The following is a 72,089-nucleotide window of genomic DNA, read 5'->3' on the forward strand; positions in this document are numbered from 1 at the left end:
ATCCATTGCACCCTCCCTCGTCTGGCAATACGAGGAAGGCTTCTTATTGAGCAACACCGAGTCAGGTAGTGAGCCGGAATCTGATTCCACTGAGTCTTGTGAGTTGGAATCAGGTTCTAACTCGTCTAAGTCTAAGTCCAGTATTCCTGGGGGTGACAACCCGGATGCCACAGTCCTGTCTAGGTCGTCTTTTTCTTTTTCCTTTAAGTCTATTGTAACAGAGGAACCAGGCAACTTGGAAGTACTTAATGAGAATTGTGCGGTTGTGGCCTTCGATTACTTTTCTGTGCCCTTAATTTATTGCATGAATCAGGATTTTCAAAATTTTGATGAAAACGAAGAGGAAGAAATTCCTCCGGTTTTGCAATATTTGCTTGATCAAGAGCAGGAGAGGTTTGTTAAACCCTTGGCTGATAAAATCACCCAAATTAATGTTAGTACTGAGAAGGACCCGCGGTTGGTCCAGATCGGGTCCACGTTGTTTTTGGAGGAGTGCGAGCACTTAGTCGCTTTGTTAAAAGATTTCAAAGATATTTTCTCGTGGTCCTACGAAGACATGTTTGGAATCGATCCTGAGATTGTACAACACCAGATACCTCTTGACCCAGAGGCCCGGCCTGTTAAGTAGAAGCTCAGAATGATCCACCCAGACTGGGCTCTCAAGATCAAAGAAGAGGTCACCAAGCAAATTGACTCAGGGTTCCTGCTGGTATCTAAATACCCAACTTGGTTGGCCAATATCGTTCCAGTGCCGAAGAAAGATGGCAGAATTCAGGTATGTATGGATTTCAGGGATTTGAACAAAGCCAGTCCGAAGGACGACTTTCCTCTGTCGCATATCAATGAGTTAGTGGATTTTACTGCTGGGCATGCGTTGCCGTCGTTCATGGATGGGTTTTCAGACTACAATCAAATATTGATGGCACCCGAAGACCGGGAGAAGACTGCTTTTACCACCCCGTGGGGAACCTATTGTTATAGGGTGATGCTGTTTAGGCTAAAGAATGCTGGAGCTACGTATCAACGGGCTGCGACCACAATATTGCACAACATGATCCACAAGGAGGTTGAGGTGTATGTGGACGACATGATTGTCAAGTCTAAAGAAAGAGAGGGCCACTACACCGCCTTGCAAAAATTCTTTCAATGGATCAGAGAGTATAGGCTGTGGCTGAATCCTCAGAAGTGTACATTTGGTGTCACAGCAGAGAAAATGCTGGGATTCTTGATCACACAGAGAGGTATCGAGGTCGATCCTTTTAAAATCAAGCCCATCTTAGAAATGCCACCACCAAGGACTGAAAAGAAGGTGCGAGGCTTCCTGGGTAAAGTACAATTCATAAGATGGTTTATTTCAAAATTAACCTTGACTTGTGAACCACTCTTTGGTCTCTTGAAGAAAGGAAAGAAATTCCAAAGGGACGGCCGATGCCAAACTGCTTTTGAACAGATCAAACAATATTTACAAAACCCACTTGTGTTGTCACAGCCTAAGCTGGGGAAACCGTTGATTCTGTACCTTTCAATGACTGAAACTACAATGGGCTGCATGCTTGCGCAAGAGTCTGAGGACAAAGTGGAGAGGGCTATCTACTATCCGAGCAAGAAAATGCTAGAGTACGAGACCCGCTACACTCCACTGGAGAAGGCTTGTCTAGCCTTGGTATGGGCTATCAGGAAGCTGCGGCACTACCTGTTAGCTCACTCTATAATACTGGTTTCGAGATTGGATCTCATCAAATATCTCTTCAAGAAACCAGCACTTATGGGTAGGCTAGCCCGTTGGTTGCTTTTGCTTTCTGAATTTGATCTGAAGTATGTGACGCGTAAGTCAGTAAAAGGGAGAGCGGTAGCGGAGTTCCTAGCCGATCACCCAGTTGAAGGGGATGAAGCAGTTGAGTACCTATTCCCAGACGAGGTCATTCTACATGCCGAAACTACAATGGGCTGCATGCTTGCGCAAGAGTCTGAGGACAAAGTGGAGAGGGCTATCTACTATCCGAGCAAGAAAATGCTAGAGTACGAGACCCGCTACACTCCACTGGAGAAGGCTTGTCTAGCCTTGGTATGGGCTATCAGGAAGCTGCGGCACTACCTGTTAGCTCACTCTATAATACTGGTTTCGAGATTGGATCTCATCAAATATCTCTTCAAGAAACCAGCACTTATGGGTAGGCTAGCCCGTTGGTTGCTTTTGCTTTCTGAATTTGATCTGAAGTATGTGACGCGTAAGTCAGTAAAAGGGAGAGCGGTAGCGGAGTTCCTAGCCGATCACCCAGTTGAAGGGGATGAAGCAGTTGAGTACCTATTCCCAGACGAGGTCATTCTACATGCCGAAGACGAAACTTGGACGATGTACTTTGACGGGGCATCAAACCAATATGGGTATGGGATAGGGGTGTTGTTGATAGCACCCGACAATTCTCGTATACCTCTAGCATTCAAACTCCGGTTCAAAGTATCAAACAATGAAGCAGAATATGAGGCATGCATTGCCAGTTTAGAAGCCACCTTAGAACTAGGGGCAAAACGGTTAGACGTCATCAGGGACTCAAACCTTGTTGTATCTCAAGCTAAAGGAGATTGGAAAGTTAAAGAAGAAAAGATGAGAATCTATCACCAGACCTTGGACGTGTTTATTCCTCGGTTTGAGAAGTTGAACTTCGCTCATCTGTTAAGAGAAAACAACAGGTTCGCAGATTCACTAGCAACTCTATCTTCCATGATAGACATCCATTTCGGAGTCCAGATGCGCCCGATCATCATCGAACAGAAATTTGTGCTAGGCTACGAGCTGTTTGCTGCCATAGAAGAGGTACAAGATGGGAACCCCTGGTATTACGATGTCTAGAACTCCTTGGAAAAGGAAGTGTACCCACTAGGGGAAAACGCCAAAGATAAGAGGGCAATTCGAAGAATGGTTGCTCAGTTCATCATCTGCGAGGGTAAACTGTACAAGAGAGGTCATCACGGGATGCATAGGCTGTGTGTTGATGCCGAAGAATCAAGGCGCCTGATGGAGGCCATCCATGGAAGAGAGTGCGGAGCACATATAAACGGGGTAATGTTAGCCCGGAAGATTCTTAGACAGGATTATTACTGATCCACGATAGAGGAGGATTGTATTAGCTTTGTCCGGCGATGCCACAAATGTCAGATCCACGCCAACCGCATGAACATTCCGTCGTCAAAGCTGTACAACATGACTTCGCCATGGCCGTTTTCAGTCTGGGGGATTGATGTGATTGGAGCGGTCACTCCGAAGGGGTCCAATGGGCATGAGTACATTTTGGTAGCGATAGACTACTTTACAAAGTGGGTTGTGGCTCAATATTATGCGGTGTTGAAGCCATCGCATGTTGCTAAGTTCATCAGAAACAACATCATCTATCGCTACGGGGTCCCGAACGAGATAATTTCAGATAATGGTTCCCACTTCAAAAAGGAGGTGATCGACTTATTGGACAAGTATAACGTGACTTTTCACAAGTCATTTACAAATTGGCCGCAAACCAACGAAGCAGTTGATGTCGCCAACAAGAACATCAAGCACATTCTGCAGAAGATGGTGGAAACCTACCGGGATTGGCCAGATAAGTTGCCATTTGCTTTGTGGGGCTATCGGACTTCAATTCGAACTTCTACTGGGGCGACTCTGTATTCTTTGGTTTATGGGATCGAGGCTGTTCTCCCTATCGAAGTTGAGGTTCCGTCATTACGGGTATTGGCTGAATGCTAGATAGTTGAGGCAGATTGGCAGCAAAGCAGGTTCGGAGAACTCATGCTGTTTGATGAGAGAATGCTGAAAGACTGTATCATGTTCAGGGTTATCAACGAAGAATTGCCAGGGCTTTCAACAAGAAGGTTAAGTCTAGGAATTTGAAGAAAGGGGATCATGTGCTCAAAGACAACCGAGCTCCCATTCACGACCCTAAGGGCAAGTTCAGACCCAATTGGACTGGTCCTTACATCATCAAGTCTATCTAGTCGGGCGGAGCTGTCGTTCTGATGGACCTAGATGGCCTAGAGTTCTTCTTACCGATCAACATGGACAAGTTGAAGAAATATTATCCCTGAGTGGCTCGCTAGGCAGAAAACCCGAAAAGGGCGACCTAGGCAAAAGTTAGAGCATGAAAAATTTGAAACTATGAAAACTGAGCTCGCAAGGTTAAAAACCCGCAAAGGGCGGTCTTGGCAAAAGTTAGAGCGCAAAAGGAGAGTGTTAATACACGAGTGAACCCGAGCCGAACTACGTAAGGCTTGATTCCCATCTTTGGGATACGTAGGCAACTTCACTCTGAAGTCCAGCCATAAACACTTCCCCGATCAACTTTGTCCATGTGATCATGTTTGGTCATCTTTGTCTATTTTGCGTTCAAGAGCTCAGTTGTGATCTCCGGTGCAGTGCTATTCAGACTAGGGGCAACTTTCCAGTTGTCAGAATCTGGGGTTGCGCATCTCTGTGACAGATCTCAGGCGTGTCCAGTTTTGATCCATATCGAAAGTGGTTTTGAAAAGTTTTAATAAAAGTTGATTTTGTTCAAATTAACCTTTTTACAATTTAGACCATTTTTGGACCAAACGGGAAATTTTTAGTACCCACAACCTTCAATTTCATTGATTTCAACACAGAGTTCTCCTACTCTTGAATACAAATTGAAGTTGCTTTTTATTACATTCATAAAGAAATCTTGAAAGTACTGATAAAAAAATAAATTTGGGGCATGAATGAGTCAGGTGTTCCTGCGCCCCCTCCCAGAGCTGGTCGAAGCCTCTGATGCTAAAGTAGGCCCAATCTGTGCCTTCTCAAACAGCCAAGCCATACACTCATCAGAGAGAGTACAACTGAAAGTGGGAGCGGGGGCCAGAAGCTCTCTAGTCCTCCATGCCGTGGCATACCGAGCTAGCTGAGTGCCTCGGACCGAAAATGCAGCAGGGTACTCTATCCCTTCTACCGAGCAAGTCTGATCATGTACGAACTGACGCCGAAACCGGAAAGGAAAATAGAACACAGTGTGTCATGCCAATCAACTGAATCCCGGGCTGGCGAGTCATACTGTAGCTCATTGCCGGCAGATTGAGCCAAGGACAACGCCAAGAAATACGGTCTACGGGTAAACTGTGCATCCAGTTGCACCACCATCCCTCGTCAGGGGCATCGACTAGACGTCATCAGAAGAAATAGCTACGAGCTGAGTATGCGGGGCAGGAGTCCACAATCTTCAATTTGTCCATCAACCATATCTGGGGAGGGATTAAAAATGAGAGATTAAAGAATAGAGAGGTGTACGTCGAGAGAAAAAGTGAGAAAAGGGTTTTGAGAGAAAAATCGAGCCTGAGGGGTGAGTGATGTGAGAAATATATGTGAGATGGGGCGGGAAACATTACCTGCAATAGTAGTGGACTCCCCGCCAAGCTAGCCGTCTCCCGGCGATGAAAAGCGTCCAAGCCTATCAATGTCTCAGCTAATGTCATGGCGATGCAGTTCTTGCCCTCTCTTAAGCCTTGGGCGACTTCAATCAAATGAGTGCTAAAACCACCAGAGCCTGGGGCAAGCAAAAAATGAGACAACATGCACAAACAAAGTGCATGTTGCCAATAACCCTGCTAGTCAAGATCGCCACGGTCACCAGCATCAGAAAATCAATGAATCAAGCTGGGGATATCCAACACTCCATCGCGAATCAATAACCGAGCGTCATCCAAAGTGAGCCCACACATCCATCCTAAGGCTTGGACGTAGCCAAAGTGGAATTGTGGCAAAATCTCTTCCTCGCGATTGGACTCCATCAGGATTTGGAAGTCTTCGAAAGTAGGACATACCTCTTGTCCACCAAAGCTAAAGACGTGTGTTACCAGGTTTCAAAACCTTGCCGCAACATGAAGAAACCAAAAACGCAGCGGGGTGCGGCTCAGCGTGAATAGTGGATTTATGCCAAAACCCAGAAATTCACCTTTTCCGAGCCATCCAAGGAAGCAACCCAATTTGTGAGATTTTGGATGAAAAATGCCTCCATTTTGGTGCAAACTGAGTTGGAATGAGGGAACCACGAAGCTGGAACCTTTATAAAGGATAAGACATTGTTTGGAGGACAAGTGTCAGAAAACTGGAGGTTCCCAGGTCAAGTGGCCGGCCGACCACTTTTTCTGGTCAGCCAGCTATTTTTTTTGGGCTGCAGACAGAGAAACTGGTTGGCAGGCTTCTACGGTGGCCAACCATGAGCATGAAAGTGGTTTACACCTGTTTCTTGCCTCTAGGAGTGAGTCTCTAATTTCCCCGTGTGCTGGGAGTGCTGAAGGTTCGAGTTCACTTCTGTTTCAGATGCGTTCCGTCGCTTTGTTCGTCTAAAATGCTTTGCTTATCGAGTTGCTGCTCATTTGTTTATCGAGTTGTTACTCATTTTTTTTACTGAGTTGTTGCTCATTTGTTTATCGAGTTGCTGTTAATTTGTTTATCGAGTTGTTTATTCGTTTAACGAATTGTTTTTGAGTTGAGTTGTTTAGTTTGTTGTGTCAGTTCACTACCTGACTTGGCAATACACGTTGTTCTATTTTCATCCAAATTTTATTTTTGTGCAAAATGGTGCGATGCGATGCTCAGAATACAAATACAACACTCTTTGAACGAAAAGCCATTTTCATTCCATCATAGCTTCTTTTTTTACAACACTTTACAAAAGGGTACAAGTTTTGGAAGAAAAATAAAACTGCCTAAGCTGTACAATGTGCTACAACTACATGTAAAAAGAAAATAAAGGAGGAATATCTGCATCAGTGCTATCAAGTTCAAGACCGAGAGGCCTTCTTCACCCTCTTCGGTTGAGCAGCCTCCGCGCCACCGGCACCGGCACCATCATCTGAATCGGAGTCACCGTCATCGGAATCCTCCTCAGCGTTGCCTCCGTCCTCAGCACTGGAACCAGAGTCGTCATCCCTGCCTGCAGATGTCTCTGATTGTGGATGTGCCAACTCCTCCTCCTCGCTAGACTCGTCATCCTGTCTGACAGGTGCTCTGCGTCCACCTCGACCGCGTGCTGAGACTCCTCTCCTAGCTGCTCGAGAAGGCCTGGATGGCCCAGTCTGCAGAGGCGGGACCTGAAAAGGACAGTTTGAATGCATCAACCAGCATGTATATCAGATGCAGATACGAGAATTACATAGAATGGGTGCATGCAGATATAGTGTGTGAATGCGATGTGTCAGATGTGCTCTACACATGTAATGAATCAATACAATGAAATGTTCAGTTTCCATATGTCATCAGAAGCATGATAAATGCGAGGAAATTGAAAAGTACCTGAACGCCGGAGGCACAGAGCATTGTCTCCCTCCGCAGAACCATGCCCTCGAGCGAAGCCACCACTCTGAGTAACCTCTCAGTATACTCTCTGGGAGGCTGCATACACAAGTTCAAGTCATCGGTGAATGAATGAATGTCTAAATATTTGAGTGATAAATGAAAATTATAAAACATACCGGTAGTGAGTCAGGGTCACTGACGTATTGATGGTCGGGCATCGGAGGCCCCAGTGGAATCGGATAAGAAGTCCCATACTGCCAGCCCGTCAACTCGATCGGAAGATCTGGCCATCCAGCATACTAGCAAGTCGAAGGCATCCATTCGGTCCCGCCTCTCGATGAGCCTGCCCCGCTGGTCGAAGGAATGCCTCTAGCTCGGGCGCGACTCGAGGAAGGCATGTCAGTAGCTCTCTTCCTGGGGATACGGACACCTGACAGCAGAGGCATCAAGTACGTATGGCGATATGTCGCGTAATCCCCCTCCTCCAGAAAAAGGACAGCATCAATACCCAGCATGAGGTCCTCCGTCTTTCGGGGCGTAAGATCCCCTGCGGACCACATCTCTGGTAGAGGCAACGAGGGAACGTCCTGATCGAAGTTGCCCATCGTCTGGCGCATGGAGCGCTCTCCGAGAAACTAGGCTCTGCCGACCGGTCCCTCAAGCAGAGCCCTGTATCGCGAAGTGCCCCATGCCCCAGCGAACAGAAATCGAGGATTCCCTGGCATGGCTATCCAAGGCTGCCAGGACACCTGTGGGTAGCAAGTGCATAAATTGATTAGATGTCATAAATATGCAAGATAAATCAAAGTTGAAAGCATGAAGAACTGAGAGTTCTGAATTACCTCCGTCGCCCGTACAGTATCGAAGAACTGCCGGAGAAAGGGCAAAGTCTCCCGGGGCCTGGACCGACACCAACCCTCAAATCTGCGCGAGTAAGGGACCTCAAGGGGTGCCTCGACCTCTAGTTTAGGGGCCAACGTCGGGAAGTACGCATAAACCTACAGCTGTGAAAGGCAAGACAACGACTGTCAGAGTGCAGAATGTAGTGTGCAGTGTACAGTATACAGAATGTTGAGTGCAGAAGGCTGAGTGCAGAAGGCTGAGTGCAGAATGCTAAGTGCAGAATGCAGTGTGCAGTGTACAATATACAGAAAATACAGGAAATGCAGAATGCTGAGTGTAGAATGTAGAATACAGAATGTAATGTGTGTAGTGTGCAGTGTACAGATAATGAAAAGCAAAACTGTAAATTAAGAGGGCAGAATGTACCTCCCAAGCTCGCCAGTAGCCTCCAACTATGGTCCCTCGCTCACGGGAGGTCGCACTCATGTAGCAGTAAAGGAAAGCGAGGGCAGCGCCACCCTAATCAAAGAGCTGGACTCGTGATAGGTCCACTAGAGCACTGAGCAGATAAAGCCCAACTGTGTTCCCCTTGTCGGAGAATAGTGTGGTCCCGAGGAGGAACATCAAAAATCCTCGGGCGTACTGCTGTACGGTCTCAATGGTCTGGGGCGAAGTCCCCCTGTACTGCTCGGAGAACCAGGTGTACCTAAGCCTGCCTGATGATCTGTCGATCGGCGGACGGGCTCTGAGCAAATAAATCCAAGCGGTCTCCCACTCACCTATATCTGCGTCGTATGGAATCGGCCGGCCTCCCACCTCAAGGCCCGTCAGCATGGAGAAGTCGTATGGGATCATCGTCATATCCTCAATGGCTGAGAAATGGAAGGAGTTGGTGGTGTCCCACCATCTCTCCACAAGTGCCCCTAAGAAGGTCCTACTCGCTGGATGACGTGACAATCCTGCACAGAATAGACCAAACCCTGCCTCGTCCACTATATGTCGAACAGCGTCTGCGAGCTCCATGTACCACTCCCTCGTGAGGATAGACCCATAACCCCGTGTGAAACGGGAAGATACTTGCATTCAGAATGAACAGATGTATTCAGTTTTAGAATGAAAAGTATGAGCTACGTGTTCAAAGTAAAAAGTATGAGCTGTGTGTTCAGAATGAAAAGTATGAGCTGCGTGTTCACAATGAAAAGTATGAGCTGCGTGTTCACAGTAAAAAGTATGAGCTGTGTGTTCAGAATGAAAAGTATGAGCTGCGTGTTCAAAGTAAAAAGTATGAGCAACGTGTTCAAAATGAAAAAGTGTACTGCGTTATGGACTGTGTATTCAGATTGAGCAGTGTGTTAAAAAACCGAATACCGTTTTATGGACTGCGTGTTCAAATTGAGCGGTGTGCTATGTTATGAAAAAGTGTACTGCGTTATGGACTGTGTGTTCAGATTGAGCAGTATGCTAAAAAATTGAATACCATGTTATGGACTGCATGTTCAGATTGAGAGGTGTGCTACGTTATGAAAAAGTGTACTGCGTTATGGACTGTGTGTTCAAATTGAGCGGTGTGCTATGTTATGAAAAAAGTGTACTGCGTTATGGACTGTGTGTTCAGATTGAGCAGTGTGCTAAAAAAAATGAATACCGTGTTATGGACTGTGTGTTCAAATTGAGCGGTGTGCTATGTTATGAAAAAGTGTACTGCGTTATGGACTGTGTGTTTAGATTGAGCAGTGTGCTAAAAAAACGAATACCGTGTTATAAACTGCGTGTTCAGATTAAGTGGTGTGCTATGTTATGAAAAAGTGTACTGCGTTATGGACTGTGTGTTCAGATTGAGCAGTGTGCTAAAAAAATCAAATGCTGTGTTATGGACTGCGTGTTCAGATTGAGCAGTGTTATGAGCCGTGTGCCAACTAAACAAAATGCTGTGTTATGGACTGCGTGTTCAGATTGAGCAATGTTATGAGCCGTGTGCCAACTAATCGAATGCTGTGTTATGGACTGCGTGTTCAGATTGAACAGTGTTATGAGCTGTGTGTTCAAACTAAACAAAATGCTATGTTATGGACTGCGTGTTCAGATTGAGCAGTGTTATGAGCTGTGTGTTTAAACTAATCGAATGTTGTGTTATGGACTGCGTGTTCAGATTGAGTAGTGTTATGAGCTGTGTTCAAACTAATCGAATACTGTGTTATGGACTGCGTGTTCAGATTGAGCAGTGTTATGAGCCGTGTGCCAATTAATCGAATGCTGTGTTATGGACTGCGTGTTCAGATTGAGCAGTGTCATGAGCCGTGTGCCAATTAATCGAATGCTGTGTTATGGACTGCGTGTTCAGATTGAGCAGTGTTATGAGCTGTGTGCCAACTAATCTAATGCTGTGTTATGGACTGCATGTTCAGATTGAGTAGCGTTATGAGCCGTTTGCCAACTAATCGAATACTGTGTTATGAACTGCGTGTTCAGATTGAGCAGTGTTATGAGCTGTGTGCCAGCTAATCGAATGTTGTGTTATGGACTGTGTGTTCAGATTAAGCAGCGTTATGAGCCATGTGCCAATTAAACCGAATGTTGTGTTATGAACTGCGTATTCAGATTGAGCAGTGTTATGTGCTGTGTGCCCAAATGAGTTGTGTGCCGAACTAGCAGAGTGTTGTGTATGTCAATATGTTCAAAACGATCAAATATGATACATGGCAAAAACATAAAATGTGCAAGAAATGCAAAAGTAAAGTATGTACCTCATGCGCGTGATGAAATAGATGGGACTCCGGCTCTCGTAGTAGCAGGTCTGCAGGTGCCCGCCGCGCGAAGTCCGTGAAGTGGTAGAAGGTGCCAGGAGGAAGGATGTGCTCCTTCAGGTCGTACCCCTCAAGGACGAATGGCCGTATCCTCGGAGGCAACGATATGATGTCGGGCTCGTCCTCTGCATATGGAGGACCTCCGCTATACGGGATATCGTCAGTTATCTAAAGAAATCTATAAAAGATACAAAAACGAGCAAAATGAGCCAAAATTGCAAATAGTCAACAAAAGTCAACTCTTAGGAAGAGAAAAAGTCAACAAAAGTCAACGCCCGAGAAAAGGTACTAAACTTTGAGACAAACATACCTCAAGTGATGAAAATGGAGAAAAAAACTCCGAAAACAAATTCTAATCGGTTCAAAACGAAGAGAATCGAAAGTTTTCGCAAAACAACTTCGCGTGGGGCGTTGGAAAACGCGTATAAAGTGCAGATCTGAGAGAGAAAAAGCGTCTAGAAGCAAAGGAGAATGTATTTCGGCCTTGGAGGTGTGATACAAACTGATTTGGAGTTGTGTACTTAAAAAACCGAAGCTAAAAGACCAAACTGCCCTGAAATTCTGTAAACTGGTCAGGCTAGCCAGTTTTTCTGGTCGGCCGACCAATTTTATGGGCAACAACTGATCGGCCACTGATATAATTGGTCGGCCACCCTCCTGGATGATCCTCAAGGCTCCATTGTTCTCCCTATGCATTTTGGTGATGATTGGAGTCCTCGGCCCTCGGGAAAGTACAAGAAAAGTACACTTTTCGGCTCAAGAATGTCCCTTCAGGAATTTCAATTTAAGTCTTCGACGCGTAACTCATCGTTACTCGTCAAGAGTAAGGTATATCCTTTTAAGTACATATGACCCCTCCGAGAGGTAAATCGGAGGTTACAGTTGAATTACTCTCTTTAAGGCTTGTACTTATTTTTCATTCAAACGTGCTATTTCGTCACACTTTCCTATCCTAAATTGTTGTGCCCACCACTTGTTACATTGTTATGCATGTTACTAGGCGCTTTATTACGCGCACTTTTGTTGAATTGCTATACACTTTGCTTGCATTGTCCCGCACTTTACTCGCATTGTTATGCTTGTTTTATCCACATTGTTATGTGTCACACTTAGGTTGCATTGTTTTGCATCCCTTCTGCATTGTTATGCGTCACACTTAGGTTGCATTGTCTTGCATCCTTTCCGCATTGTTATGCGTCACACTTAGGTTGCATTGTCTTGCATCCCTTCCACATTGTTATGTGTCACACTTAGGTTGCATTGTTTTGCATCCCTTCTGCATTGTTATGCGTCAAACTTAGGTTGCATTGTCATGCACCCCTCCACTTGCGTTGTTACGCACTTTTCACTTGCATTGCTATGCATGTTTCTAACGATATTGCACCTGCTGAGTTTCTTTCTTTTGCAGGCACGATATTGTATGTACGATTCATTTGAAGCTGTCACGACCAGACGAACCTGACGATATTGTATTCTCCGTGTGAGACGTAGCGAGAATTGTATAATTCTCTTACATCCTTTCTGCATGTAATGTAGTTTGGTTCGTATTCTCCTGCTTAAACTGTTGCATTTATTGTGTATATTTGCTTCGTTACAGCTTTCTTTGCATGATAATAAATTATGTTCGACTTTGTGCATGTCATTTGCATCTTGCCCTAGCCTGCGGGCGCATCTCTTTATTATATTGCATGTTTGTCTAAGTTTTCGGCCTTGTCAAAAATGAGTCGTCTCTAGGCTTTGACATTCACTCGTCACTTATGACTTTCGAGTTCTGTCAAAGAGTAGCAACTGTAGACACCCCATTTTTGACCGACCTTAAGACTCAGCCATCATCGATTGAGCGCTTGATGACGCTGCATGTTGTGCTCATTTAAAGGTTTCAGAGTTTTGGCTGAGGGCCTTGCCTCCGGGCCTCTGAATTCTTTTGTGCTTTGGCTCGATTTGTGGACCGAATCTTGTTTTCTCTTCCCGGAGGGAGGGAGTGGTCTTGTAGACCATCGCTTTGTGGTCGTAGACCACTTTTTGTGGTCATAGGCCACTTTTTCCGTTTGGAGACTAGTTTCCGATTTTTAGAGCCTTTGGTCACGCGCCTTGTCTTGGGACCGCTTAACGTTCTCCGTTTGGCGTGGTTTTTGAACCACACTTTGTTGCCTCTGCCTGGAGGGACACTGTGGTCCGAGAGACCACTTTTGTGGTCGCATACCACTTTTGGTGCTCGTCAGCTAGTTTTTGGGACTTTCAACCGCATGCTTTGCCTCCCGATCTCTCGTCTTACATCCGTTTTGGTTTATTTTTGGTATAAATCTTGTTTTCCTTGTTTGGAAGGTGGTACAAGGGTGGGAGACCAGCATTTCTCCTGGCTGACCACTTCTTCCTCTGCCAGCCAGTTTTCTGGTCAGACAACTGGCTTTCTTGGTTTTTGGGGCATCTTTTCTGGTCGACCACCACACCACTGCATTGTTTTCATGCCCTGGACTCTCTCCTACCATGGCCGACCAGTTTTTGCTCTCAGAGGCCACTTGAAGTGGTCGGCCAACCACTTTAAGTAGCAGGCCGACCACTTGAAGTGGTCGACTGCTTTTTGACACCTTTTTGGAGATATTTTTAGCCAGCTAGCACAGTTGGAGGACACCAGAGCTATCCTCCATACACGTGTATGGAGAGATTGCCTTGGTTCTTAGCTTCTCCTAGAAGAGATTGCCTTGGTTCTTAGCTTCTCCTAGAAGCTTTGCCTTTCCTCTTCTATAAGAGTGAGGCTCCTCCTCCCTCCTCTAGGTTCAGAAAAACTCCCTTGAGTTATACATATAGCCTATATCTATACTTCTTCATTTTGCTCTTGTTTTGTGTTCAAAAGTGTACTTTTGTCTTGCTTTTTCACACAAACACACACTCAAACAACATCCCTTTGCTACTAAGGTGCTTATGAGCTGGTTTTGGTGTTCTTGGATTGCTTTGAGCTTGAAAAAGTTGCTGGAGTTGCAGCTCTAAAGAAGGTCTTCAAGGGTGAGTCTTTGACCTTTTAAATCCCCATTTTTGCTTGAGCTTTTGACCCCTTTTGCATACTTTTTTAAGCTTAACTTCCTACTACAAAAAGTTCTATTTTTGTGTGCTTAAAATAGTTGTTTAAAGTCACTTTTTCATTTGGGGTGATTTACTCCCTCTTAGGCCTTGTTAGGCCTTGTTTTGAGCCATCCCTTTAGGCTCTTGGTGAAGCTTTTGCATGACCTTTCTACCACTGAAATCCAGAGGATTTTCAGTGGTGGAAAGGTGGTTTTGATATCCTAAATAGGAGAGGGTCCCCTCTCCTTGTATTTTGTTTACTTGCTTCATATGGCTCACGTTTGAGCATCTTTGATAAGCTTGTGTTAGCTTGTTCTTAGCTTGTATTTGTAGTTATTTTGCTGAGGCATACCATTGTTTTTGCTTTCTTTGGTCACTCCATGCATGGTTGATACACTTGTAGTGTAAATCACACAAACTAGCTTTATGTGCTTCATGAAATAGCATGTCATTCTAGCTTGTTTTCTTTCCATTTCAGCATGTTTTCGGTGATGTTTTGCCATGTCATGACTTTGTTTTGGTTTGTTTTGGTTGGCCCTTGCATGCTCCATACACTTGTAGTGTAGTTCCATAAACTAGCCTAACATGCATCATGTTGTAACATGTTATTTTAGCATGTTTTTGGCTTAGCTCTGAGAAGACTTTGTTTATGTTTTAGCATATTTAAAGTCTGATTTGTGTTGTCTTGGCTATGCATGACTTACTTTGTATAGCTATGGTTCAATCTAGCTTGTTAGCTTTGTGTGTTGAGTCCTCTAGCATGCATTACTTGGACTATTTCAATGATTTAGCATCATTTATTATGTGATTTCAGTCAATGTTTTATGGTCATGCATTCACATTAAACACTCATTCAATGCATTGGAGGGTTTACCCCTTTATGCCTTAACATGAACCATTGTGTATGCCTTCATGCCTTAACTTGCGAGCTCTCATTTCAGTGTATTTTTGGGATTATTATGCCATGATATAACTCTGATTTTTATTGGTTAATTCATTCTATGCTTGGTCTTAATAGGTTTAGTGTAATCCACCTTATTTGCCTTGTATGCATCATGTCTTATGCCCTTCATGATAGCTTATTTTGGCTTCCTTCCATGCATGTTTTAGACTCATTTTAACATATTCTATAACTGTTTTGGGTTACCTTGGTCACATGTTTCATGTTTTGTATACTTGTAGTACAAATGTTCTTGCTTGCCTCAAGCTTTGAGCACCATTGCATGCTTCACGTGTGTTGTGTACATGATTTGGCATCACTTAGCATGACATTTCAGAGCATTTAGCATTGCCATGTTCCTACCTCAATCATGCTTTAAGTGCCTTTGAGTGTTATGCATTGTTGCCTAGTTTATGGCTTAGCTTGTATGCTTGCATGCCTAGGTATTTGAGCCCTCATCTCAACATGTTTAGGTCCTTATTTTGACTTACTTGAGCTCTGTCCATGCTTAGTTCATGCATTTGTGCCATGTATTGCATGCCTCATGTGTAGTCCTCTTTACTTGTCTTAAGCTTTAAGGACCATTGCATGCCATGCTTGTGTTGATTAAGTGATTTGGTATCATTTCTTGTCTAATTTCAGTGCACTTATTGTTGCTACACTTCCATGCTTTTCACTCTTTAAGTGTTCTTGAGAGTTGCACCTTAGTGCCTTAGTTGGTGAGCCAATTGGCATGCATGTTTGTATGTGTTTTCGGTGCCTCCATTTTAGCATTATGGCCACTGTTTTGGCATGACTGAGGTCTGTCCATTTCGGTTTAAGTCCATTGAGTATATGGTTTGCATGTTGTTGCATGTTTGGTGCATTGCACATTATTGCCCTTGTTGCATTGCATTGTGCATGCATGCATTACATTGTGTTAAGAACCCTCATGATTGCCTTACATTGAGCATGCCATCTAGTTCTTAGCATTTATCATTGTGTATGCCATGTTATGCCTTGCATTGTGTATGCTAGGTTGCTAGTTGCATTGAGTATGCCATGTAGTTACATGTTCGCATGCTAAGGTTGCATTACATAGCATTGTGCATGTCATGTTTCTTGCTTGCATCGTGTTTGGAATAGGTGTTAGTCCAAACACGGGAAACGGGAGACGTTTCATACAGTAATGAAACTTGCCTCAATTCCTGGTTGTCGACGCTCTTAATCATACATGATAGAGTTCTAGGCCTTATGTGTTTACTTGTGCATTTATTTCATATTGAATTGTACAACTTCGCCTCTCGGCTATCATGCATTGAAATGTGCGATTGGTGGCCCGAGGTTGAGAACCACACCCCTTTGAGTTCATGACATGATAGGGAGGGTGGTTGTGCACACATATCTTGCAAATACATTGCCATGCCCTTTCTTGCTCTCTGTTACAGCAAATTGCAGTTCAGCAGCAATAACTAGCCGGCCAGCTAGAAAAACTAGCTGGCCGACCACTTTTCTGGTTTTTAACAACCAAAAGTGGTCGGCAGGTATCTGGAGAGACCAAAAGTGGTCGGCCACCCTCCCATAAGACTCCCAAGGTGAAGTTTCAGCTTTCTGGAGCTTGGTGCAAGTTTCTGAGAACAAATGAAAACAGAGGCAAATCGGGCATCACATTGGATTTCCGAACGAGGCGACTGAGCATGCATCCAGTCTTCTCCCTCCGAGAACCTCCTGTTTTACTGCTTTCCTTAGCTGCCATGCTTAGATAGCTAGTTTACGCTTTGGTTTGTACTTTAATTAGTTAATGCGTTAGCTATTCAATTCGTTTTGTAATAATTTGTTAACTAGGATTAGTTAATTAATTTGTTATGTAATAATTAGTTTAATTAGCTTAGATTAGCTAGTTAGCTTCTTATTCGGTCTCTCCCTCGAGAGAGCCAAGTGTGTAATAAGCGTGCGTGTGTGTGATGCATGTCTTCCAACCCCCATTTCTTTCTCCCTTTTACTTAACTGCTTACGATGGTTAGTTTTAGGACATATTTCGTTTAGCATACCTTATGCTCGCATGTTTGCATCATTCTTCTGTACTGTATGCACCGGGCTCGACGCATTATACTAACTGCATTGTATTTTAATACATTTATTTGAATACATGTATCAAGTTGCATTTTACATGACATGACTAGAATAGCCGAGCCTATCTTAGCTGCATCTTCGCATTTGTTACATTAGTCATCTTAACATGAACTAGGATTATGCATGATTTCTAACAAGTTCTTTGTTTTGGCTCGGAGTACACTGTGAGTGTTTACGCTTTAGAATACTGCATGTGTGTTAATGTTGCCATGTTAGCATGCTTGCCATGAGGCTAACTGCTTATTTGTTATAACTGCCTGAATGCCTGTGAGTGAAGGTTGGATTGCTTGAATTGGAACAATTCATTGAAATCCGCATTTCAGCCTACTTGTGAGTAGCAAATTTCAAACCATTTTCCAAACAAACGGATATGCGATGCTTCGTTCCAAATTAGGTGATCTAGTCTATACTTGTTTGCTGTGCGCATCACGTAGTAAGACTAGCTAATTAATCGGAATAAGAGCACATGTGCTTTTAAAAACAAGATATCATGCTTAGTACAGGCCGATCTTTGATCGGGCGAGCGAGAGTGCTCATTAAATGACCTTTCCCAATCGTACCCAAGTTCCCGAGCCGAGGCAACTTTGGTGATGACGGACACGTGGCCTTAGGCACGACTTAGGGTTTCCTAAATTTCTCTAAAATAAAATATTTAGGTGGCAACTCTGTATCTGGCAAAGCAGTCCATATTTGACACTTCCTTATTAAAAATCAGTTTTCCAAAATGATTTGCTGGATTTGAACTTTTTGGTGATTTATCGGTGTCACATCGCACATTGTGAGATTAGATTCAGAACCGTGACATTTGAGTCTGAACTATGGTAAGCCCAAATGAACGAAACGGGATTTTTCCGAGACGTTCGGGCGCGTCCACACTCTAATATTTAAGCCATACCACTTGTCATCCCTTAGTGAAACAAAATAATAATAATAATAATACAAAACTAAACCAAACCAAACCAAGTCTTAAATCTCATTAAATGGAATTGACAATATGAATCTTTATCATCCACTCGATTCTATCAAATGTCATTTGGTTAGTCAAATTAAGGAGAATCATTTCTCTATTTACTACAATAGCCTCCATCAATTTAGGTATGCCATTTTCTCTAACACTTTCTTCTACCGTTACTGCATTGCATCTCTTCACTATTGCTTCTGTTGGTCTCCATTGTATATGACCAAATCATCTCATTCTATTCTCTTTCAACTTATCTTCTATCAGTGCTACTCTTCCCCATTCACGAATATACTCATTCCTAACTCTGTCTTTTCTAATATTGTCACACATCTATCTTAGCATCCTCATCTCAGTAACATTCATCTTATTTACATGTTGTTTCTTAGTTGCTCAACATTCCGTCACATATAACATCACTAGTCTAATAGCTGTTCAATAGGACTTTCTTTTTAATCTAGTGGATACTCGTTTATCGCACAGTATCCTAGACATACTCCTCCACTTAAGCTACCCCGCCTTAATTCTATAGGTCGCATCTACTCCAATCTCTCTAACCGTTGTACTAATTGATCCTAAATAACAAAAATGTTCACTCTAAAACAGTTCTTAGTTTTCAATCTTCATTTCTTATCTATTTCCATAGTTATTATTACTAAGTTGCATTCCATATATTCTGTCTTAGTTCTACTTATTCTAAATCCTTTAGATTAACGTCTTTCTCTCTAAATCTCCAACTTAGGGTTAACTTCTGCTCTAGTCCTATCCACTAACATAATATTATCTACAAAAAGCATAGAGAATGACATATCATCTTGAATATTTCTCGTTAACTCATCCATAACTAAAATAAAAAGATAAGGACTTAATGTTGATCCTTGGTGTAACCCTACAATAATTGAAAATTCACTTGTTTGTTCAGCTAGCGATCTAATAGTGGTCAACACACCTTTATGCATTCTCATAATTTAAGAATAATAGTGGATAAGATAATCAGATCATCCAAATAATCAATCAATCGCTTCCAGCTTGAAAAATAATATGGAAAAGTTGCATTATATCAACCCATAATCAAACCTAATTCAAAATAAACTCCACAAGACAACAAATTTAGCAATGACCCAAATAAGAGCTCCAAATTACTAGTGTTGTGAAGCATATTCTAATCCAACAGCTAACCTCAACCATCACAAATTTTTGTCACAAAAATTCAAATTGGTAAATGAAGAATTCAACATAAAATTGGAAAACCAATTTAGACAAAACCTCAGACAACTCAAAACCCATGTCAATCATATCCTCACAAGTCCCTATATCAAAATTTATCAGTTACCCAGATGAAAACTCAATGAGTATTGCATACTAGGGACCAAAAATCAAAATGGGGTATGTATGATTCTCACCAGAGAAAGTGCTCTTGACGAGCTTCTCAGACAAGCTCTTAGAAAGCTTATAATCCTTTGAGTTCTTTGATTTGTTGAAGTTTCTTCTCATAGACCCATCAAAATTCACAGGAAAACAACAATTCAATTTGCTCGTCTTTGTCCAATCGATCCATGTTTACAACAGAGACAGATAATCAAGGGCATGTTCCAAAAAATCCTAGAAATCAAAACATGTTTGGCCTAAGATATTTCAGGATATTTCATCAAATTCCTCACTCTCAAAAACCTTAGAAATCAAATCCTAGGATCATATACTAGGCGAAATCAAAGTGCATATCATAAACCCCCAAAACACTAGAAAGCAAGACCCTACCTGCTTTTCAAGTTGGACCCATTTGCCGTCGACCCACTCTCGATGAACCTGCAACTCTGAAACCCCCAACTCGATCTCATCAGGAGGGTTCTAGAAGGTGACTACAAACTTGGAATTGTTGAGAACTATGATGATGACACCACTCCACCATCCATCACGGTAAGATGCATCGATGACATCGTATAATTCGAATAAGGGAACAAGGTCACACTCTGAAACACTCTGAAGGAGGAGGAGGCAAAGGCCTAATGAAGTCGGGTTTGACGATTTCTCTCAAGGGGGAAAAGCCATCATCGTCTAACAAGCTCTAGTACTCGACGAAGAACTAGTCGTTCTTTTTCTTCGAAGAGGAAGATCTAGAAGAAGAAGGGGTATCTAGAGAGAGATTGAAACCCTCATTTGAGTTTTCTATGTTCATCCTTTATGAATAGAAGCCAAAAGTGTTAGTATATTTAGAAGCCAAAAGTGTTAGTATATTTTGATAAATAATAAAAAAATTCTAATATATTTTTTTGATGATTGGCACTAGATTATTTTATTTTTGCACCTATTTTTTTCGGTCATACTATTCACGACAGAAATTGTGCATAGTGAAAAGTGACACATTTTTAATGCCTAGTATACGTGTGTCGTGTATGTTTAATGTATCAACAACATGTCATATGCATGTCATAAATTTTTTTATTATGTACGACTAGCATTGCACGTCGTAAAAAAATTATCATTATTAGTATTAACAGACTACGTAATAGGCATGTCGTAGTTAGAATATTATTTACGATATGCAAAAAAAGAAAGTCGTAGAAGTGAAAGATTACGACTTGCATTTATTGTATGTCGTTAATGTGATGTCGTAAAAATCCAGTTTTGTTGTAGTGAAAATAAGTGTTGAAATGTAGATATGGACATAATTATATATTTTGCAAAATATGAATATTCACATTTCATTGATTATTTGTTACTATACTTGTTGTTTGAGTAATCATTTTTTTTTTTACCATTAAACAATTGAAATAGTCTTTTTTTTTTTTTCATTTTGTTTCATGTTGCAGTGTAAATGTTTATATTGGTATGAATTTAGTTTTGCTGGGGTTAGTTGTATGTTAATTATAAATTATGAATATTCACATTACATTTTGGTATGAGTTTTTTTTTTTTTTTTTTTTTTTGAAGTTTTTTTCGAAAGTTAGTTGTATTTTATTTTTTTTGTTTTTTACTATACTTGTTGGTTGAACAATCATTTTTGTTATGATTTTTACTTTTTTCAATTTTATTTTATGTTTTCACGTTGCAGTGTGAATGTTCACATTGGTATGAGTTTATTTTTTTAAAAGAAAACTACTTGTTTATTAATTATAAGTTGTGAACATTCACATTGTATTTTGGTATAAGTTTTATTTTTTCGAAAGTTAATTGTATTTTTGTTGTTTTTGTTACTATGCTTATTAATTGAACAATCATTTTTGTTACCATTAACAATTGAAATAGTCGATTTTTATTTTTTTTCAATTTTGTTTTATATTTTTACATTGCAATGTAAATTAATATAAGTTTGTTTTTATTTATTTATTATTTATTTTTTTTAAGGCAAGTTGTATGTTAATTATAAATTGTGAACATTTACATTGTATTTTGGTATGAATTTTATTTTTTCGAAGGTTAGTTGTATGTTTGTTGTTTATTGTGAATATTCACATTGTACTTTAGTATGTGCTTTATTTTTTCAAAAGTCAGTTGTATAGTTGTTGTTTATTGTGAACATTCATATTATATTTTGATTTTTATTCAGATTTTTTGTTGTATTAGTTTTAAAATTTTCAAATTATAAAAAGGTTTAAAGTTCATAATTTGATATTTTCTCTATGGAATGTGGAAGAGATTTTCTCCTTAGAATAATGGATAGATTTTATCCATGGAATAATGGAAAGATTTTTTCTTTAGAATGAGGGAGAGATTTTCTCCATAACATGAGAGATTATTGTTATGTATTAGTTTCAAAATAGAAACATGTGCAAAAAAATTAGAAAATGTGATTTAGTCATATTACATTAAACAGGACTTAATGCAATTCTCAAAAAGAATATGGATTAGATGTAATAAAATGCTTAGATGGGGGATTTATCAAAAATTGACCCAAAATTAATTTGTGTTATATATGTAAAAAAATATTATGCAAATTAGTGTTATATATTATGTAAATGTTTGATAATTGGTTAGAATATTTTTCAATTCATCAATCTACCCAAAATCGCTCAAACCTCGACTTGCCAATCCGCCATTTGGTTTGTAATTTTACTCTCAAATCGTCTGTACCGCACCGCGAATACCCTTACTCCTCTAGTATTTTCCTAGTCAACAAAATCTTGCTAAATAATCTAGTCAACCAAGCAACCACCTTCTTACCCAAATCTTTTTAAACTTCAATAAGGATATCATCAGGTCCTAAAACCTTATTGGATTTCATCTTCTTAAGTATAATCTCCACTTCAAAGCTTCTAATCTTGCAATAAAACCTGTAGTCATGATTTTTCTTATTACTAGCTACTTTCTCCCCTTTTGACATTCATGTTTTGCATTCAGCAATTTCTCAAAATAATTCTTCCACTTCTCCTTAATCTCTTCATCATTCACCAACACCTTAGAGGCCTCTTTCTTAATGCGCTTAACCTGATTAAAACCTCTTATTTTTCCCTCTTTTATCTTAGCAAATTTATATATATTTTTTTCTCTCCATCCTTACTAGCTAGTCTAATGTATAGATCACATAGGCTTTCAACTTAGTCCCTCTCCCTATTTTTTGATCTCCTTATTAGCCAATTTGTAGGTCTTAAGATTTTTTTCAGTTCTATCATTCTGTTACTTTTTAAAATATTGTTTTTTCGTCTTTAAAATATATATTTTACCCTTCATGACCATTGTGTCTAAAATAACATACATTTCAACACTCATATTCCATATTGGAATGCTATTCAGCAAGATTGTAGGCCGTTTGAATGTTTTTTCTTCCTCTCTAGTGACAGTACAAACTAAAACGGATGGGCCGTCTAGTAAGGCTGGACATTGTGTTCAATGAAACTAGATCAGCCCAAACAATTCAATGGGCAGTCCATTTGTATTGTTATTGAACTAGTACCCAATAATTGCTCCTTGCCTAGGTATATGCTGTGAACAAAAATGCTAGAAACTCTAAAAATCCTACACAATACTCACATAAATGTGAATTACATTCATGTGAATATTGTGTAGAATTTTGGATGATTTTTTTAGGATTTCTAACATTACTCTATTGTGAATGATGGGTCATGGAACATTAAAATATTTTAAGATACAATTACCAACCCAGTCCTATGGATCAGACTTATTTACTCATAAGTTCTAAATGAATTAATTTGTGCATATTTGCCCCTTATTTTGATTATGTGTTTTTTTTTTTTAAAAAAAAAAATAGATTTACCTTTTATATTTGTGGAATAATTATTTGGTATTAGTAGTGAGACTGAAAAGGCTGGACATTGTGTTCAATGAAACTGATCAGCCCAAGCAATTCAATGGGCAGCCCATTCATATTGTTATATATTGAACTAGTACCCGAATAGTTGCTCATTGCCTAGATATATGTTGTGAACATAAATGCTAGAAACTCTAAACATCCTACACAATACTCACATAAATGTGAATTATGTGAGTATTGTATAGAATTTGAATAATTTTTTTTAAAATTTTTAATATTACTCTATTATGAATGATGGGTCACAGAATATTAAAATATTTTAAGATATAATTACCAACCAGTCCTATGGATCAGACTTATTTACTCATAAATTTTAAATGAAATATTTTGTACCCTTATTTTGAATGTTTTTTTTTTATTTAAAAAATAAATAAATAAAAAACTTTATAGACTTACGTCTTATATTTGTGGAATGGTGATTTGGTATTAGTAATGATACTGAAAAACTTATTAAGATGATAAATGATTGGGCCAGATTGTTTTTTGTTTATGAGTTTTAATTTATCTGTTAGTTTGAATTGAAATAGTGTGTACCCTTTTTCTCCATTTTCCACATACATTTGAGAAATATATACTATTGTAACATATCTGTTATAAAAAAATGTTTCTAATAATACTACAGTTATCATATTTTATACTATATTGTGCTTTATCATTTTATTTTGGATAAATTACATTGATAACTCTTGAGTGTTGGAGAAAATACAGTGAATTTTACAGTTTTGACATAATTAATATTCCTTTTAGTAAAGCTAAATATATTAGAACTAATGCATATAGAATGAAAAATAAAAAGATAGTAAGGTAAAATATATATTGTCATGTAAAAGAGCTGAAAACTTTATTTATTTATTTATTTATTTCATCGATGTAATGCAACTATCAAATAAGGGAAATGTTATGGCATGCAACACTACGACAAAATTTTATAAAAGTGATCTCACAAAAATGTGTAAATTGAATACAAATTCACATAAGTTCATGAAAGCTTAAGATTTATGCGAATTTGTATTTAACTTATATATTTTTTTATAAGATTACTTATGTAAGTTCTTGAAAACTTACATAATTTTATGGTAGGTTGCATAAGGTGTACATTTTACATTGGAGAATTTTCTACCAAATTATTGATGAAAATATAGCTAAGTATTATGTGAATCAAAACTTTAAAGGAACTCAATGTAGGTATGCCAAAATTATAGAATTTATCAACACAATATTGGTGTAATAGGTTTCGCTACTAATATATATCTAATGCAGATAACAAGATTAATATATCAAATGATAAGATAAGATGACAAAAATATATGGTCGTCTAGGAATTAGTCTAAATAGAGCAATGCTAGGTATCATGAAAAAATTTTCATGAAAATGATCATGAAAGATTTATGACCTTTGGATTACATTTAGAATAAAATGCCACACACTAATCAAGGTAATCCAAGGGTCATAAATTTTTCATGATCATTTTCATGAAAGTTTTTTCATGATCCCTAATTTTTCTCTAATCATAAAACAGAAATAAAAAATTATCATTTTCCAAATATATAAATAATCTATTTTTTAAAACTTATTTAAATTATTTCTACTTAATAAACTATAAACAAAAGGTTAAACGGAAAATGCGTGAGAGCTCGAATGGCTCGAAAATATTATCTTACCGGTAAGAGAATCAAAAAACACCTTAAAACGACGTCGTTTTGGGATTTCGAGCCACTCGAGCCATTCGATTTTTGAGGTACGTAGCAGTGCCGAAGTTAAACTAAATAATTTCATACAAACTTTCAAAAAAATGAAAATAAAAATTAGGCACTTGAGATCCATTTCTAAACTTTTGGGGTCTATCGGCCTAAAATTAAATCTTTTTGGACCAAAAAGACATTGTTTACTCTAAAAGGACACCTATTTGTCCAAAGTTTACTTATTGGTTCATCTGTCTAAATATCACAAATATATACACGCGTCACCTATCTGTCTAACTGTAGACAGTCCATTTCTCGCATATTTTGCAATTAGTGAATTTTTTTTTTTTAATAGATTCGTCAAGTCTAGAATCTCATTTATGTTTCACATTGCACTCGTAAAACTAAATTGGAGATTGGGAATCCGAACTGTCAGGCATGCTCGGATACCCTGAGGTACTACATGTGACACATATATGTCTATCTCACCACTACTAGTTATCGCCGCCATCCACCAACGACTTTCCAGTGACTTTTCCTACAAATTTCTTGGCGTTGACAACTTTTCTGATAATTTTTTCGGCAACTTTTCAACATGTATTCATAAAAGAAAAATAAAAATAAAAATAAAAACAATAAGACGACAAAATCTTAATAAAAAACATATAACTCGATTAATATGGACTTTTACAAATTAATCCCAAACAATTTAACTCATGTAAGTTGCACTATTTAGTCACCGTACCGAATAGGAGTCCTTTGAAAGGAAAGAGAAGATGAAAGTAATGCAAGTGCAATGCATTGATGTAGTATCCAGCCGCACGCTTCGGGGATTACCCTTAGTCAGAAAGCACGTGCAAACCTCATTACCAAATGATTATAATAATTACATGCATGAGCTAGCAAGCATAGTAGTAGTTGTAAAGTTTAAAAAAAAAAAAATTACAAAGAGATAAGTTTGTTTGGTTGGGTAGATATATATATATATATTAATTATTTTATGTAATGTAATGTAATGTATAAGGGAGAGAGAGAGTCCATGAATCACGATCTCTTGTTCACTTCGTAGCAGGCAAAACCCTAATCCCTCCATCATTAAATAAACATATCAAACAGTAGTTTTTGTTTTCTCACTTTAACTTGTATATCTTCTACTAGTCCTCAGTCAAACGAACTCATCACTTGAAAAAAGTTAAAAAGGGTGAGATAAAGTGTTTATGTGAATATATATATATATATATAAGGGAGAATAATGTCCTATTTCTAAGTAACCCCTAGGACTATTAATATGATTCAAAAACTTAAACCCATATCAGAATACCACGGTAAGGCCAACCTAAGACAGTGACTCATATTGCTGGCAAAAGTAATCTGCGAGTCTATCAGCATAACCCAAAAGTTTAAAGTCCAAATTATTTAGTAATAAATTAGCGGTGCTTTATATACCCACCCATGCATACTTCGATATGAGACGGGATCGTTACATGAAGGGTCTAAGGGGTCACGTGTCCCCCTCAATTTAATTTTTTTTTTTTAAACATATGTATATAAGGAAAATATTTTACAATTAAAATTTTTATTTAGAAATAACAATTACAATGATTTGTTAATGACATTCTTAAAATTATAAAACCAATGGTGTTGTTATCATTGAAACAAAAGGACCACAACAAGTCACATTATTATGTATGAAAATATTGTGAAAAAAATTAATGAAGCAGTGATACAACGTCAGTATTGTTGACATATAAATACAATTAATCCCACTATGTAGATGTAGAAAATTTTGAATTGTTAATTATATTTGACAAGTGTGGTTCTCCCTTATATTGTTTTACTATACTATTGATTAGTGATGCCGCATGTTGATGGTGATGTGGTATTACAGTTACACCAAAATTTTCTCAATTTTTTGTACAAAATTTGAGAAAAGTATATTAGTATTGTATAATCTTTTAGAAGACTTATATATAAGACATTATCCATAATAGACTAGTTATATGAGACAATCTTTTTTATTCCAATCTTGCTTGAGGTCAATTGTAAAAATATATATTAAAATTTTGTGTGTTAAAGATTCAAGATTTTGTACTTAATATTAATTTAAAATTTTATTATTGTATATTATTTATTATGGAGAAAAGATTGAAATTATAATTATAAGTGCCCCTTTTAGCTAATTTTCTGGCTCCACCACTATTTGTACTCACTCACTTAATGAGTGTATGTTGTTAAATTCGTAAAATATAAAATTTGATTTTGAATGGAAAATATAAATAGTGTATACTATTGAAGTAATAAGAGTGTTGTTTTTAGACCTATAGCTTTTAGGTTTAGGTTTAAGTCTAGTTCACTTCACTATATAATTTTTTTAAATAGAGAGTAGGCATCACGGCACAACTCAGTGAGTTGTTTACTTATATATAGTATAGATATATTAGCATTTGGTGCAAACACAATATGTTTATAATTTTATATTTAAATTTTTTCACAGTTCGATAAAAGACTAAAATTGTTTAATTGTTATTGCCTATTTCAATTGAGTGATTTGGTGAGAAATGATAATAAACGAAGAGAAGATAACTCTTTTCTCAAATTTTATTTATAATAAACTCATATATATTTATATATATATATATATATTTAATTGGGTTGGGATTGATTAGTTTTGTTATGATATTTTGTACACTCAACATCCCTTTATTAATGTTTGTTTTAGTGTTTTATGTACATTAAATTCATCTATAAAATTTTCTTTCCTGCAGATCAAAAAAGTTCAAATGGTAAGAAAAATAACTCTTATTTTATACAACTTATTTCTCACAAAAAAAAAAAAAAAAAGATTTGGTAAAAAATAAACTGATTGATTGTATAAATTTTCGAAATACCAAGATTACCTATTTAAATATAAAGAAAGAAAAACATCTTACTCATACCCTTATATTACATATTTTAAAAACAATTTTCTTTCTTTTCTTTTCATGAGAGACCACAATTATTATTTTTCTGTTCTCATCTTATAATTCAAATTGAGCGTTATGATAGATGTGAAACGCATTGTTGAAAAAATTAAATAAAAAGAATGACAATGTGCACACTAAATAAAATATATATACTTTATTTTATATAGCTATTCAGTTATATAAATTCAACTTTTGAGTTTGTGTTAAGGTTTTTAGGTTTTTCCAAAATAGTTATAGGGGTAAGGAGAGGGTGTTGTCACAACACCCATTGTGACACTCTGGTTGAGATTTGTCTCAATTATTTTTTAATGGTCTTAACAGTTCAGATTATAAAATGCGTCAGATATTTCATTCATATAAAAAATGACGTTAAGCAGGTATGTATAACTTCACGATTAGACTATAATTATTCTTATAAAAATTATCAAAATAGTATTAATCATTTTTTTAAAAAAAATATAAATATGATCTTATTATGAGTTACAAATGTCTAAGTCCTATGACATTACATTACATTTGCTCAGATCTATCAATTGCTTCAATTTCTTCTCCTTTTTTTTTTCATTTTTTAATTGAACTTATTTTAAATTTTAAAATTTGAATTTAGATAAGACTTTTCACAAAATATATAGTGATAGATAGATAGAGAGAGAAGGGGGAGAGAGTGAATGCATGCAGCATGCATGAAGAGAAAGGCAGGTGGTGTGGCCGACATGAATAGTGTAAGGAGGGAAAACAAAAAGGGAACATGGATTGAGACTAAACTCTAAAAAAAAAAGAAATATATATTAGGAAGGTCCCCCCACAAGTTTAAAGGAGATAAAAGAAAAAAAAGAAAAGAAAAGAAAAAGGAAAGTGATGATCTTTTTGCAGTTGTATTTGCATTTGACTAATGCTTTCTTCCATTTAAAACGTAGCCTTTTCAGCAAATGCCATGTGCTTTTGGGGACCTGATTGTGTTTTCTTGGCCTTAAATTGATATATATATATAGATATATTTTGAGCATCGTTTTATTACGGATCTCGTTTTGATAATTTAAATCGTTTATTTCGCAAGGTATTTCATGTATATCATTTATACAAAAATTAAGTTCATCTAATAATCTTAACATGTTCAATTTATTGCGTTTATTACTAAAAAAAAAATATATGACTTATTTTTTAAAAATACACTTATCGTCAATTTTTTAAAAAATAAATGCAAAAAATTAAACATGCTACGATTATTTTTTTTATCAGCAAAGTAAGAATTTCATTAAAAATGATTCGAATAATAAAAAAAAAAACTTGTGATAGGCTCTACGAGTTCAAACAACACCATCAAGTTCAATCCAAACCTTTTTTAAAAAATAAAAATAAAAAATTTAAAAGTCTCTGCTATTAAACTTATATAACGGTAGGTTTCATTCACTTTTTATTAATCTAAACATTATATATATACACCATTACAATAAAGTTTTTGCTTGTTGTGCTTTCTTCATCAATAAAGTTCTCTTTTGCTTATCAAAAATATATATATATATATATATATATATACACCATTACAATTACTAAATCACCTCAACTTGATATTGTTTGAATTATGGTTACAAAATCAAAACCCACTAATTTACAAAATTAAGTCTTATTAATTATGATTAATTATGATTATTTACGGTTACAAAATTAAATCACACTATCCATTATTCTTGAAGTACAAAGGCTCCACGAGAACTAAATCCTTCATTGTTGCTATGTGAAACTATAGGGTTTATTTAATTAGCAACAATATCAATGTTATACCCATATCTTTAAGTAGTGAACATTGAAGTAATAACAATAAAAACATAAATCAACACTTGAAATTACACAACCTCAAGGGGTTGGCTTGATGGTCAATGCTTGGGACCTGAAAGTGTGCTCCCTCCAAGACCTCAAGTGGAAACAATTTCTTAGAGTCAGTCTATACAGGCAAAGCCCTGGCTTTAAATAGAACTCCAGTAAGTGACTGTGGGAATGACCCTCTGGATTAGTTGGTCCAATAGGCTAAATACTGACTTATCAAACAAAAAAAACCTAAAATTATGCAATTTCTAAAAACTAAAACAAAACAAGCATTTCCAAAATAAAAATAAAAAATCTAAATCTAAATACAAAAAACTAAGAGCCATTGCAAAACAATCATATTTCATTATATCAAAATTATAAAATTTTGCACCTTTAAAATTGTGAAAATTTGAATTTTTTTTCTAGTGTCATGTTTTCATGTTAATTTTCTCAATGTGATGATTGATAAATTTCACATATGGTACACTACAGGAAAAGATGGGTATTGCAACGCTTCTTTTATGGCATTTATGAAAAACGCCATTACAGATTATTTAAATACAACATTTCTAAAAACGTTGTATATGATCTCAGTAAAACGGCACCGTTTGGGTCAACTTGTTAACACCGTTCAATACTCCGTCCCTTTCAAAACGTCTCTCCCTCAGTCTCACTCTGAGTCTCCCTTTTAGTCTCACTTTCAAAGCTCAGAAACCGTTTCGATTTGAAGCTCAAAAACCCCCACTCTCACTGATTTGAAACGCTCACTCTCGCTCGATTTCAAACACTCTCGATCGATTTCAGATTTGTCGATTTCAGAACCTGTTGCAGATTTGAAGGTCTCCAGATTTGAGTTTATCTTCCGATTTTGGTTCTCCTCTCTTTGGATTTTGTGAGTTTCGATTTTGGTCCTTTGGTTCTCCTCTCGTTTAGGCCCCTTCCTTCTTCTTTTTTTGAAGATCTGTAAGTTTGTTGCTGCTCTGTTTTGTTGCAGATCTCGCTCAATCGGTCTCTTTTTTTTGTTGCAGAACTCAGATCTGTAAGTTTTTATTATATATGCATTTGTTTTGTATGAACTCAGATCTCTGATTTTTCATTGTTTTGAGTTCATTGTTTTGGATTTGGTGGATGTATCTCACCTCTCTCTCACGCACACACATCGAGCTATTAATGTTTCTTTCTAATCTACTCAATCCTCTTTAAATTTGTTTTCGTTTACATTTCTCACAACGGAAATAATAACAGTTTGATTTTTAATTTTTATTATTAGAGGGAGAAAAAACCTACATTAAGATAAAGGAAGACTACATATGTTAAACTTGCATAGGTTGCATCCAGAATAAAAACCAATTTTGTTATTCAAAAAAATGATGCTCTTGAGTAGAACTATTTTTGAAATATTTCAAAAAAGATGTGGTTATTTGTTTTTATCCCTTCTATTATTTTTTCGACATTTAATGATGATGAAAGGAGAATTATCTCCAATGTAAGAGAAAATGTAAAACAAGTACTTTGTGTGTGTGTGTGTGTGTATGTGATTAGCATCCAGTTCTTAACTTGATAGCTTGCAAGATATAGTGACAACAACTCAGAGTCATAGTATAAGCTCATTTAAATTTGTGCATGAAAAACATTTCTGAGAACAGTAATTGGATTATTGAAAAGTTTTCTTTTGCTGTGTGACTCATCTTATATTTCGTGTGTGTTTACCCAATCAATATTAGCATGATTTAAATGAATGTTAGCTGAATGCATCAATAGCAACTTTGATCCACAAGCTTCACTAAAACTTTGTCTTGGCTTTGATGACCCACTTCCCAATGGTCCTTTGTATCATCTGTTTGTTGATAATCTTATAATTCAAACTCTTGGCAACATAGATATATATATGTATTGTACATTTTGCAGATATGGTTGCAAGTCTGCATCCATCATGTTACAACCTTATGAACATTTGTTATCTGGCATGCTAAATTATGCAGTTCCTTTTATCTTCTTTGTCTGAGTTATGTGTGCTTGATTGCAATGACCATGATGATGTTAGTTGTTACCCATTGAAATTCTACAACTGCTGCTTTGTTTTCCTGTATAACTTCTACATTTCTTGGGAACCTAATGGAGCAAGACTTTGTATTAAGTGAATGCTGTAGTTTTCTGTTTTTCTTACAGAGTGGGAATGCAATAATTTTCATTCTGCACCTTCAAACAATACATTTCTGTAATAAAGTAGTTCCAAGTATCACTTTCTTTCACCACAGAACCACAATTGTTATTATCTTACCCAGCTTAAATATCACTTTGATATATCACTAACTTTGGAAATCCAATTTTGCAGTTCAACAAATAAACCTAAAGTCATATTGTTGCTACATTTCTCATATATATAAAGTAACCAAATGTATGGCTGAGATAACTCCTTATAGTTTTTATTATTCTAGAATATGTATTAAGGGGGCATGTAATCTATTTTTCTCTGGTACAATTTCAAATGATGAGCTTGGCTGACTCCAAGGGCTCTGGTGTTTTTGCACTGCACCACTGGTCTTTGTTTGTATATATTTTCTAAATTAATCTGCTGGACATATCAATTAATCTTTTGGCTTCTAGAGTCATGTTCAAGCCAGTCTGAAACTACATAAACATAAAATGTAGTGGCCCAATCCTGAAATCAGGCTTGAGCTTAATTTCCTAAGCTCAGACCAAAAGGAAATGAAAATGCTAATAATGCCCATCACTATGCATATGTATTTTCTTTTCTAAAAAGAGATTTTTTATAAATAAATAAAAAAAGTTCTAGGATAATATTCTCGGCCCAAACAGAAAGGTATAAAGAAAGGTGATTTATTTGATCGTAGATGTTTCTTGTATGGTAGGAGCAACACTATGCAAAGGATTGAACAGAGGACTTGGAACACTGTTAGCAGGATCGTTGGTATTTCTGATAGAGTATATTGCAAAAGAATCTGGTGGAGTATTTCGAGCTATATTCATTGGAGCTGCTGTGTTTTTCATTGGTAAGTTTCAGAAAATTAACCCTTTGAGAAAAAAAATATTCATTCATTTGACATTTTTATAAAGCATCAAGACAAATTTTTTCCATTTTGGGGGGGGGGTGATATAATCACTTTGAGATTGGAATAATGGTCATCATGTGCTTTTTTGGTATCAATGTATTATCAGAGTGCCAAGTTTTATGTTCAGAATTCAAATACCATCCAAAGTAGAATAGAATCATTTATTTCTTCATGGGGCAATATATTTTTTCATGGAAAATATTGTTCACTTTTTGAACGCTAAATAATCCTCCAGCTCTTATCCTATTCTTTACCCTCCCAAACCAAACATAGTATAATAAATCTCATGGTATATATTAAACCCATCCAATTATTCACCCAAAAGACTTTCAAGGAAGTGAGATTGTTGAGATTGGAGTGGAAGATGGTAAGGGTTATAAAGATACATATTCAAACGAAATGAATAGCCCTGGGAGAAGTAAAAGTAAATATTTTGGTGGCGTTGGGGAAAGGGAGAGGCCCAAAAGCAAGTCAGGGAAGGATATAGAGGTAGATAAGGGGTATGTAAATTCATGAATGTCACATATTCATGAAGAAATAAAACATCATTAGATGCTCACAGAAAATTTGTGCTTATAATTTTCATTAGAATCTTCATTGCCTCTTTCGTCATTTACAGCTATTATGTTTACCATTACACTGGCTTAAAAGAGTTTCATTTTTCATTTTTTTGGTATTTTATTACATCTTATCTAGTAATATTCTGCTTTTTAGATCATAATTAATTTAATTTTTTGTATTACAAAATATTCTATTTGAGGTACGATAATTGATATACTGCTTTCACAGATAGTTGAACCAGATCAATCTCACTTGCTCTTCATCTCAGGTACATTTTTCAAAGCAATTAATTATTTGGTAGTTTTGTTTGTTTTTCATTACTTTCTTTGTTTTTCAAATCAATTAACTCTCTAATTTAAGATTTTGTAGATTTGTTTGTTTTCATTACTTTTGAGAGGGGGTGGTAATTGATTTACAAGACAGTTTGGGATTAGATAGCTTATACTATAGATGGTCTCATGATCTCAGAGTGACAATGTATGAGATTATTTGGATTTTTTCAATTAATTATCTATTTGGCAAGTGTGCTTGGTCTATATTTTTTGTGTAACATTATGATTTTGAATTTCTAATGTTTATCATAATTTTTTGTTAAGTAATTTGAAATCTACCCTCGTCTGCACAGTTTTCTTTTTGGGCTTTGATAGGGACACAAAAATGGTGCTATACAAATGAAATAGAACACTACTAAGATATATTGGTATGTGTTGGTGTTCATGTAGTAGTGAGAACTTGTTGCTTACTTGTGAGTACAAGAACAAACTAAATGAAGCATACCTAATATCTAGTACTTGCCATTGTTATGTGCTATCAACTACAATCATGGAATTTTTTACTTTGTGATCAATCAGAATAATCTGGTTGTTCTTGTAGAATCTTCATTAGAGATACCTAGTCATCTTGATGAAGTTCTATATCATAATCTATCAAGAGCATTGTAGAAACTTTTAGTTTCTTCATTAATATGCTTCATGCTAGAAATGCTTCTAGTATGCTTGATAGTGTTGATTCAAGTTGCACCACCGGGATGCAAAAATCATGACAGTTGTTAATTTAGCAAGTAATTATCCATGCATGCATAAATAGCCATAGACCCGTCCAAGAATCTTCATCAGAGATACCTAGTCATCTTTGATGAGGCTCTTCTTGGATTGTCCAGTTTGGACAGTTCAGGAGCACAAGTCTATGTTGTAATTAGTAGTTCTACTGCTTAAATATAGTCCATCTCGTAGAGATTTCGTGTAGTAACTCCTCATGTTCTCCGGGTGCATACTAGACAAGGTGTAGCAATACACCCAGTCTGTGTAGTGTACTTGGAGAACCACGGGGAGATGCTGCCGAAATTTCGTTAGAGATGGATAGAGCGGTATGAGCTACTTTTTACAATATAGACTGTGCAATCCTGAATGGGAAAGTAGGATGAACCAACCTATTAGAGAAGAGTTAGAGGTGAATGGTGTCATGTCGCATGAATTATAAGGTACTTAATTGAGGTTAAGAATAATTAAAATGAAATGATAATTTTAAACTTTGTTGATTTGACAGTGACATTTGTAGTGTAAGACGAAGTCAGATGGATAAAAGTTTGATAAATCAGCATAGGTTGCATCCAGAATATATAGAAGGGGTTAAGGAATTTGTTAAACTTGCTTGCCAAAATAATCTTCTATCCAATGAAGTCACATGTCCATGTAAATGGTGTCGGAATGTCAAACTAGGAAAGAAAGACCTTTTGGGAGAACATTTAATGGTCAATGGGTTTCTTCCAAGCTACACCAGATGGATTTTTCACGGGGAAGATTTATCGGTGTCTATGTCATTGAATGAGAATGTCAGTGATTCGAATGATGGCGATGAAGTCAATGAAATGATATATGAGGGGTTCGGACTTCCTCCACCAAGCTTGGTTCATCTTGCTAGTAATAAGACTGGAAGTTCTAATATTGAACCAGGCCCGGATAAGAAAACTGAAAGATTTTTCAGTTTATTGAAGGAGGCCGAAAGAGAGTTGTATCCAGAGTGTCACAAGTTTTCAACGCTCTCATTTGTTGTTCGATTATTGCATATCAAGTGCCTTAATGGATGGAGCAACAAGTCTTTCACGATGTTGCTTAAACTTTTGAAGGATGCATTTCCAAAAGGTGAAACTTTGCCAAAGTCGTTCTATGCAACGAGGGCACTCCTTAGGGAATTAGGCCTCGATTATCACAAGGTACATGCATGCCCAAGAGATTGCTCACTGTATTGGAAGGAGACAGCTAGTAGGGATGATTGTATAGTGTGTCAGACGCCTAGATACAAACAGTTTGAGTGTGAGAAGAATGATTATAAAAAGAAGCAACAAAGAATTCCACAAAAGATTGTGAGATACTTTCCTTTGATTCCAAGGCTTCAAAGATTGTTCATGTCATCCAAAACTGCTTCATTAATGAGATGGCATGTAGAGGGCCGAATTGATGACAGCAAAATGAGGCATCCTGCTGACTCTCCTGTCTGGAAAAATTTTGATACTTTGTATCCCAAGTTTGCGAGTGAGCCTCGCAACGTCAGACTAGGTTTAGCAGCGGATGGATTTAATCCATTCAAGGCAATGAATGTTGCTCACAGCAGTTGGCCAGTTATTGTGATGCCTTATAATTTGCCACCGTGGTTGTACATGAAACAACCTCATATTATGATGATATTGCTCATTGATGGTCCTTCTTCACCTGGCAATAACATTGATGTCTACTTGCGCTTGTTAGTGGATGAATTGAATGAATTGTGGGAAAATGGTGTTCAGACAAACGATGTAGAAACTAATCAAATGTTCCAATTATACGCGGTCTTACTGTGGACAATAAATGAGTTTTCTGCATATGCAAATTTGTCTGGATGGAGCACCAAAGGTGCTTTAGCTTGTCCTTGTTGTAACATACGTACTCGACATCGGTATTTAAAGAATGGAAGGAAAATTTGTTACATGGGGCATCGCCGCTGGTTGAATGCGAGTCATAAATTTCGAAAAGATGGTGCGTCGTTTGATGGAACTTTTGAATTTGAACCATGTCCAACTCGGTTATCGGGGGCTAATGTGTTACGACAGCTAGGGCCTAAGCATCAACCAACTAACAGGCAAAAAAGAACTAGGAAAGGAAAGGAAAAAGAGGACAACGAGGAGGATCATAATTGGAGGAAGAGGAGTATTTTCTTTGAGCTTCCATATTGGGAGCATAATTTGATTCGCCACAATCTTGATGTAATGCACATTGAGAAGAACGTGTGTGATAATGTATTGTGGAGGATATTAAATGTTGATGGGAAAGGAAAGGATAATTTAAATGCTCGTCGAGACTTGCAAGATATGGGAATTCGAAAGGCATTACATCCTAAAAAAGGGGTTGGGAACAAGTATTATTTGCCGCCTGCATGTTTTGCTATGAACAATAGAGAGAGAGGTTTGTTTTGTACACTCTTGAAGAATATCAAAGTTCCAGATGGGTATGCATCCAATATTTCTCGTCGTGTTAACCTCAAACAACATATGAAAAGTCATGACAACCATATATTGATGCAACAAATACTTCCAATAGCAGTGAGAAATTTGTTACCGAAGAAAGTTGTTGAACCACTGATTGAGTTAAGCAATTTCTTCAGGCAGTTGTGCTCCAAAACTCTAGAGCCAGATGGGTTAGATCATCTTCAATCCCAAATTGCTCTTACACTTTGTCATCTCGAGAGAATTTTTCCTCCATCCTTTTTCGATATAATGGAGCACTTGCCTATTCACCTAGCAGAGGAGGCCAAGATTGCCGGTCCAGTGCAATATCCCTGGATATACTTTATAGAAAGGTGTGCAATTCTACTCCAATTTACAGTTGTATTCATTTGTTTGTTTATAATTGAAAGTCATGTGTGCATTTGTTTATAGGTATCTTATGACACTTAAGTCATATATGCGTAATCGAAGTCATCCAGAAGGTTCAATTACGGAGGGATACTTAGTTGAAGAGTGTATGACCTTTTGCTCAAGGTACTTGGATGATGTCGAGTCAAAATTGAATCGACCAATAAGGAATTACGATGTTAACGACAATCCTGGGATATTCCTAGGTCATGCTTTAGGCAAAGGAGAAGGGTTTGCGCTTGATAACACATCATGGGTACAAGCTCATCGGTATGTGTTATTTAACACTGCTGCGGTTGTCCCATATCGAGAGTAAGATACAATCTTTGTTTCAAAATTTTATTGATACCATTAATAAGTATCTTGCATTTTATAAGTATTTTAAATGTATAGGGAGCATCGTGATTTTATTAAGCGGTCACATCGTCGTCTCAAAGATTTTGATGTGGATCGCCGTCACAATGATGAGTTTCCCAGATGGTTTAATTCTCATGTAAGTACTAATAACTTACATATTTCTAATTTTCAATTCTCATGTTTTCAATTTTTAATTCTCTATTAGTTGATGTTTAATTTGGTTAACTTTGTAAAAATAGGTTGAAGAGCTTCTAGCTATTCAAAATGTTGTGTTGTCAGATGAGATTAAAACTTTGGCACTGGGACCTAGTAAAAAGGCCACGAGATTCAGTGGGTATATAATTAATGGTACTAGGTATCATACAAGGAGTCATGAGTGGAGAAGAAAAACTCAAAATAGTGGGGTTATGGTGAAAGTAAAGACTTGTAGCTATGCAAGTACCAGAGACATGAATCCTGTGGAAGGTGAAGTAGCATACTATGGATATGTGACAGATATTATTGAATTGTATTACTTATACGACCGTAGATATGTGCTATTCATGTGTGACTGGATTGACAACAACAAAGGACTGAAGCAGGATGGGTTTGGTTTCACACTTGTTAATTTCAATCATTTGTTATATACAAACAAACAAAATAGCGATGAGCCATTCATCCTAGCATCTCAGGCACAACAAGTTTTCTATGTTAATGATCCCGTTGGAGCTGATTGGGATGTTGTAGTCAAGATGAAACCTAGAGACTTGTATGAGGTGTGTGGAGAACAACCAATTAATGATGGAGAACATCACAATGAAGTGGAAGGATTTGCCGACCAAGAGTTAGATGCAACCTCGTTTGCTTGTGAAGAGGAAATAAATTGGGTTAGACAAGGTGAAGTTGGAACAACTATTGATGAAACTATTGGACCTCTTGGGATATTGACACAGACACAATCTGAAGATGATGAAGAAATGATATGATATTGTAATTTGGTTTCATATTCATTGTTACATTTGTGCTTTTAGCATGGATATTCATGTTAATGAAACCTTTGCTTTTAAAATGCGTCATTTGTTTTCTTTTCAACGTGATTGTCCTTGAGACAACCTTTTATGTCCTTGAGAATGATCATACCTGTTATATTAAGATTATGTTTAAAATTTAAATTTGTAGAGAAATTTTTTTAATACTTTGGTAAGTCTTAATGTATTCACTATCATATCTATTGTACTTTATATTCCTTGCTAACCCATAAAATTCTACACGTATGCTTGTGGTCTTCTGTAAACTAGCATGACAGATCAACAATGCTCTAGGCAGAGGCAACATTCAGCCTCTGCAAATTCTGAGAGCTCTTATAGTGGGAGTGCAGATGAGAGTTCTTATAGCGGGAGTTCAGATGAGAGTTCAGAGGAGAGTACACGCATCATACCTGATCCACCCATGTCATGGTATCCTCCAGGCAGCTTGCCTAGTACATCATCGAGTACTGGTTCAACACATGACACTATTGCTGGTATGAATTATTTATTCAATTGAATTACTCCATTAGATTTCTCTGTTAATGTTCTTTTTTCTTTTGATGTTTTACATTTCTTTTTTTTAAACTAAGTTGCACTACTCCATTTGCTCCTTGGTTTTGGATTTTTGGTTTTGTTATTCCCTAATTCACAGAATGAGCCATGGTTATATCAGAACACTCAAATTTAAAGCCACTTTTGCATCTTGACCGCTATAATAGATGACAATGAAGTATTTAAGTAGCTTCCTTTGTCACCCTCTCGCGACGACAATGAATAATTTATTGATGATGTGATGTTTTGTTGACAATTACATTAATTTCTTCGACAGTTTTGTGACTGGAACCCAAGTATCTTATCAATTTTTATCATTCTTTCTAGTATCTTCTGACTTGATATTGATATTTGGATGAGTAGGTCATAGTTCGAGAGGCCCAACACTCATGCATGCTAGTGATTGGAACCCAAGTGGTGGCATTTTACATATTGTGCCTAATGAGTTGAACCAAGTGGTTGATGGGTATACACCCTTGGCTTCTCGTTTGGGTGTTTTCGCTCGAGATGGGAACCTTATGCCCCTTACTTATAGAACTTGGAGCCATGTACCAAAGGAAAACAAAGAGAGAATTTGGAGAGAAGTAAAGGTAAAAGAATTATTTCATTTTACATATCAATTTTAATCTTAATTTGTTATTATTTATTTTATTTGTTTCATATTTTGTAGTTGGTCAATTTTAAGCTTTGATTTTTTGGAAAGGTTACCTGCTTGGCCTTGCAGAGATCAAATTGCAGACATTATTTTAAAGCTGTTGCAGTGAAGATGACTGCTTTAAAATCACACGTCTTCTTTAAAATATGTGGAAATTTGTTTTTGATTGATAATGTGAAATCTATTATAGATCCAGGAGAAAGTTGTTACCTTTGTAATTTATTGCTATTGCTTGATGAATTGAGATTCATATTTGTATTTTTTAATGTCGGAGTGGACTACTGTGTGTATGTAATAGTGACAAAGTTGCCAATTATTTGCAGGTCAATACAGATGCCGATGAGTCTATGAAGAAATTTGTTTTGGAATCTGTTAGAAAAAAATGGAGAGAGTGGAAGGCTAGAGTTAAACAAATGGGGTATACGCCATTCAACAACGATGCTGATAGGTTAACTCATCGACCCGAAAGAGTACATGAGCATCAATGGCGAAGCTTAGTCTATTATTGGGGCACTCGGAAGGCACAGGTATCATTTAAATTGTTTATTGATCTCTATCGTAATCTCATAAGAGTTTGTTAAATTAATAAATTATCTTGTGTTTGTGTTCATATGTAACAGAAAAAAAGTACAAAAAACAAAGAAATTCGGAAGAAGAAAACATTAAATCACATAACTGGCAGAAAAGCATTCTCAGTTGTTCGAGTAGAGGTATATAGTTTCTTTATATTTCAAATTGAAATTGTATATTTTTGATTTTGTTACTTAATTTTAAGTGTAATTGTAGGAAACTAATAAGAAGAATGGAGTTCCTGCAACTCGCTTAGAGGTGTGGATGGCTGGGTACTCGAAGGATAACAAACCAAGTAATGATAAAGTTGCTGAGGTCATGGTATGTAGCACCATAATTATGAACAAATTTGATGTAGAAACTACCTGATGAATAAAGTAGAAATCTAAATTTGAAGAGAGACAAAGTAGATAGTTAAATTTGATAGAGAGTTACCTTTAACAGTGCCTGCAAATTGGAAGTGAGAATTAACTAATTATGTCTTGCTCGTAGGCTGAATTTTATTGGTGGCTAATTACTAATTAACAATTGTAGACACAAATGAAGCATCTTGAGGCGCAATCCAATGCTATAGATGAAGAAATTATCACACAGGTTCTAGGGCCTGAGCGACCTGGTCGTGTTCGAACATATGGATTGGGTCCTTCTCCGACAGATGTCTTTGGAGGCGGATATAGGCAATTGCAAGAACAAACTCGTTGTAGACGTCCCCGAACGGCCCGGGAGGAACGAGTCCCTCGTTCCGTTCGATATTGGGCTCACTACAGTTTGGACTCTCAATTTGTCATGGTTCTAAATCTGAACCAAAGAGTCCAAATCCGGCAAATCGTTTTGAGAAAAACAGATTTTGAAAGAAGTGCCAAACATGGACTGCTTTGCCAGATACAGAGTCGCCACCTAAATATTTTATTTTGGGGAAATTTAGGAAACCCTGACTTGTTTGCCTAAGGCCACGTGTCCGTCATCACCAAAGTTGCCTCGGCTCGGGAACTTGGGTACGATTGGGAAAGGTCACTTCGTGAGCACCCCCGCTCGCCCGATCAAAGATCGGCCTCTACTAACCATGATATCTATTTTTGAAAACATTATGCGTTCTTATTCCGGTTATTAGCCTAGATTTACTATGTGATGCGCATAGCATACAAGTATAGACTGGATCGTCTGAATTGGAACAAAACATTTCATGTTTATTTTTTAAAGTGGTTTGATGGTGCTACCCGCAAGTAGGCTAAGACGTGGATTTGCCACCCTCGGGTGGGCTTAGAAAACATGATTTTGCCACTATCTAGTGGGCTTAAAACACACATTTGATGAATTGTTCCAATTCAAATAACCCAACCTTCACCCACAGGCATTCAGGTAGTTATATCACATAAGCATATAGCCTCATGGTAAGCATGCTATTCATGGCAGTCACTCACACGCATGCAAGGATACTAAAGCATAAAACTTACCGAGTACTCCAAGCCAAAACAGAAGCTAATTAGAAATCCATGCATGATCCTAATTATACGGAAATGCCTAATGCAACACATGCAAAAATGCAACTATAGCAGGCTCAGCTATTCTAAACATGGCATATGAAATGCTACAGCTAACATGTATTCAACTTGGAATTGAAAATACAATGCAGTTAGTATGATGCGCCGAGCCCGGTGCATGCAAAACAGATGAATGAATGCAAACATGCTATCATACTGTATGCTAATTAAAACATGCCCTAATCTAACCATCATAAGCGGGTAAATAAAAGGGAGAAAGACGTGGGGTTGGAAGACATACATCACACACACGCACACTTATTACAGTTGTGCCCTCACGCAGAGGGTCCGAATAAATAATATACAGTCCGGAATGAATATTACAGTCCAAATATGTACAAAACCCTAATTAATTAACAAATTAAATTAGGAAAGCAATAAATTGGCATGCAAGCCAGGGACTACCTCAAATCTGCTCCGGATGACGAATGATGCATGCTCGGATTGCCTTGTGCGGAGAATCCTTTGCGATACCCCGGTTTGCCTCTGTTTGCAATTGTTCTTGGAATGCGTGCCAAGCTCCGGAAAGCTGTCGATTTCTGATTTGCTGCAACAGAGAGCAACAAAGGGGCATGGCAAAGTATTTTCACATATGTATGCATGACTACTCTTCAGGGAGTGTAGTCCTCGATCCTCGTGCCACCAATTACGCATATCGATGTATGATGGCCGAGGAGTCGAATTGCACGACTCAATATGAAATGAATGCACATATAAACACAACAAGACCTAAACTCCATCATGGATAATCCGGAGTGTCGGCGACTGGGAATTGAGACACGTTCCGTCACTCAAAGTACGAAACGTCCCTCGTTTCCCGTGCTCGGGTTAACTCCTATCCCAAGCACAATGCAATATGCATGACATGCATGAATGCAACTAATATACAACCTAGCATGCACAATGCTATGAAATGGCATACACGATGCACGAGGTAACATGGCATACACAATGCGCTAACATACAACCTAGCATACACAATGCTATGAAATGAAATGGCATACACAATGCACAATGGACTTATACCAACATGAGTGGACCTCAGCCACACTCGCATCAGTAGCCATAAGATGAAAAATGAGATACTCGAAATGCGTGCACACGTGCATGCAAATCGAGGACCAAACCTAAGGCACGAATGCCACTCTACCAAAGCATGGCAAGGCATGGAACATGGTATGCAAACATGCAAATTTCAGCGCTAAAATACGACACAAAACAGCCCCGAAACATGGAAACATGGCACCCGATGCATGAAATGAATCCCGAAATATGAAATGAGGTACATGGAATGACCTATGGATATGCAAAGCATGCATTATTTGAACATGAATTATGAAGACAGAATCAAGAGAGTCCCAAAAAAAGCTTATTTACAGTTTCAAGCAAGGCCAAAAAGTGAACACAAATAGGGCTAAGTTAGCATGCAAAAATGGCCCCGTAAGAGAGATAATGAAGCAAGTAGCATCTTCTGGCCCTAAATGGCCAAGATCCCTTCAACAAAGTTTAAGAGGGGCTCAAAAGGAAGCACTTTACAGTTTACAACAAGCCACGAAAACAAACACAAGTATGGCTAAACTATTGTGCAAGAAATGGGCCAAAAGGGAGACAAAGAAGCAAGTGATGGTTTCTGGCCTCAAACAGAGTAGGGCCCTTCAACAAAGTTGAAGAGGGGCCCAAAACATGGTATTTTACAGTTAGTGACCAAACCCAAAACAGTGCACATGCAAGCTTAAAATACTATGCAAAATAAGGCCTAAAAAGAGGTTTAAACACAAAGAGCAAAAAGGGAGCTTCAAAAAGCAAAAGTCTATTGATAAAACATGAAGAGAGGGTCAAAATAAATCTATTTACAGTTCGGACCAGAGCCCAAAAATGCAAGAACAAGGGGCTAACAAACATGCAAAAGTAAGGCCAAAAAAGGGATAAAGAGGCAAGTGACAAAAGGAAGCCTCAAACAGTGAATATCCCTTCAACAATGTTGAAGAAGGGCTCAAAATAAGTCACTTTACAGTTTATAACCAAGCTCAAAACAATTTAAAAATAGGCCTAAAATACTATGCAAGAAAGAGGCATACAAGAGAGGTAAAGAAGCAAGTGTAAAAAGGAAGTCTCAAACAGGGAGAGGCCCTTAAACAAACATGAAAAGGAGCTCAAAATAATGCTATTTTCAGTTAGGGTTGGAGCCCAAATATGCAAGCAAGAGGAGCTAATATATTGAGCAAAAATAGGGCCAAAGAGAGGGATAGAAGACTTACCCTTGAAGACTAATGCTTCAACAACTCTTGGACCAAGTTTGGGAGCCCTTAACCTCTGGAAATGGCCTTGAAGCTGCTAGAATGGAGGGTAGAGGCCTTGTGCTAAGGGGTGTAGGGTAAATTGTGTAGGACTTGAGAGGTTTTGGTGCTTAGAAGAAAATGAGAGGGAGGATCAATGCAAGAGCCTCAAAGCAATTTTTGTAACCCTCAAAACACAGCTGAGGGTGCTGGTTATATAGGCAGAGGAGTGGGAAAAAAAAGGGGGGGGAAATGGATTTCAAATTTCTCCCCAAAAGTTGGCCCCCCCGAATACAAAATCTGGGGGGAAACAGAGGGCATTTTCGTAAAGTACCTGGAGAGAGGATCATGGCCGGCCGGTTTCCTAGGGTTTAGGTGGCCGGTCGGCCTTTCCCATGGCTGGTCGGCCAAGGGTCAAAAGGGTCAAGCAGTATTAGTGGCCGACCACCCCAGATTGGTGGCCTCCCATGTGTGCACAACACAACCATGTGGTCAAAAACTGGAGAAAGTAAACCAGGAGAGAGAAAAGTCCACTTTTTGGAGGGGTTCAAAAGGGTCAGACACAATTACTGGCCGGCCATGTGATATTGGTGGCCTCCCAGGTGTGTACAACACAAATATGTGGTTTGGGGCAAGAAAAAGTGGCCTTAGGGTGGTCAACATTGGCTTTCAAGTGAGAAAAGCGGGCGACGGAGGGCGATGGAGGAATAAAACTGGTTGTCAGAACAATTACTGGCCTCCCACCCTTCTACGACCTTCTTAGCAGTGAAAATAAGGTCTCCACCAAAAATGAGCCCAAACCGATGCAAAATGAAGGTTCGGGGGCCGAAACGCATAGCCCGAGGCCCCGAAAACTGACTGTTAGGCACCGGAAGTGGTGTTCGACCACGAAGTTGGTTTTTCGAGCCACAGTGTCCCTCAAAAGGGAGCAAATAAGATGCATGCCAAAAACCGGAGCAAACGGAGGTGGTTAAGCGGTCTCGAACCGAGGCACACGACCAACGGCTCCGAAAAATCGAAAATTGGACTCCAAAGGGGCAAAATGGCCTACGACCACGAAACGTAGCCTACGGCCACTGAGAGATGATCTACAAGACCTCTCCCTCCCTTCGGGAAGAGAAAATAGAGCCTGGTTCACAAACCGAGGCAAAGCATGAAAGAGTCCGGAAGTCCGGAGGCGAGGCTCGCAGCCGAGACTCTGAAACCTCTGAACGAGCATGATATGCAACATCACCAAGCGCTAAATCGGTGACGTCTGAGTCTTAAGGTCGGTCAAAAATCGGGTGTCTACAGTTGCCCCTCTTTGACAGAACTCGAAAGTCATAAGTGACGGGAGTGAATGTCAAAGCCCAAAGACGACCCATTTTTGACAAGGCCGAAGACTTAGACAAACAGGCGTGATAAACAGAGATATGCCCGCAGGCATGCCCGCAGGCAGGGGCAAAATGCAACCGATAATGCAAGAAGTCGAAGGTACTCAATGATCATGCAAATGCAGCAAGCATATACAAATCTAACTACATTTCATGCAGTAAGGATCATGTAAATAAAGCTGTAACGAAGCAAATATTCACAATAAATGCGACAGTTTTAAGCGGGAAGGCAAATCAAACTACATTTCATGCAGTTATGATGCAATCTTAGCGAGCATGTGTGATAGATACACAAAAGTGAAGAGAGTGTGATGGATACACTATATGAATAAAGTGTGATTGATACACTAAGCGAACATGTGTGATGGATACACAAAGTGAACGCGTAATAGATACACAAAATGAGCATAATGTGAATCGAGTGTGATGGATACACTATATGAAGCAAAGTGTGATAGACACTAAAAGTGAATACAAAGTGTGATAGATGCACTATGTGAAGCAAGGCATGATGGATTATACAAAAAGTGAACGCAAAATGTGATAGATGCACTAAGTGAACAGAGTGTAATTAATACATTGAAGGTGAACACAAAGTGTGATAGATGCACTATGTGAACAGAGTGTGATTGATACACACAAAGTGTGATAGATGCACCATGTGAATAGAGTATGATTGATATACTAAATGTGAGCACGGAGTGTGATAGATGCACTTAGTGAACAGAGTATGATAGATATACTGAAAATGAACACAATGTGTGATAGATGCACTATGTGAACAGAGTATGATTGATATACTAAATGTGAGCACGAAGCGTGATAGATGCACTTAGTGAACAGAGTATGATTGATATACTGAAAATGAACACAAAGTGTGATAGATGCACTATGTGAACAGAGTATGATTGATATACTAAATATGAACACGAAGTGTGATAGATGCACATAGTGAACAAAGTATGATTGATATACTGAATGTGAACACAAAGTGTGATAGATGCACTATGTGAACAGAGTATGATTGAAATACTAAATGAATGAAGTGTGATTGATACACTAAATGTGAACACGAAGTGTGATAGATGCACTTAGTGAACAAAGTATGATTGATATACTGAATGTGAACACAAAGTGTGATAGATACACTATGTGAACAGAGTGTAATTGATACATTGAAGGTGAACACAAAGTGTGATAGATGCACTATCTGAACAGAGTGTGATTGATACACACAAAGTGTGATAGATGCACTAAGTGAACAGAGTGTGATCGATACACTAAAAGCGAACACAAAGTGTGATAGATGCACTAAGTGAACAGAGTGTGATTGATACACTAAAGGATGAACACAAAGTGTGATAGATGCACTAAGTGAACAGAGTATGATAGATATACTGAAAATGAACACAAAGTGTGATAGATGCACCATGTGAACAGAGTATGATTGATATACTAAATGTGAGCACGGAGTGTGATAGATGCACTTAGTGAACAGAGTATGATAGATATACTGAAAATGAACACAAAGTGTGATAGATGCACTAGGTGAACAGAGTATGATTGATATACTAAATGTGAGCACGAAGTGTAATAGATGCACTTAGTGAACAGAGTATGATTGATATACTGAAAATGAACACAAAGTGTGATAGATGCACTATGTGAACAGAGTATGATTGATATACTAAATGTGAACACGAAGTGTGATAGGTGCACTTAGTGAACAAAGTATGATTGATATACTGAATGTGAACACAAAATGTGATAGATGCACTATGTGAACAGAGTATGATTGATATACTAAATGAATGAAGTGTGATTGATACACTAAATGTGAACACGAAGTGTGATAGATGCACTATGTGAAGCAAAGCATGATGGATTATACAAAAAGTGAACGCAAAGTGTGATAGATGCACTAAGTGAACAGAGTGTAATTGATACATTGAAGGTGAACACAAAGTGTGATAGATACACTATGTGAACAGAGTGTGATTGATACACACAAAGTGTGATAGATGCACTAAGTGAACAGAGTATGATTGATACACTAAAAGCGAACACAAAGTGTGATAGATGCACTAAGTGAACAGAGTGTGATTGATACACTAAAGGATGAACACAAAGTGTGATAGATGCACTAAGTGAACAGAGTATGATAGATATACTGAAAATGAACACAAATTGTGATAGATGCACCATGTGAACAGAGTATGATTGATATACTAAATGTGAGCACGGAGTGTGATAGATGCACTTAGTGAACAGATTATGATAGATATACTGAAAATGAACACAAAGTGTGATAGATGCACTATGTGAACAGAGTATGATTGATATACTAAATGTGAGCACGAAGTGTGATAGATGCACTTAGTGAACAGAGTATGATTGATATACTGAAAATGAACACAAAGTGTGATAGATGCACTATGTGAACAGAGTATGATTGATATACTAAATGTGAACACGAAGTGTGATAGATGCACTTAGTGAACAAAGTATGATTGATATACTGAATGTGAACACAAAGTGTGATAGATGCACTATGTGAACAGAGTATGATTGATATACTAAATGAATGAAGTGTGATTGATACACTTAGTGAACAAAGTATGATTGATATACTGAATGTGAACACAAAGTGTGATAGATGCACTATGTGAACAGAGTATGATTGATATACTAAATGAATGAAGTGTGATTGATACACTAAATGTGAACACGAAGTGTGATAGATGCACTTAGTGAACAAACTATGATTGATATACTGAATGTGAACACAAAGTGTGATAGATGCACTATGTGAACAGAGTATGATTGATATACTAAATGAATGAAGTGTGATTGATACACTCTAAATGTGAACACGAAGTGTGATAGATGCACTTAGTGAATAAAGTATGATTGATATACTGAATGTGAACACAAAGTGTGATAGATACACTATGTGAACAGAGTATGATAGATACACTAAAAACGAACACAAAGTGTGATAGATGCACTATGTGAACAGGTGTGATGGATACACTAAAAACGAACACAAAGTGTGATAGATGCACTAAGTGAACGGAGTGTGATTGATACACTAAAAGCGAACACAAAGTGTAATAGATGCACTAAGTGAACAGAGTGTGATTGATACACTAAAAGTGAACACAAAGCGTGATAGATGCACTATGTGAACAGAGTGTGATTGATACACTGAAAGCGAACACAAAGTGTGATAGATGCACTATGTGAACAGAGTGTGATTGATACACTAAAAGCGAACACAAAGTGTGATAGATGCACTATGTGAACAGAGTGTGATTGATACACTAAAAGCGAACACAAAGTGTGATAGATGCATTATGTGAACATAGTGTGATAGATGAAGTGTGATGGATACACTAAAGGTAAAGAAGTGTGATGGATACACTAAAGTAAACGAAGTGAATATATGCATGATAGATACACAAAATGAGGATGTGTGTGATAGATACACTAAGGGAATGAAGTGTGATTGATACACTAATAAATGATCTCAAACAAAACTTCTTTGAATGAACCGTACATACAATATCGTGCATGAATGAGAAAGAAACTTGATAGGTACAATGCATTACAATGCATGATGCTTAAGGAAAGCAATAAATGGACAAAACAGCGCTTTAGAAAGCACCTCATGAGGTGAGTGGCGGTGAACCGCTCTGCTTTAATGGGGATCTTCCCGTGTGCTCTTCGAACATTTACCTTCAACTTACAGTACAAAGGCTCTGAAATACTGACAAGGGTTCTTCATGTAGAACACTTTGGATGCTGCCTTTTTTCCTGATCATATTCACAACTTTCCCTATTCTCCAACGGGGTGACAGACTAGGTTTGTTCGGTATCCAGAATTGAGGTGCATACACGCTATCTCAACCTATGGGGCTTCCATACAGATTTCAAGCCGAGGACACGCCTCTGGGTATTTAAACCAGACTTTAGTCTCGGAAATCCCGAACCTTTGCATTCTAGGCAACAGTCATTCGAACTCTAGTTTCCACCGTCGCAGTTGGTCTCCTAGGAACTCATTGCAAACACAGCCAAGGTGTCCCTGGCACGAAACGGTCCTCAAGGAGAGCACTTCTGATTGCCTATTCTGGCTTGAAGCAGACTTGATCTTGAGCTTGAGGTAAAGGTACATTCATAGTTCGGAGCATTGGTAAGACGTGAAGAGGTACACACGGAATGTAGTCCTGGAACTTATTGAAGTTGAAACAAACTCAGATACCCGACATTTTCCTCTTTTGATTTTGCTTTGCAGTCCGGAACCATGTATAGCTTCAGATAGGTCTTGGTTCTACTGTTCTCACATGACCTGGGTTGAATCCTGCGATTTTATGAAAGAACAAATTCTATTTTGTACAAATGTGGAGAACGACACGGCACTCGGAGCACAAAACGATTTTATTTTTGAAAGTGAGAGATGAGTTTTCGACCAAGTATTGAGCCTACGACTGAACACAGCAAAATGACTCAACAAGGAAATAAAAGGCACACAACCTAGACACATCGAGTAACACTCGAAACGACTCAAAACAAGAATCGAGATAAAACAAAAAGACACGACACTCAGACGTGCACAGGGAGCCTGTTTCACCGGGTAGTGTTTCCTACCCTTTCTCATTTGTGGTTCTTACATCACTCGACCCTCAAGCTCTGTTTTTCTGAAAAAGCCCTCTTCTTACTTTTCTTCTCATCGCACATCTCTCTATTCTTCAATCTCTCATTTTTCATCCCTCCCCTGGGTGGTTGATGGATAAACAGCAAATTGTGGGCTCGTGCCCCTAGCATTCTGCTAGATTCTCTTTCTTCTGCTCACAGCTAGTGAATTCCTCCCACGGAAAGGTTGCGCTACAACTGGGTGTGTAGCAAATCTGTAGCTAACATCAGTTGATGATGCTTTGCTGGGGAGTTTGGACGTGATAAGATCTGTCCAGATGATGGAGTGGAATATCTTGCCCCATTCTAGTTCGTGCTTCGCACTTTGCTTGATACCTCGTTGCTTGGAGGATGTGAGAGCTTTCTGCCCTTTGTTGTGCCCTTTTCTGGTGAATACGGTGCCCTTTCCGACAAGTAGAGTGCCCTTTCTGGCAAGTATTTTGACAAAGGGGAAAAGACAGAACACCTGACTCAACTGTGCCCCTAGTTCATCATTTTGACCATTTTTTGTTTTTTTTGCTTTCTATTAAAACAGTTTTGACCAATACAAGAGTTAGATTAACGCGCTTGTTCGATTTTCTGATTTAAAATCATGCAAGTTAGGCTATGAGCACTGAGAGTTTTCCTTTTTTGGGTCCAAGAATGGTCCAGTTTTGAAAAATGGAGTACTTTTCGAGAAGATTAGTCAACCTCAGTAAAAATTCTCAAAAACTATTTTTGCAAACGACCACTACTCAACGAGCACGGAACCTACTCTTGAGATGCACAACCTCGGACCCATAGCAATGGAAAATTGCCCCTTGTCTGAAGGACACTGCATGGCAACGGAAAGTTGCCCCTTGTTTGAAATGACACTGCGGCGTTTTGAATGGCAACGGAAAGTTGCCCCTTGTTTGGATAGCACCGCAGCGCATTGTAGTCAGTCCTCAGAGCGACGAACACAACCAGACTCTCAGATACAGAGAAGACAAAGATGACCAAAACCATCGCGTGGACACAATCGAATTTGAAGTGTTTTACGGCTAGACTTCAGAATGAAGTTGCCTACGTATCCCAAAGATGGGAATCAAGCCTCACGTAGTTCGGGGTTAAGGCACACTCGGGTATTTAACCTCTCCTTTTGCGCTCTAACTTTTGCCAAGGCCGCCCTTCCGGGTTTTCAACCTTGCGAGCTATGTTCTTCTTTTCTTTTCAATTCTTTTCATTTCTTTTCTATTTTGTTCATTCTTTTTCAGAATTTTTCATTTCTTTTTCTTCATTTTTTTTTTTTTTTTTGTTCTTTGCATTTTCCTTCTTTTTTTTGTTCTTTTTCTTGCTCTAACTTTTGCCTGGGTCGCCCTTCCGGGTTTTCAGTCCAGCGAGCCTCTCAAGGGTAAAAGTGTAGCTTGGTCCATGTCAAATGGTTATGAGATCTTGAAGTCATCTGAATCCAAGAGAATGGCTGTTATTCGCTGACGATGCAAGAATCCATCCCGTGGAGCCTGAATTTGCCCCTAGTGTTGTAGATCAAAACTCATTTTTTCTTCAGCAATACTTTCTTCTTTCTTCCCCTCTGGGATTTGGCATTCTTGCCGATCTTTGTTAGCTTGAGAAACATCCCAATTTTTTGACTCTTCGAGCACATCTGACAGTTTTGCCCCTAGTTTGAGGGCTTTTGATCTAGCTTCGCAAGCTTCCTTTGAAAACACTTGATCTCCTTGATCTGACTTTTCTTGCCCCTAGTTCGAGGGCTGCTTCGAATCTGGCCACGCAGGCCTCACATTATGGTTGACCTTTGAACTTTCTGAGTCCGAGTTCGAGGTTTGAAAGCAAGGGGTCAAGTCTCGAGGCTGAAAGCGATCCTAGGCTACACAATCTCAAGAGCGATTCCACACAGGTCTTCGCAGGACCGCGCAAAACATTTTTGGAAATCTTTTAAGAAAACGACTAGTCGCTTGCGCTGAAGACAATGTAGAACCAATCCGGATCAAGCCAGGATCCTTCTCAGTACTCACATTAACAAGCGTGATCTCATTCGTTAAGGGCTTAGCACGCCTCTCTTTCTCTCAGTTGATCAAATTTTTGCAAATCCCGAGGAATTCCTTCCCCTTTGTTTTCATCACAATGTTCAAAAGGTTTTGAAAAACTTAGGTCAATGCAATGATTTTCAAAGAACAGAAAAAGCAGCTGAAAAGCACTATCGTTTCATTCAGAACTTCTGGTATAACTGGCACAAGGCAGAAGCAAGCACAAAAGCATGAAAAACCACTACTGTTTCATTCAAATCTTCTGGTGTCATTGGCTCCTCGGTAGAAACAGACTCACAAGGAAGCGAAAAGACAGACGCAAAACAAAATAATGATATCCGAGGTAACACCCCCGGAATCACCCGACTTCTGTACAACAGGACTGACTCGATACAACAAGACAGACCCTTAATCAAAAAGACTGACCCAAAACAAAGAAGCAGACTCAAAACAAAACTACAGAACTGACTCAACACCCAAGTCGGAAGCTACAAAAACCAGCATTCACAAATGCTCAAAACAGTGCGTGCCACAAGTCACATCTGGAGTAAACTGAGTGCCGCCCGCAGATGGTTCATCCCCCGATCACATAATCACATTATCCCCCACAAGTTCACTGATCAAGTGCCGATAGACTTTGTAGGACCTGGTGCGGCAATGACCCCGTTGTCAAACAGATCTTGTACATCATGGCGCAGACGAAAGCAACTGTCGGTGTCATGACCGGTTTGTTGATGGTAGGCGCAGTATTTAGTCAGATCATGCTTTGCAGGGATAGGATCGGGTAGGGGCCGTTGTTCCAACGGTTTCAGATGCCCTTTCCAGATTAAGACCTCTAGAGCCTTTGACAAAGGCATATGAAGTGGGGTGAAAACCCTCTTGACTCGAGATGGGTATTTGGTTCCTTGTGAGCTACTTCCGAACGCACCGGTGAATGGGGTAGCTGTTTTTGATACGATGGTGGTAACCATGCCCACATCAAAAGATCTTGCAGTTGCATCACCACTGGTGGTCGCATTTGAACTGCGGGAAAATGCCCTCCTGGGCTGCTCTTTCTCCTGGTCAAGAAGGCCCTGCTTCATAGCGTCCTCGATCTGTACCCCCATCTCATGCAGATCAGAAAAGGTAGGGAAGGGGAGTACAATCATCTTTTGCATCAGTTTTGGCTGGAGATTGCGCACAATCATCCTGATCTGGTCCTTGTCAGTAGGCCTCAGGGTCATCATAGAAGCCTTGGCTCTCCAGCGGGCTACGAAATCAGAAAAACTCTCCTTAGGCTCTTGCCTTATTGTCTCAAGATCACGGGTTGTGACCTCGATTCGTGTGTTATAGGAGTATTGCGCAACGAAGGCCTCGGCCATCTCATCCCAGTTTCGTTTCACTGAATCCTCCAATTTGGCGTACCAGATGGCCGCAATACCCGACAGGGTCCTGCCAAAAAGGGAAAGCTTCTGTAATCTTGTCAAGCCCATCGGGCGCAGAACATCTGAAAACAAACTTAGGTGGACCATGGGATCTCCTGACCTGTCAAAACGGTCGATGTGAGGCATCTTGAACCTGTCCGACAGTGTCACAGCTGCGTCAGTGTACTCGTCCTCAATGTCTGGGATGGACTTTGCCCCTTGGGATTTCTTGAACAACTTTTCAAGCTTGCTCAACTTCAACGCTGTATGGTCTACCTCGAACTCAAATGGAGAGTCCGGTGGGTTGATTGGTGCTTTAGACAGCTGGGGTAAGATTGGGGGCAGAGCCGACCCTGTCGGAATGTCCGTACCTTCCTAGACATTTGGCGTCTCCCCGGGTGCTGGAACTCCTGGTGGGGGAGGGGCTTGGTGCGAAGCAGATACTCCATTTTGCTGTTGCAGCCTGGTGATTAGCTCAGCCTGCTGGGCCATGATCGCAGCCTGCTGTTTGGCGAATTCAGCTTGGCGGACAGCATCTTGCTGCATGAGTTTCATACTTTCTTGCATCTGGCGCATCATTGCCTCCATCCCTGATGTGTTCTGCTGATCCATCTAACTGACTGGTATCTATCCCTGCAGTAAAAACTGAGACCTCAGCCTGACTGTTCACTGGTGGGGTGGATAAGGGCCACTGATCTGGTAACTGCTGAACTGGTGATTTGTGCCTGACTGGCCCTTTTACCTTGTCTCTGGCAAAGGAACACTGATTGCCCTTGAACTGGATCTCTGACCTGACAAAGTCTATTAGGACAAGTTCGATGAACCTCGGGGGATATCGAAGCCTTCTGAAGCTATGATTCCCAGACTACCCCCTAGCAAAAGGGAAAACATGCAGCATCTCAGCCTAACTTCACCAAAACAGATACGAGCATAGTTGAATGAGTGTGCTCTCTACTGAATTCTGCCCAAAATTCTGCTGGTAAACTGATACCCTCAGGTAAAACTGATTCCCAGATACTGATGCCCGCAGGCCTGATACCCAGACTTGTAAACCGTTACATGCATTCCTGTAGGGACACACCCTAAAAGCATATAGCAAGCAAGTGAGAGCCAAAACACCCCTATGTTGGGGGTAGGGTTTCCCTATCCTATTTTGTCAGGAGCTAGGGTTTCACTACGCACGCAGCGGTTTCAAACAACCTATAAACGGGTAAGCAACCTGTCCTAGTTTGGAATGGTCACTATGGATCCGAATATGCACTAGGTCGAATGGTCAAAAGGGTGCCCCGGTAAAACTAGGGTTTGTGTTCCCATACTGGCAGAGCCCATAACCGGTCAGCCTTATGGTCATGTCTTGACAAGACAAGCCTCCGGCAAACCGTTCAAGAATAACAGATGGCAAACACGGTGTCCTAGGCGCACCAATGCAAATGCAATGCAAAGAAACACACAAGTGTAGTCAAAACCAGATATCATGAGTTCGAGTCAAGTTCTCTAAATCCCCAGCAAAGTCGCCAGAAACTGTAGACGTCCCCGAACGCCCCGGGAGGAATGAGTCCCCCGTTCCGTTCGATATTGGGCTCACTACAGTTCGAACTCTCAATTTGTCACGGTTCTAAATCTGAACCAAAGATTTCAAATCCGGCAAATCATTTTGAGAAAAACAGATTTTGAAAGAAGTGCCAAACATGGACTGCTTTGCCAGATACAGAGTCGCCACCTAAATATTTTATTTTGGGGAAATTTAGGAAACCCTGACTCGTTTGCCTAAGGCCACGTGTCCGTCATCACCAAAGTTTCCTCGGCTCGGGAACTTGGGTATGATTGGGAAAGGTCACTTCGTGAGCACCCCCGCTCGCCCGATCAAAGATCGGCCTCTACTAACCATGATATCTATTTTTGAAAACATTATGCGTTCTTATTCCGGTTATTAGCCTAGATTTACTATGTGATGCGCACATCATACAAGTATAGACTAGATCGTCTGAATTGGAACAAAACATTTCATGTTTATTTTTTAAAGTGGTTTGATGGTGCTACCCGCAAGTAGGCTAAGACGTGGATTTGCCACCCTTGGGTGGGCTTAGAAAACATGATTTTGCCACTATCTAGTGGGCTTAAAACACACATTTGATGAATTGTTCCAATTCAAATAACCTAACCTTCACCCACAGGCATTCAGGCAGTTATATCACATAAGCATATAGCCTCATGGTAAGCATGCTATTCATGGCAGTCACTTACACGCATGCAAGGATGCTAAAACATAAAACTTACCGAGTACTCCAAGCCAAAACAGACGCTAATTAGAAATCCATGCATGATCCTAATTATACAGAAATGCCTAATGCAACACATGCAAAAATGCAACTATAGCAGGCTTGGCTATTCTAAACATGGCATATGAAATGCTACAGCTAACATTTATTCAACTTGGAATTGAAAATATAATGCAGTTAGTATGATGCGCCGAGCCCGGTGCATGCAAAACAAATGAATGAATGCAAACATGCTATCATACTATATGCTAATTAAAACATGCCCTAATCTAACCATCATAAGCGGGTAAATAAAAGGGAGAAAGACGTGGGGTTGGAAGACATACATCACACACACGCACACTTATTACAGTTATACCCTCACGCAGAGGGTCCGAATAAATAATATACAATCCAGAATGAATATTACAGTCCAAATATGTACAAAATCCTAATTAATTAACAAATTAAATTAGGAAAGCAATAAATTGGCATGCAAGCTAGGGACTGCCTCAGATCTGCTCCGGATGACGAATGATGCATGCTCGGATTGCCTTGTGCGGAGAATCCTTTGCGATACCCCGGTTTGCCTCTGTTTGCAATTGTTCTTGGAATGCGTGCCAAGCTCCGGAAGGCTGCCGATTTCTGATTTGCTGCAACAGAGAGTAACAAAGGGGCATGGCAAAGTATTTTCACATATGTATGCATGACTACTCTTCAGGGAGTGTAGTCCTCGATCCTCGTGCCACCAATCACGAATATCGATGCATGATGGCCGAGGAGTCGAATTGCACGACTCAATATGAAATGAATGCACATATAAACACAACAAGACCTAAACTCCATCATGGATAATCCGGAGTGTCGGCGACTGGGAATTGAGACACGTTCCGTCACTCGAAGTACGAAACGTCCCTCGTTTCCCGTGCGCGGGCTAACTCCTATCCCAAGCACAATGCAATATGCATGACATGCATGAATGCAACTAATATACAACCTAGCATGCACAATGCTATGAAATGGCATACACGATGCACGAGGTAACATGACATACACAATGCGCTAACATATAACCTAGCATACACAATGCTATGAAATGAAATGGCATACACAATGCACAATGGACTTATATCAACATGAGTGGACCTCAGCCACACTCGCATCAGTAGCCATAAGATGAAAAATGAGATACTCGAAATGCGTGCACACATGCACGCAAACTGAGGACCGAACCTAAGGCACGAATGCCACTCTACCAAAGCATGGCAAGGCATGGAACATGGTATGCAAACATGCAAATTTCAGCGCTAAAATACGACACAAAACAGCCCCGAAACATGGAAACATGGCACCCGATGCATGAAATGAATCCCGAAATATGAAATGAGGTACATGGAATGACCTATGGCTATGCAAAGCATGCATTATTTGAACATGAATTATGAAGACAGAATCAAGAAAGTCCCAAAAAAAGCATATTTACAATTTCAAGCAAGGCCAAAAAGTGAACACAAATAGGGCTAAGTTAGCATGCAAAAATGGCCCCGTAAGAGAGATAATGAAGCAAGTAGCATCTTCTGGCCCTAAATGGCCAAGATCCCTTCAACAAAGTTTAAGAGGGGCTCAAAAGGAAGCACTTTACAGTTTATAACAAGCCACGAAAACAAACACAAGTATGGCTAAACTATTGTGCAAGAAATGGGCCAAAAGGGAGACAAAGAAGCAAGTGATGGTTTCTGGCCTCAAACAGAGTAGGGCCCTTCAACAAAGTTGAAGAGGGGCCCAAAACATGGTATTTTACAGTTAGTGACCAAACCCAAAACAGTGCACATGCAAGCTTAAAATACTATGCAAAATAAGGCCTAAAAAGAGGTTTAAACACAAAGAGCAAAAAGGGAGCTTCAAAAAGCAAAAGTCTCTTGATAAAACATGAAAAGAGGGTCAAAATAAATCTATTTACAGTTCAGACTAGAGCCCAAAAATGCAAGAACAAGGGGCTAACAAACATGCAAAAGTAAGGCCAAAAGAGGGATAAAGAGGCAAGTGACAAAAGGAAGCCTCAAACAGTGAATATCCCTTCAACAATGTTGAAGAAGGGCTCAAAATAAGTCACTTTACAGTTTATAACCAAGCTCAAAACAATTTACAAATAGGCCTAAAATACTATGCAAGAAAGAGGCATACAAGAGAGGTAAAGAAGCAAGTGTAAAAAGGAAGCCTCAAACAGGGAGAGGCCCTTAAACAAACATGAAAAGGAGCTCAAAATAATGCTATTTTCAGTTAGGGTCGGAGCCCAAATATGCAAGAAAGAGGAGCTAATATATTGAGCAAAAATAGGGCCAAAGAGAGGGATAGAAGACTTACCCTTGAAGACCAATGCTTCAACAACTCTTGGACCAAGTTTGGGAGCCCTTAACCTCTGGAAATGGCCTTGAAGCTTCTAGAATGGAGGGTGGAGGCCTTGTGCTAAGGGGTGTAGGGTAAATTGTGTAGGACTTGAGAGGTTTTGGTGCTTGGAAGGAAAGGAGAAGGAGGATCAATGCAAGAGCCTCAAAGCAATTTTTGTAACCCTTAAAACACAGTTGAGGGTGCTGGTTATATAGGCAGAGGAGTGGGAAAAAAAGGGGGGGGGAAATGGATTTCAAATTTCTCCTCAAAAGTTGGCCCCCCGGATACAAAATATGGGGGGAAACAGAGGGCATTTTCGTAAAGTACCTGGAGAGAGGATCATGGCCGGCCGGTTTCCTAGGGTTTAGGTGGCCGGTCGGCCTTTCCCATGGCCGGTCGGCCAAGGGTCAAAAGGGTCAAGCAGTATTAGTGGCCGGCCACCCCAGATTGGTGGCCTCCCATGTGTGCACAACACAACCATGTGGTCAAAAACTGGAGAAAGTATACCAGGAGAGAGAAAAGTCCACTTTTTGGAGGGGTTCAAAAGGGTCAGACACAATTACTGGCCGGCCATGTGATATTGGTGGCCTCCCAGGTGTGTACAACACAAATATGTGGTTTGGGGCAAGAAAAAGTGGCCTTAGGGTGGTCAACATTGGCTTTCAAGTGAGAAAAACGGGCGACGGAGGGCGATGGAGGAATAAAACTGGTTGTCAGAACAATTACTGGCCTCCCACCCTTCTACGACCTTCTTAGCAGTGAAAACAAGGTCTCCACCAAAAATGAGCCCAAACCGATGCAAAATGAAGGTTCGGGGGCCGAAACGCACAGCCCGAGGCCCCGAAAACTGACTGTTAGGCACCGGAAGTGGTGTTCGACCACGAAGTTGGTTTTTCGAGCCACAGTGTCCCTCAAAAGGGAGCAAATAAGATGCATGCCAAAAACCGGAGCAAACGGAGGTGGTTATGCGGTTCCGAACCGAGGCACACGGCCAACGGCTCTGAAAAATCGAAAATCGGACTCCAAACGGGAAAAATGGCCTACGACCACGAAACGTAGCCTACGGCCACTGAGAGACCTCTCCCTCCCTTCGGGAAGAGAAAACAGAGCCTGGTTCGCAAACCGAGGCAAAGCATGAAAGAGTCGGGAAGTCCGGAGGCGAGGCTCGCAGCTGAGACTCTGAAACCTCTGAACGAGCATGATATGCAACATCACCAAGCGCTCAATCGGTGACGTCTGAGTCTTAAGGTCGGTCAAAAATGGGGTGTCTACACTCGTATCATCCAAATGCAAGTCCAAGAGCAACTTAACCAATATAAAGCACAAATGGAGATGCAAATGAAAGAGATGATGGATGCTATGCTTAATCAACAGAAAGTACAAATAGAGATGCAAGGCATAATCCAAGCTCAACAAGCACGCATAGAGAAATTGGAGTCTCAACAGGCCATGGGTGGGCCTGTTGCACCAGCTGCTACATATATGCATTCACAGCAACAATCCCATGCATACACCTCATCGTTTAATTGCCATCGTTCGTCCGGGGAAGTGAGTAAATAATTAATTATGAAATTTTCATATGACATTTTATTCATGTTATTTGTTCTTATCAAATGCAGGTTCACATATCAAAGAAAGACAAGAAGAAGAAGAAGAAGAAGAAGAAGAAGAAGAAGAAGAAGAAGAAGAAGAAGAAGTACATATGACAAACTCAAGTTCATTCTAAACCATTCTAGTTGGATTGCTTTCTCATTCTCACTTCTTTGTTGATTGGCTTCAGGTTCAGTCTAGTTAGTTGAGTTCTATGATGTGCATGGTCATAAACATTTTAAGTCTTTGATTGACTTGGCTATTGCATATGGATTTAGATCATCATCAATTTATATTAAAATATTCAACATTAGAACATTGTAAGCCTGCAGTTTATCAATCGTACTTTATTAAATCAATCTTTTGGGGCCTCATGATGTTTTAGAACTAAAATGAATGTTAAGGGGACTGATTTGTGTGAAAGGATGAATTTAAATGGTGGAGTTGACAATAATAAGCTGTTAAGCATAGTTCTGTTATCATGAAAAGAGTATCTGGAGATTAGATCTAATGAAGTCAGTCTTTCAACTTTACAACAGTGTTTAGATTTGTGTTGCATTGACATTGTTGATTGCTTTGATGAGTTTTATATATATATATATATATATATTTCTACATAAACATGTTTTATGCGGATCATTGGTGGTTTGTGCGATGAGGCATTAGGATACCAACCCTTACTCCAACATAGTTCAGGTGCTTTCACTAAAGTTGCTGCTGTAACTCCTCCTAACTTGGGATGTCTTGATGTGCTCTACATTTTAATGGGCTTCTATTTTTCTTTCAAATTGGCACTGAGGTTGGGTCTTGTTGTTAGTCCACTTTTGAGGAAAATAACTGGCTTGTTTTGGCCAAGATGGAATATATTATTCACTTTAAATTTATATATAGATTTGGTTAGGGTAACAGAAAATAGGCAGCAGTTGATAGGTTGATAGCGAACTGTAACTTAAAAATAATATTACTCAGTGAAATACACATGCCATTTTTCTGCAGCTTTGAGGATTATTATTTTGGTTTTTGTAGTTTATATGTTTTTAATGTGTTGACACCCTCCATACCATTGTATACAACTTGAGTGTTTTTAGATGTTTTAGGTCAGGCTTAGTGGACTTTCTTCAAATTCAATATGTTTTAATCTAAGATAGTGCTTGGTTCATTGGAATAGAATGATCCTTCTATCAAGATGTGAAAAATTTAGGATCTTTCAGTTTAGTAATACCTAAAAATTTTGGTTAACAATTTGAAGGGATGATACAAAATGAGGCTGGACCAAAAAAATAATAGATGGAGATCAAGGGAATAGCTTGATGGATAATGTAGATAAAGTATTTTCTTGTTGGGCATGATGTTCAAGTTGAACTTTATTGTTGTAAGATGTAGTTTTTCATTCTTATACTATCTGAATACAAAGCTTAACTTTAAGCTTTACCTTATTTTGATCCTTTAGAGGGCTATCGTGGGGTTATGGAATAAAGTCCACTGTTTCTTTCAGAGGTGTTGACCTGCAGTGAGATTGAGATGACTAGCGGTGATTTGGGTATGACTAGAAGGCTAAGGAATATGATGACATGAAAAAGGCCAATTTATCTTTTTTGGGATTTTCTTAATTCCTGAATGATTAGTGGGATTTGCATCTTACAAAAGGTAGGTGGTGCCTTTTGACTGTTCTTCTGGATACAAAGTCTCTTTGCAAAGTCATTGAAGCTAATGCTGATTTTGTTGATACACTCTATTCTTTCTTCTTTGTCATCTATTCTATTATCATTATAATTTTTATTTTTATTTGAAAAAAATTGAAATTTTGTGCATCAGGTGTGACATTGCGTTCGAAGCCGTTGCATAAATTTTGGCTGGTAGATTGAGTTCAATCCTTTACAAGCTTATTCCCAATGAGGGGGCTTTTTATTCAAGAGAGGAACTTTAATACAGTACTGTTTTTCTTGCTTAAGTGAAAGCGAACTCTATTTTTTTGAGTAGCTATACTGTTGTTGTAGGTATGAAATTGGTAGTTTTTGTGTAAAACATGTCTTGAAAGTGATAAGAATGGAATTTTTTTCTTCTTCTAAATCAATGAAATATTTTGATGTTGATGGAAAAATCCTTTGATAATAGAGTCAATGATACTGTGATGTTATGGGGCATGACTTGAATTGCAGAGATCCAGATATACTTTGGGGTGAACAACCCATAGAGATCAAGAGATTGATAAATTACTGGTTTTAAAATGTAGAACATTACTTGATTTGTAGGTTTTAAAATGCTACACTTGGAAAAAAATGACAGAAAATAGAATGTGTAGAACATATTCATTCTAGGTATACTTGCAACTGCACTAATTCAGAATTCCCCCCCCCCCTCTCAAAAAAAAAAAAAAAAAAAAAGTGGCGTTTTTTGAAAAAACGCCACAAAATGACGTCATTGTAGGGCCCAGCACGAATTAAAAAAAATAAAAAAAACAGTGTCGTTTTTTGAAAAAACGCCACTAAATGACGTCATTGTGACGTCACACGTTAGTTTGGGACGGAGGGTGAGACAGTCGTCAAAGATTTTGCGGCATTTTAAGAAACGCTGTCTGTTACTTTTAGCGACGTTTTTTAAACGTTGGGTAGCTATTGCGGCGGCCCTATCAGCGGCGAAAATTTTACACGTCATTATAAGATATTATGGCGTTTTTCAGTCTTTTTGCGGCTTTTTAAAAATGCCGCTAAAAAACGAATTTCCTGTAGTGGTAAGACAACAAAATGTTAAATTTCATACTTTCAAAATGGTGAAATTTTGTAAAATTGTGAAATTTCCCATGGTAACAATGCTATAAAATTTCATAATTATAAAATTTTAATTTCAAAACAATTACAATTTGCAATATTACTTTCACACATTCAAAAGGATGAAAATTTTGCAAAATTGTGAAATTCCACATTATATCAAAACTACAAAAATTTTATAATTTTAAAAACTCATGATAATAACATACGATCTTCGACTGAAATGAAATGATTATAATATAATAAATAACTTGATATTCTTACATTTTATAACAAAGGTAAAAATAAAGAAGTTTAAAACCAAGAGTTGGTTTCAAAACATTATAACATCAATGAAACTTTTTTTTTTTTGGGTACATAATTTGATAAGATATCAAACAAGGATGAGCAAAATGCATCTAAGTCTAAGCCTAAGTCATCGTAGCAGCTTTATCAATCAGAGTAGTCTCAGCTACAACACAAGGCTAGTTCTTCTAATTTGAGGCAGTTGCAGTAGCCTACTCAAGCATAACAGTTTAAGGCATCCAAGGCAGCTCATCTCATGTATTTGACTGTCATGCATAATGAATCACAAAGCTGTAAAACTAGTAACTCACTAAGATATTATTATGCAAGTGGAGTTGGTTAGATTGGTGAGTCATTTAGAGAGTTAGTTACAACTAACTCACTTACTTAATTGTATGAATAAGCATGACCGATAACCAAACTAAATCAAGTCTTAAATCTCATCAAATGGGATCTGCTACATAAATCATTCTTCTCCACGTAGTCCTATCAAAGACCATTTTGTTAGTCAAATTAAGTAAATCCATATCTCTATTTACAACGCTAGCCAACGTGAATCTAGGCCTATCTCGTCCCCTAACACTTTCATCTAGCGTTACAATATTGCATATCTTCACTACTGTCTCTGTTGGTCTCCGTTGAATATGACCAAACCATCTCAATCGATTCTCTCTCAACTTATCTTCTATCGGTACAACTCCTACCCATTCTTGAATACATTCATTTCTAATTTTGTCTTGTCTAGTTTTGCCACACATCCACCTTAGCCTCCTCATCTCAGCCACACTCATCTTATCTACATGTTGTTTCTTAGTTGCCCAACACTCCGTCCCATACAACATCACTTGTCTAATAGCAGTTCCATAGAACTTACCTTTTAGTCTAGTGGGTATTCATTTATCGCACAGTACCCCAGATGCACTTCTCCACTTGCACTATCTCACCTTAATCCTATGGGCCATATCCGCATCAATCTCCCCCGCTATTGTGATAATCGACCCTAAATGATGAAAATGTTCACTCTTAGGCACTTCTTGGTTCTTAATCTTCACTTCTCCTCTGTTTTCATCGTTACTGTTACTAAATTTATACTCCATGTACTCTATCTTAGTTCTGCTTATCCGGAATCCTTTAGATTCAAGAGCTTTTCTCTAAATCTCCAACTTTGTGTTAACTCCTTCTCTAGTCTCATCCACTAGCACGATATCGTCTGCAAAAAGTATACACCATGGCATGTCATCGTAAATATTTCTCGTCAACTTATCCATGACTAAAGCAAAAAGATAAGGACTTAAGGTAGATCCTTGGTGTAACCCTACAGTGATAGGAAAATCATTTGTCTCTCCAACAGGCGATCTAATAGTGGTCCCCACCCTTTCATATATGTCCCTAATCACATCAATGTAACCTTTTGTCACTCATTTCTTCTCTAACACCCACCATATTATATCTCGGGGCACTCTATCATATGCTTTCTCAAAGTCGATAAACACCATATGAATATCTCTTTTCTTTTCTCTATACTTTTATATTACTCTCCTTAAAAGATAGATCGCTTCCATTGTTGACTTGTCAGGCACAAACCCAAATTAATTCTCTGACACCTCTGTTATATCTCGCAATCGGCGTTCCATCACCCTTTCCCACACTTTCATTATATGATACATTAGCTTGATTTCTGTATAGTTGCTGCAATTCTGGACATCTCCTTTATTCTTATATATTGGTACTAAAATACTTTTCCTCTACTCATCTGGCATGTTCCTAGTAAACAACCTAGTCAACCAAGCAACCTCATTTTCACCCAAACACTTCTAAGCTTCAATAGGGATATCATCGGGTCCCTAAGCCTTATTTGATTTCATTTTCTTAAATGCAATCTCCACTTCAAAGTTCCTAATTCTACGATAGAACCTATAGTCTTGGTTTATTGTATTACTGGTTATTTCTTCCCTTATTGCCGTACCTCAATGTTCCTCATTTAATAGTTTCTCCAAATAGTTCTTCCAGCTTTCTTTAATCTCGTCATCCTTCACTAATACCTTAGAATCCTCACTCTTGATGCACTTAACTTGATTAAAATCTCTTGTTTTCATTTCCCGTATCTTAGCATGTTTGTATATCCTCTTCACTCCTCATTACTATCTAGTCTAGTGTATAGGTCATTATAAGCTTTTAACTTAGCATCTCTTACTACTTTATTAACCTCCTTATTAGCCAATCTGTAGCTCTTAAGGTTTTCCTCAGAGCTGTAAAGCTCTCACAAGCATTCTTCAAAGGAGGACCAATCCTCTTCTTCACTTTCATTAAATTTAAGCCTTCTCATATCAAATTTTGGATCATTAGTTACAATCGAGTTAGATTCAAGTAACTTCTTGATATGGAAAAGTCAGATGCAGAATGTATTGTGAGCCATTGATCTCTTAAGGTTTGTGACTAGTTTAACACCATGTCCTCTATCTGAAATCACCAATTTAATTAGAAATTCAATTTCTAATCCAACTTACATCAAATGGCAGATTATCAATGCTCATCTCTTGAACTATCTCATTGCAACTATATCATCTTCTATCTACTCTTCAATTCTTTACCTTCAACATAGTTCAGAAGTGTAGACAATGCTAAATAAGAGATTTACATCCTTGTCTAGATCACATATCCATCATTTAAAGATTAAACTTCAAACAATCTCAAAGAAGACTTCATCAATGGGAGAATATCTTTCTCAAATCAAAGATATCTCTAATCAACTATCCTTGGCTTTTTTTCGAATTGAAGATGAAGATCTGGTTCTACTCACACTAAATGGATTACATGAAGAATATAATGCATTTAAGACTGCTATATGTGATAGATCTGATAGAATTACCATGGAAGAACTTTGTGCCCTGTTATGCTTAGAGTTAATTCCTATTGAGAACAAGTTGAAGCACAATCATGATCTCAATGTTGCCTGTGCAACAACCACTAAAGGATCATCTAGATCTGGTTCTAGTTTTGGATCTCAGTCATCCTTATCTCAATCTGGCTCTTACAGAGGTTTTCCACAAAATTCCAAATGATGAAATTCATATAGAGGTAGAGGAGGCAGAGATATGAATTCTAGATGGAGATTCAATAACAGAGGTCGAAACAGATATCAATATTCATATTAATCATCTTCATATGGTTGTCAAATCCATGGAGGACTAAGTCATACAGCTTTTGATTGTTAGTATCGTATGGAACCAAACTATCAACCTATGGTCTCTTCTTCTCAATCATCTTAGTCACAAGCTTAAACACACATAGGGGCTTATACTGTAGTCATTCCTCAAAACTCGTTTTTTTCATCACACTCACATGAGACAAGTGTGCCTTGGTATATTGACTCAGTAGCTACCAGCCATATGACCAATGAACTCACTAATCACTCTCTTTATCAATCATATCCTAGCCAAGATCAAGTTACAATAAGTAACGGTTCTTCTTAGCCTATTCTTCATGTTGATAAAAGACTGTTATCTACTCTTACTTTTTCCTTTCATCTTAATAATCTTCTTCATGTTCCTAATATCACCTATAATCTTCTATCAGTTTGCCAATTGACTAAGGATATTAATTGTGTCATTATATTTGATGCTAACTCATTTGTGATACAAGACAAGTCTACAAACAATGTAATGCTCATGGATTTAAAATACCTTTTAAACATAATTAATTCCACTATTGTATCTTTTAAAATCCCTTCATTTGTATATTTTGATGAGTGGTTATGTGAGAATTTCAAATTTATAGGTGATTAGAATGCTGAGTCGCATTTGGGACTTGTTGGAAGATGTTTTAAACCTTAGAAATCAAGCTAGGTGTCGACACCATGATTCTGGGTGTTGACACTTGCTTCTCTCCCTTTCTTCTCATCATTCTGTTTTTGGGTGTCGACATCAGAGCAGTCTAGGGTTGATACCAGCATCCCTGAAATTCCCTTGGTTACATTCTGTTTTTTAGTATTATTTATGTATTTTGGGCCCCAATGACCCATTTCACATCCCCATTGTAAATAAAAGTCTTCTCTCTCTTTCCCCATTTTCCTCATTTATTCTCTCTCTCTCTCTCTCTCTCTCTCTCACACACACACACACACACACACATACTTTCCTCTATTTTTGAGTTTCAACCCTTGGTTTTATCTACTTAGAGTCGAAAGCAACCCCTAGTTCTTAAGAGAAAAATCTAGAGCACGTTAAGGGCTACATTTGAGATAAGTGGATCATGATTTCGTCACCATCTACTTTTGGGGGCTTCAACTCTTCTCTCTCTCTCTCTCTCTCTCTCTCTCTCGTGGTAGGATACCTTTAACCTAGTATATTTACTTTTTGATATGAATATGTGGTGTTTTCTTAGAATTTTTTATGTTTGAGGTGAAAGTTTTGATTTAAAAAGGGTTTAATGTTAAAAAATGGAGTTTTTTTTCTTTTTCTTTTTTTTTTCAAATATTCGAAATGTTGGAATGCTCTTGTATAAAATAGTCATTCTAACTTTGTGATTTGAATGTTCAATGGATATGCTTGGAAATCTTGAGAAAGATATAAATTCTTGGAGATGTTATTGAAATAGTGGGTTGTTGTGGAAACTCTTGGTAGATTTGCGCTGATTTACTTTCTCCATGGATTTAAATTATTACTTCGTATGATGTCAACAAGAACCTTAATCAAGTTATTATATTTTACAAATTCATGCATTGCATTGCATCTCATGGTTTTGAACTCATCTTACTTTATTCTCATGGATGTTGAGACATTGGAAATGGGGTAAATGGCTTAGTAAACCAACTAAAGAGTTGGTTTTATAAACGTGTTGAGTATTGTGTTGGTACCCGCACAGGAAGTCAAGGTGCCCAATTGTCTTGTTTTAAGCTTAATGCAGGACAAATGTGGAAAAGATGTTTTTTAGGTGCCTGTAGACACCCCATTTTTGACCGCCCTTAAGACTTGGGCACTACTGATGATTTGCTCAGTGTTGAGAGGTGTGCAGGGCAAATGTTCAGTTTCTTCGGCAAGGAGAGAGGCAAATCCTTCAAAACACTTTGTTTAGGGGTTTGGAGTTAAAGAAGAGAGGAAAGGAGAGGAGAAAACTAGTTTGGGAAAAGTTTGGCATGAATCCGGGTGGAAGCGAGTGGAGCAGCCCTCGCTGAATCGGGCTTATATGTCTGTACGCTTGGAGTTTAGCTATGGGGCCACCACCGTCGGAAAGCTTACTTCCGGGGCTTCATTTTGTACTCAAGAATCTCCTAGAGCCAAGTCCGGGTGGGGGAGATATGATCAGTTGAAGTCGGGCATCATCCCGGTTGGATTGAATCTGCGCGGCTTCACGAAAAAGGGCATAACTTTTTGCACAGGAGGAATTTTAATGCAAGGTTTGCGCCATTGGAAAGCTAACTTCCGGGGCTTCAATTTGGACACAAACCGGCAGTTTTTTGACCTTACCGGCCATCCACTGGCACTATATTTATCCGACCGGCAATTTATTGTGCCGACCGGCACTTTATTTTGCTGATCGGCAGTTTTTGCTAGCCGACGACCTTCCGGAGCATTCTGCAGATTGAGTGGATTCCAGCTGTGCCAGCTGGAATGCACAGAATCGATCCCCACGTGCATGTGTGTTTGTTTTGCACCTTGTGAGCTTTTGAACCCCTTAACCTTCTAGAAGCTTGAACCTTGGCCAGCTGTTTTAGCTTCCTCTGGAAGCCTTGCACCCCCCTTGAACCCCTTGGCCCCTTTGAAGCTTGTCTTAGAAGCTTAGCATTGCTTATATAAGCACCTCTCCTCCTCCTTTGTTTAGGTTGGATTTTTGGAACAAAAAACCAGAGATATATAGACATATCTGATATATACATACATATATCCCTTCATCTCTCACTATATCTCTCCCATTCAACCATCAAACACCCTTGTTCTTGGGCCATTTCTTCATCAACTCATAGCACAAGGCATCCAACGCCCATTCCAGCAGCTTGAGGCTGTTCTCCAGAGCTTAGGAGCACCTAAACTTGGTCCAAGAGGTGCTGGTTCATTGGTCTACAAAGGTGAGTCCTCTTCTTCCCTTTTCTAGCCTATTCTTGCATCATATCTAAGCCATAGTTGCTTGCATCTTTGGGCTCCGACCCAAACTTCAAATCATCATATTTTGAGGTCCTCTTCATGTTTGATTGAGGACCTCTTGCTGTTTGAGGATAGTAGCTAGCACTTCCTTCAATATCCTCCTTGAACGCCATAATCTTGCATAGAATTTTTGGCTTGCGTGTGATCTGTTTTAGAGCCTGATGTAAACTGAAAATAGGCTTATTTTGAGCCCCTCTTCAAAATTGAAGAAGGGCTCAACACTGTTTGGGACTTCCATGTTGTACTTCCCTTTATATCCTCTTTTTGGTCCCATTTTTGTATGTCTTGGCAGCCCCTGATGTTGCTGTTTTTGGACCTTGGTCCGAACTAAAAGTGGCTTTATTTTGACCTCCTGAACATGTTTTATTAAGGGTATTTTCTTGTTTGGTGAATTTTTTGTATACCTCATGATTTAGCCACTTTTGAGCCTCATTTTTGCATTGCATTTCTAATATATTTGTATACTGTTTTTGGGGCTGCCATCAACTGTAAATAGTCTTATTTTGGGCCCTTCTTCAATGTTGTTGGAGGGCCCTAACCTGTTTGGAGTTAGCAGCTGTGAGTTGCTTCATAACCTCATGTTTAGGGCCATTTTTGCATGCCATTGTTGCCCTATCTTTGCTTGTTGTTTGGCCATGACTTGTACTAGAAAAAAGCTTATTTTGAAGCTTTTTTGCTTCTGTATTCATGCTCCATGTCCATATTGTGCATGCTTTGTATAGCTGTAAGCCATTTCGGGTGCCAAAAGTCCATGTTTCGGGACTATTCCATGCATCGGGTGTGTTTTCGCCTCATTTCGGGGCTGTTTTCCCCCACATTTCAGTGCTGAAATCCCATTGGCATGTTTTCATATCATTTCCCACGCCATTGCATTGCATATGCCATTGCCTCGGTTTGCGTGCCCGTGTGCACGCATTTCGAGGCACTTCATTTTCATCCATCGGCCTCTCATGTGAGTGTGGCTGAGGCTCTCTCATGTTAGTATAAGTCCATGTTGCATTCTATATGCCATTTTAGCCATTGCATTGCATATGCCATTGCCTCGATTTACGTGCCCGTGCGCACGCATTTCGAGGCACTTCATTTTCTTCCATTGGCCACTGTTTTGGGCCTAACTAGAGCTGCCTAATTCATGTTTAAGACCATCCTTGGCTTATTTTCATGCATCATCTTGCATGTTTGCTTGTATCGGCATGTTGCATCCTTAGCTCGTATGCCTAAGTTGCATTGCATCTTGCATGCATCACCTTGCCTCTTGAGATGAGTATGATAGAGGTTAGGCCTCCTCGTGTGTTTATTTGGCTTGCATGCATTTTGAAATTGAAGTTGCACACTTGATTCTTTGGGCCATCATGCATGGAAATGCGTGATTGGTGGTCCGAGAATCGGGGCACATCCTCCTTTGAGTCATTAACATGATAAGGAATGTGATTGGTGCATAAATTGTTTGAATTGCATTGCCATGCTTTGCTTTGCCCTCTGCTGCTGTGAGTTGCAGGTTCTTAGGGAATTCATTGCCGGCCGGCAGTATTTAGTGCCGACCGGCAGTCAATTGATGGCCGGTGGATCTATTTTGTGCCGGTGACTAAATGATACTGCCGGTGGAAATTCTGCTCAGCTGATGATAGCCCCCAGTGTCCTGAGAGGCATCCCTGAGACTTTGGCAGTTTTCAGAGGAGCAGAGCAGGGAAAACAGAGGCAAACTATGCATGGCAGTGCGATTTCGAGCCAATCCCGAGCATGCGTTGCATCTGGCCCTCGCCCCGAGGCGGTTTACTGTTTTTATTTAGTTTAGTTAATTTGTTAATTAATTAAGCAATTTGTAATATTTAATTAGCTTGCGTAGTTAATTAATTTGTATTATTATTTTGGTCCCTCTGAGTGAGGGCATATTTGTAATAAGTGTGCGTGCGTGTGGTGTATGTCTTCCAACCCCCACTTCTTTCTCCCTTTTATTTACCTGCTTATGATGGTAGATTAGGGCACATTTATTTTAGCATACCTTATGCTATGCATGCGTGCATCCATACATTTGTACTGCATGCATTAGGCTCGGTACATCACGCTAACTGCATTCGTACTTTAATTCAAAAATTGACTATGTGATAGTTGATCGCATTTCATATGCCATGCTTAGGTTAGCCGAGCCTGCCTAGATTGCATTTTTGCATGTGATGCATTAGCCATTTTTTAACATGAACTAGGATCATGCATATGATTACTGACTAGTTTCTGTTTTGGCTCGGAGTACTAGGTAAGCTTTTATGCTTTAGCATATCGCATGCGTGTGAGTGTTGCCATGACAGTATGATTACCATGAGGCTAGCTGCTTATGTGATATAACTGCTTGAATGCCTGTGGATGGAGGTTGAATTACCTAAATTGGAATAATGCATTAAAACTGTGAGTTTTAAGCCCACTAGATAGTGGCAAAATCATCTTTTCTAAAAGCCCACTTGAGGGTGGCAAAATCTGCATTTTAGCCTACTTGCGAGTAGCAAACCATTTTCAAAAACAAACATGAAATGTTTTGTTCCAATTTGGGCGATTTGGTCTATACTTGTTTGCTGCGCGCATAACATAGTAATTCTAGGCTAATAATCGGGATAAGAACACATAACGTTTTCAAAACAAGATATCACGGTTAGTAGAGGCCGGTCTTCGGACCGGGCGAAAGGGGGTGCTCATAGCTGACCTTCCCCGATCGTACCCAAGCTCCCGAGCCGAGACAACTCCGGTGATGACGGACATGTGGCTTTCGGAACCGAGTCAGGGTTTCCTAAATTCCCCCATTTTAAAATATTTAGGTGGCGACTCTGTATCTGGCAAAGCAGTCCATGTTTGGCACTACTTTTTCAAAAATCTGTTTCTCAAAACGATTTGCCAGATTTGGACTCTTTGGTTCAGATTTAGAACCGCGACAACAAAAATCGCGAGTCCGAACTGTAGTAGCATGAGGCCCTCCGCGGG

General features: G+C 38.8%; 1 protein-coding gene across 21 annotated transcripts; it reads right to left on the reverse strand.

Annotated features, from left to right (window-relative positions):
- Nucleotides 1-6,619: 6,619 nt before the first annotated feature.
- Nucleotides 6,620-20,220, reverse strand: LOC114260137 (uncharacterized). 21 transcript variants are annotated; one of them, XM_082924362.1, is made up of 8 exons: nt 19,776-20,200; nt 19,421-19,619; nt 10,888-11,092; nt 8,570-9,270; nt 8,143-8,304; nt 7,477-8,037; nt 7,298-7,396; nt 6,620-7,095 (listed from the first exon to the last, which is right to left on the reverse strand). In XM_082924362.1, the coding sequence occupies exons 6-8, from the start codon at nt 7,516-7,518 to the stop codon at nt 6,787-6,789; spliced, it is 450 nt and encodes a 149-aa protein (XP_082780488.1). In that variant the 5' UTR covers nt 7,519-8,037; nt 8,143-8,304; nt 8,570-9,270; nt 10,888-11,092; nt 19,421-19,619; nt 19,776-20,200; the 3' UTR covers nt 6,620-6,786. The 21 variants fall into 21 exon arrangements, with proteins under 21 accessions (XP_082780488.1, XP_082780486.1, XP_082780480.1 ...); XM_082924360.1 differs by having other exon boundaries at nt 8,570-9,219; nt 10,888-11,125; nt 19,421-19,556; nt 19,776-20,198; XM_082924354.1 differs by having other exon boundaries at nt 7,477-8,049; nt 8,570-9,219; nt 10,888-11,125; nt 19,421-19,556; nt 19,776-20,198.
- Between the last annotated feature and the right edge of the window lie 51,869 nt (nt 20,221-72,089).

This window comes from Camellia sinensis, chromosome 4, assembly GCF_055761805.1.
Source record: "Camellia sinensis isolate YWXY chromosome 4, ASM5576180v1, whole genome shotgun sequence".
Lineage (NCBI taxonomy): Eukaryota > Viridiplantae > Streptophyta > Magnoliopsida > Ericales > Theaceae > Camellia > Camellia sinensis.

Excerpts from the sequence above, each read along its gene's own strand:
- LOC114260137 (XM_082924372.1), bottom strand. The coding sequence starts at position 7,518 with ATGCCCGACCATCAATACGTCAGTGACCCTGACTCACTACCG. Across the intron at positions 7,397-7,476 it reads GTGACCCTGACTCACTACCG|CCTCCCAGAGAGTATACTGA; the intron begins GTATGTTTTATA and ends TTGTGTATGCAG. Across the intron at positions 7,096-7,297 it reads TCTGTGCCTCCGGCGTTCAG|GTCCCGCCTCTGCAGACTGG; the intron begins GTACTTTTCAAT and ends TGTCCTTTTCAG.